Genomic DNA, 72,089 nt, shown 5'->3' on the forward strand with positions numbered 1-72,089 from the left:
CATGAAGGTTTTAAAAATACCTATTCTGAAGAAAGTAAAATAATTTCTCATTAAGGCCTTATATGTCTTTTTTTGAAATCTTTGGTTTATAACTTTACAGTACAAAAAATCTCTGATTTTATGTCAGATTGTTGGTGCATGCTGATGATTGATTTTAGAGCAAACTGCTGCTGAAGGCTGCCTTTCCCCCGGACCTCCAGCTGCATGCTTCCTTCCCCTCCTTCACACTGGCACTTCCTTTCATGCGGTGAGCTGGATTCAGTTAGCAATTTATTTATTTTTCTGGCGTTGTAGGTGGACGCTGATCTGAGTGACAATTTAGGTTATGTCTAAGCAGACGTGTGCAAACAAAATCAAGTTTGCTTTACTCATATTCCAAGGTAGGTTATTAGTTCAGGCATGTGTAGCTATCCTGTTTCCAAGCCAGAGGTGTATTCCAGCGCAGATACATATCTGTTTGTACATACTCTAAATGGTTCAGTCCCAAGCAAGTTTTAAAGTTGTTTTAGAATAACAAACAGTAGCTCTAGGGGTTTTGCCAAAACAAACACCAAATCAAACAGAACTAGACCTGACTGATAGCTGGTCCGTACAGTGCTGTTCAAACAGCTGGAGCACCTGCTGCTCTGAGCCCATGCGCTGACAGTCTGGCTGGGCAAGGACAAGCGCATTGCAATGCACATTGCAAGATAAGGCGTTTTGGCTACAGGTGACAGGCAAGAAGAGTTGCACAGTCACACTGATATTTCAGCGATCACAGAGCATAACTTGAGTGCCACTGATAGCCTCCTCTCTGAAAAGACAGCTAAAAGAAGATATAAATCATAGGGTTAAAAAACAAAAAAACACAAATCAAAGCCATTCTGAGCTGTCAAACAGTTCTAAGCAGCTTTTTGTTTAATTTGTTCTGATGCATTGACAATTCCTTTGTTTACATTCCAAGTTTATTATTTAAAAAATGTTGCTAAAATGCCATTTACACCCAAGAACATTTTTTTGTGGGTGAAGCAACACATATCTTTTGCAATAACCTAAACACAGAGAGAACTCAGTTCCTGGAGCAAAAAAAAAACAAAAACAAAACCCTACAAGTGGCCAAACTACAGATTAAAAGAGTACCTGCTCAATGAACACCAAGTTTTCCTTATGCAAACACTTTCTTAATCTTCCAACAAGTTATTTTCTATATTATTCCCACCTTCCATAAACTGCATTTTGCATGCTTTAAAGGTGATTACAAAGAAAAGAAAATCATATTTCAGAACCTCTCGGAGGCAGGATTAATGAGTGGCTTAACCTCAGTTCCTTTGAATGACCATTTATTGATCCTGACAATAACATAAAGAAGTGAATGATGGAGAATTCACTTATTCACTTTGTCTAGCTCAATTCTCTGGTGTGGTGGCTAAAAAGGTTTGAGACTAATGGTACCAAGACTGTGGAAGTAATATAAGAAAGCTAAGAAACTTGTGTCATTTAAAATAACAGGCATTCTTAGTTTCTTCTTATATTCTTACTTTTTACAGTTTGAAACCATAGGTGCACATATGCTATTTTAAAATATGGAATTGAATAAATTCACATAAGAAAATTGTATGCTCACTTTACAAGGTCAAAATGAATTCTTTTTTCACTGACAACTCAGCTTGGCTATGTTTGGACATTTGAAATTCAGTTTGTGTTCTTTCTGCCAAATCTAGTACATAAGCATCCTCATTAATGATTTGGAAACCACATATCTGTACAGTTTTAGCTGTTATTTCTAATGTGACCATAACTATAGCATCTAGGTGGAGTACTGAGAGCCTCGTTAAAGATTCATGCAGTGCCTAGGACATGGCTCACTGTTCTATAGCTACATCAGTGCTGCTGGGCTGACTAATATAACATTGTTTTTCTCACCACAGTGTGACTCACAAGCACACCTCCCAGTAACAAGATAATACTTTTGTAAAATAAGTTTCTGGGCAATTCAGGATGCAGCAATAGTTTGTGATATAAAAATAACAACTAATGATAAATTAACATTTAAGATAATATTCATCTGTAAATCTCATTCTCATTTAGCTTGGCTTACTATAGGCATAGCAGCAATTACAATGTGTAAGATCAAACTAGTTTGAAAATAGTTATACAAAATGTTCAATTTCTATTGTTTTATGTTTTAGCGTAAATTGTAATAATTGAAGAATTATACAATCATTATTCATTGCATGATCTTAATTGTAATGATTTTATACTAGTCGGCTTGCTGACTTGAAATGTATCTTGATTTACATAAGTGTGAAAACATAAGTGGGCCCTCCTGTGCAAACACTGCAGGTGCAAACTCTGTGCTATCTCATGACCTGCGGTGCCCAGTTGACTACTGTGAGACTACATCATGTGTAAGACATCACAGCTAATATTTCCAAAGGCAACTTCTGTGCCCGTGCAAAGATGCCTAGCTCATATTCTATTTCAACTGAGCACCCAAAATCACAAGGCACTTTCACAAATGTGCTAAATGTTATGCCTCTTTCTTGACATTTCACTTGTGAGCTTCCCCATCATTTATTCCCACTGGCTAGCTTAAAGTCACATCTTTGACTGGCAGCTTGCTGGAAGGCCTTGCACTGCAGCTGGTCGAAGCTGCCACCAAGGCTGTTTAAATTCATTGAAGAAACATGTCCGGTCCAGCAGAGGCTTTGCTACCCATGATGCTGCTCCTCTGCTATCTCCTGAGCAACCACACAGAAAGGAACGAGCAGTACAAACCGTACTTGGCCTGACCTAGGGGTCCTCTATGTCCAGATTTGTTTTTGATCCAGAAAGGCAGATTCTGCTACATTCACAGAGTTCTGCTCTCTGAGATGCTACAAACTCCCATTGCTATTAATGCACATGGAGAGCAAGGAAATACATACAAACCTTTCATGAGAGATATGCTAGGATATGCTATGAAGACATAAAGCTGGCCTTTGAAGGGGGAAGCCATAATAGTAAACAGACTTGCCAAGGTTCATGCTCAACCACCTCCTCCTCCTTGCATCCCCGTCTCTGGCACACACTCACAGAACACCGAATTTCAGCATCTCCCTAGCTGCGACCCTCTCCTCATAGAGGGACTCCCACAGCAGCAGGGTGCTGAGGGCGAAGTGCTGCTCCTTGCACTGTGTTTCGAAATGTCATGGGGGCCCAGCTGAGACACGACCACCACCACCACCATCACCGCCACCACACAATTGGTCTCTGCACCCCCTCCTGGCTCTTAATTAGTGCCCCTATGAACTGTTGCTTTCCAAGGTGACCAGCTGGAGTATATAAGTCCTGCTACACTGATATAAGACCGAGTGTTTAGATTTTGTGGCCTCTGGAAATCTATCCCTTAACATACTCCTTTTCACTTCTCTTTCACCGGTTGTCCCATTTGGCAGACAAGGCGTTCTGGGCAGTTGCACACTGTATTCAGCCCTCATAATGGAAATAGAGCCAGAGATCATTTTTTACTGGCTTCCTAAAGCAACAAGGTTTATGCAATCATATTATCTGTGTCTGTTCCACCTAATACTTTTTAACCTGTTGGCCCATTTCAACCAATTTTGAAATAGGGGCAGCAGTCACTAAGAGATTATGTTTCCATAGTATTTTGAAAAACATGGATTAAACAGAAGATAAAAATTCACATTATCACCTCAGCTGAAGGAAAAGAGATGTGGGGAGAGCAGAATTCAGCCTTGTCTGTGTGGTGCAAGAGGCAGCAGGAGTACATGAGCGCTGGCAGGCCAATAAACATGCTCATCACTCCCAAATAGCCACACCACATGGAGCCCCTGCTTCAGGGAGGAGAAAGAACCGGGAACATTCGGGAAGGAAAGGCAGTTCACTGGGGAAATGAGAGGAAGCTGAGGGTACACAAGGGCTCCAGTATGCTCAGGATGAACAGGATGGGGCAAGGTGTCAAGGGCTTGACAGGTTTACTGTAGGAAAGTGAAAAATAAGTGTAGGCTGCAAGTGCACATGAAAGCAGGCCTCATCAGCGCTATCAGTCATAGTATGTTTGCTTTGAATGTTATTAATTCAGTTCCTTACAGTAGCCAAACATGGTTACTAACCTCTCTTTGCAATGGGGCTTCCTACCCAGCTGGTGCCTGGAACCACTTTGGGATAATAAGGCTCCTGCAGTAAGAGAGAGAAAGCTTATGTCTGTTACTATTACATACATTATACATACAGACGTGACTCTGTGCCTGCAAGTGAAAGCTTCATCTATATTGTTAAAAATTATATCCTAAAATATATATGTGCGACAAATGCAAAGTGAAGAGGGGGTAAGTTTAAGACCTAAAAATTGATTTGAGGCGCTATCAAACAGCGCTTTTAAACTCCCTAGAAGAGGCTTGGGCTGGATGGTGCAGATGCAGGCGCAGCCCTCTGGGTCCAGTGGCCCTGCAGGGTCCTCTAACAGCAATGCTGCACCCACCGTCCTCCAGGCAGGCCTGAGCGTGCTGTGACAGCAGCAGCCCTGCCAGGCAGCCCACGCTGGAGGGGGCCTGCGGGGCTGCACAGAGCTGTGCTGTGCACCACGACTGCGGCAGGGCAAAGGGATACCGCAGGCCATGGGCGGATCGGCTGGACATCATGTGCTCATCCCATACTAAGGTCGCCAGCGCCCTGCTTCAAGGTGGAAATTAATGGCTGTGCAACAGAAGCATGTAGGTGTTAAATTGTTATAACTTAATTTCCCCCCCCTTTTTATTCTTTGAAAAGTGACGCTCATATTAACTCTGAGACTACCTTTATTTTTGGGGCTAGTTCAGAAAGAATTATCTCTTGCTTAGTGCAGTCCCATTTTGAGTGGCAAAAGCTGTGTCCTTAGGAGAGTTAAGCTGGTAGTAAACTACTAACTAAGAGTATTTTCCCCAATTAAAATAAAACCTAAGTTTCTTTTCTAGAAATAAAAATGTCTTACATTTTTTCTTCCTAATTATAATTTTTATATGTCAATTCTTTCAAAAAATCTTTATAAACCAGGTGGAGGGAGAGGTGAAAAACTGTTTTATCATAATCAAACAATTGCAAAGTTATAAGAAGAAAGTGTTTTAGACCTTCCATTTGTCTAAAGTGCCTTGTGGATTTCTCCACAATGTTTTAACTGCACAATCAAAAGCAAACACCTGTTTGAAATTAGCATACGGATCCAAACAAGAAAAAAAAAAGCATGTATTTTTGACAGTGAGACTAATTAACCACTGCCACACATTATCAAAGGACATAATACATATTCAATCTTCCTCTTTAGATCAGGACAAGCCCCATTTTAAAACACACAGTCTTTCACCTGGGACTGTTATCTGAAATTCAGTGATCTGTGCTGTGCTGGAGTTCATAATAACAATGGTCACTTTTGCCAGAAATGGCACAGAACATTTTCCTGGGACACTCATATACCACATCCCCAAGCTCCAGCTCCTGTAAGCTGCCATCGACCTGCAATCCCTCCTCTTGGACAGCAAAGGAAACAGTCAGCAAGTTTTAGAGATATTTGTCCCCATCTGGTCTGCCTCTCTCACATTTGCCCTGCTATGCACTCCCACCTACCTTTAAAATCTCTTCCTTGTTAGAATAAAAATCACAGAATCACAGAATCGCTGAGGTTGGTAGGGACCTCTGGAGATCATCTAATCCAACCCCCCTGCTCAAGCAGGCTCACCTAGAGCACGTTGCACAGGATCTCCTCCAGGCGGGTTTGGAATACCTCCAGAGAAGGAGACTCCACCACCTCTCGGGGCAACCTGTTCCAGTGCTCTGTCACCCTCACAGTGAAAAAGTATTTCCTCATGTTCAGATGGAAGCGTCTGTGTTTCAGTTTGTGCCCGTTGCCTTGTGTCCTGTCACTGGGCACCACTGAAAAGAGTCTGGTCCCATCCTCTTGACACCCTCCCTTCAGATACTTGTACATGTTGATAAGATCTCCTCTCAGCCTTCTCTTCTCCAGGCTAAACAGGCCCAGCTCTCTCAGCCTTTCCTCATAAGAGAGATGCTCCAGTCCCCTCATCATCTTTGTAGCCCTTCGCTGGACTTGCTCCAGTAGTGCCACATCCCTCTTGTACTGGGGAGCCCAGAACTGGAGGCAGTACTCTAGATGTGGCCTCACCAGGGCTGAGTAGAGGGGGAGGATCGCCTCCCTCGACCTGCTGGCAACACTCTTCCTGATACAGCCCAGGATACCATTGGCCTTCTTGGCCACAAGGGCACATTGCTGCCTCATGCTTAACTTGGTGTCCACCAGCACTCCCAGGTCCTTCTCCGCAGAGCTGCTTTCCAGCAGGTCAACCCCCAAGCTGTACTGGTGCATGGGGTTATTCCTGCCTAGGTGCAGGACCCTGCACTTGCCTTTGTTGAACTTCATGAGGTTCCTCTCCGCCCACCTCTCCAGCCTGGCCAGGTTTCTCTGAATGGCAGCACAGCCCTCCGGTGTATCCGCCACTCCTCCCAGTTTTGTATCGTCAGCAAACTTGCTGAGGGTGCACTCTGTCACTTCATCCAGGTCATTGATGAAGAAGTTGAACAAGACTGGACCCAGTACTGACCCCTGGGGGACACCGCTAGCTACAGGCGGCCAACTAGACTCTGTGCCGCTGATCACAACTCTCTGAGCTCTGCCATTCAGCCACTTCTCAATCCACCTCACTGTCCACTCATCCAGCCCACACTTCCTGAGCTTGTCTATGAGGATGTTATGGGAGACAGTGTCGAAAGCCTTGCTGAAGTCTAGGTAGACAACATCCACTGCTCTCCCCTCATCTACCCAGCCAGTCATTCCGTCATAGAAGGTTATCAGATTGGTTAAGCATGATTTCCCTTTGGTGAAGCCATGCTGACTACTCCTGATCACCTTCTTGTCCTCCACATGCTTGGAGATGGCCTCCAGGATGAGCTGCTCCATCACCTTTCCAGGGATGCAGGTGAGGCTGACTGGCCTGTAGTTCCCTGGGTCCTCCTTCTTGCCCTTTTTGAAGACTGGGGTGACATTGGCTTTCTTCCAGTCTTCAGGCACCTCTCCTGTTCTCCATGACCTTTCAAAGATGATGGAGAGTGGCTTAGCAATAACGTCCGCCAGCTCCCTCAGCACTCGTGGGTGCATCCCATCAGGGCCCATGGATTTGTGGGTGTCAAGTTTGCCTAAATGATCTCTAACCCGATCCTCCTCGACCAAGGGAAAGTCTTCCTTTCTCCAGACTTTCTCTCTTGTCTCCAGGGTCTGGGGTTCCTGAGGGCTGGCCTGAGCGGTAAAGACTGAAGCAAAGAAGGCATTCAGTAACTCTGCCTTCTCTGCATCCTTCATCACCAGGGCACCCACCCCATTCAGCAACGGGCCCACATTTTCCCTAGTCTTCCTCTTGCTGCTGATGTATTTGAAGAAGCCCTTCTTGTTGTCCTTGACATCTCTTGCCAGATTTAATTCCAAATGGGCCTTAGCCTTCCTCGTCACATCCCTGCATACTCTGACAAAGTTCCTATATTCCTCCCAAGTGGCCTGTCCCCCTTTCCACTTTCTGTATACTTCCTTCTTCTGGTTGAGTTTTGCCAGGAGCTCCTTGCTCATCCATGCAGGTCTCCTACCTCCTTTGCTTGACTTCCTACTCATAGGGACGCACCGCTCTTGAGCCTGGAGGAAGTGATGTTTGAATATTAACCAGCTCTCTTGAACGCCCCTTCCTTCTAGGGCCCTAACCCGTGGGATTCCTCCAAGTAGGTCCCTGAAGAGGCCAAAGTTTGCTCTCCTGAAGTCCAGGGTTGCGATCCTACTTGGTGCCCTGCTGCCTCCTCGCAGGATCCTGAACTCCACCATCTCATGGTCACTGCAGCCAAGGCTGCCCCCGACCTTCACATCTTCCACCAGTCCTTCTTTGTTTGTTAGTACGAGGTCCAGCAGCACACCTCTCCTTGTTGGCTCCTCCACCACCTGTGTCAAGAAGTTGTCACCAATGCTCTGCAGGAACCTCCAGGACTGTTTGTGCCTAGCTGTGTTGTCTTTCCAGCAGATATCGGGGTGGTTGAAGTCCCCCGTGAGAACCAGGGCCTGGGATCGTGAGGCTACTTCCAGCTGACTGTAGAAGGCCTCATCGACTTCCTAATTAGCTAAATAAATTAGCAGTTGCCCTGAAAATGTTTTACAAAAGAAAAGGTATGCCATATCTTTAACTAAGATGTAAGAGCCCAATTTAGAAGTGTTTTAGCCATCTTTTGTTGATGTCATTGCCTTAATACCTTTAAAAACACAGCTATTACTTCTTAGACTTCAGTATTTGGGCCTTGCTGTGCCAAGTGTTGTTCAAACACTGAGTTAAATGCAGTCCTATATGCTTGCTGCACAGCAGTAAGCCAAATTCCACTCCTACGCAGACTTTTCCCCATTTCTACTCTCAGCATTTCCCACCTCTTGCTGTGATGGATGTGGGTGTGAGCTGGACCTGCCTCTCCCCAGGCACAGAAATAGGCAGAGCATCTCACGGTGTGGTGCATGCTCACATGCTCACTGAAAGACAGAGCCAGCCATAGGAGGATTTGTCACCCAAATCTGGCCTACCTTAGTCCCATTCTCCAGGCACTGCAGGAGGATAGATCATAAGTAGGGGAGCTATTGCTGGCCTAAGCAGGAGGTTTAAGTCAGGTAGGGACTTCCATTTGGAAATCCGCCCAAGCACAAAGGGATTGTGCTGTGATGTCTTCTGTCTGTCTTTCGTCTGTCCTGTCTTCTCCTTTCTCCTCATTTCGTAGTTCAAATGAGACATGTGCAGCTCCCGGGGCAGAACTCTCAAAAAAGTGCCCTTGTTGTATCTGGAATTATATTCAGTGTTTTTAACTTCTTCTCAGTTTCAAAGAATGGAGGTGTAGCTGTGCTTTTATGTATCTTCTTGGGGGAAAATATTCAGCTTTAAAAGTACAGCCTTGGTAATACAGAGCACAAGCAATAACAGCAAGTGCTGTTAATATTGGGTAATGAAATAGATTATCACTATAGCATATAACAAAATCTGTAGCCAAAATCACCCAAAACACCATACAGCACAAAGATAAAGCTGGAGATGATTTATTAGAACTTCCAGCCATCCTCAGTCAACACAGACCTGCTTCACCAGGTGTCCTAGGTAAGTAGCTTTTAAATAAGAGTTTTTTGTCAGTGCTGTCCAGTGGTGTTTTTTATTGGAAATATTTTCTGGCAATACTTTGAAGGAATTAATTGTAAGTATCAATGTGAAATTTTCATAGATTTCTTGAACTGCAAAATGACACAATGAAACTTAAAATTTATAGAACTTTTTATTTATATGAACTCAATAAGATTTTACAAGCAAAACCAAGAAAAAAAATTGTCTAAAAAGCATATCTTACAGGATGGCATCTGTGAAATGATTAACTTGGGATGGCATTAAGTCCCTCCAGCCACCTTCACTTTCTCAGTATCATCTTCAGCATTTTTCAGTCAATATATGAGTTATTTCTTGCTTTGCTCCAAGCACAGGCTCATTCTGCTGTGCTTGGGGCCAAACAAAGACCATTTCCTTATTTCAGTAATTCAAAGTAATTCAGCCCAGAGATGCTTGCTGGTCACACTTCGCAGTGTGCTTAACCATGTTCACTGGATTTTGAGCGGCTCAGAACAGGTGGACCTGGGAAGAACAGGTCCATGATGACCCAGAATATAAGCTGACCAAACATTTGCCTGTCTGCAATGCACCATTTAGAAATACCTATGGCGACCACACAGCTTCTGCTGGAGCCTTTATGTCGAAAGGGAAAAGGGACCCACACATTAATAAGCAGGTTTGCCTTTGATGCCAAACAGGAGGCAAGATATTGTGGAGACAGCAAGGGAGGTATTTGAAGGGGGATTGCAATTCTTTATGATGTGGTTAGAGAGGTTCTTCCCTGAGATCTTCATCATCTTCAGTATTGGAAGAGCTCCTTTCCTTTCAGAAGAGTAGACACTGCAGGATCAGGAGTTAAACTTTTCTGCTTGTGTAGTCACTTCTCCCTAGAGTCTCCATAGCAGAGCTCTATCTGCTAGACTGCCAGCGCCAGCGTGTCTGGTATCTGTCTGCTTTGGGCTATGATTTGCTTGTCATTAATCTAATGGTAATAAATTAAATAATCTTGCAGGTTTTATTTGCATGTGAGTAAAATATCTGCTATATCTTTGCTTGAATATGCCTTTGTGCTAAGCAGAAGTGTGTAAAGCCAAATGCACCTTGCCTAAATTTGAATTGAATGGGAGTGCTTGCAGAATGAGAACATCTAAAATGATATAGGTATTAAAGAACTGGGCACCTGGAAACAAAGTTCTCTTAATTATAGCTATGGTGCCAAACAGGAGACAAAATATTGTCAAGACTACAAGGTAAGTATTGAAAGGGAACTGTAACTTTTTATTACTAATTTACTTAAGAGTAACATTAAAGTCTGTTCCAAAACAATCTGTTCTCATGCAGTGCAGAGGCTGGATAATTTTAGTCTATATTGAATAAAGGTCTCAGGTGCTTAAGCAAGAATTAGGTGGAGCTGAGGTATCTACATCCAAAATCAAAATCCAATGAGTTATGATGGGTCTGTGCTGTAAGGCAGGGTCAAATCACAGTGTGCCCTGAGCTCTGGTCCCCTGAGCATCCCCTGAGGAGACCAGACAAACAACAGTTCCCCTCTTCCCAGTGATTCTTGAGCAGGAAACCCAGATGTGCAGAGGAGTGGTGGGGCAGCTCCTGCCTGGGAAAGTTCAGAGCAGGGAGCTCTTCAGGGGTAAGACTTTGCACAATATTGGCACCTCTGTCCCACTGTGCATACTCAGCCATGACTTCTATCTAGTTCTGGATTTGTCTAGACTCAGCGGTGCCTTTCTGTTCAAAAGAGAGATGAGAGCAGGCAAGTAAGTAAGTGGGTTTCTGAGAGGTCATTCTGAAAAAACTCATTTTCCATTCCACTGCATAGGGAGTATGGAGGCCCTACTCAGGGGTCTGGATTCAGCTCCCAGCTGGTACCTAAGCCCTTCATTGGGTCATGCCCTACGGACTGTGAACTGTGGGCTTGCCCACAACAATTTTACTATCTTAAATATCCCAAGGATCAAATAAATATGAAAACTGTGATGGCTAGCATGTTAATAAAAAAGGTATCTTTGTATCCACTCAATAGAACACAGTTTAGCACTGTTTTATTAAAATTAGAATTAATGAGATTACAGTTGTCATTAATCTAATTTATAATCAATTTTCATTGAATTTGTAAGTTCTTGCATTTTATAGATTCAAAAGGAAATTGCATTAATTACATGGCAAGTCATGCTATTACCCAATGTATCAGTATCAGACAACACACGTTTGAAAAATCATTATGTTTGCTTCTTACTTGGTATGTCTACACTAAAAGATGATGTGCAGCTACAGGTGTAAGTTTGTCCAGATCAGCTGATCTAAAAGGTTGCAGCAGCAGTTGCTAGTGTTGAGTTTCTTGCATGTTATGTCTTGCAACATTTTATAATTTCAAGCTAATGAACAGTTTATTTAAACATTTCTTTGTACCAAATTATACATCATGTAATAAATAAAACAGTGTATTACTGTATTTGCAGTTTACCTTGCATGTTAACATAAGATTGAAGGCAAATGTCTGTGCTCCAGGACATAGAGGTTAAGTGATCAATAATGGTCACATGAATGGGCATACGTGAAATGTGGAAGTAGAAGCCCAGTGTAATCTGTTTTTTAGCACGTACTGGCCATTCCATGCCCAAGCACTCTGAACTTACAGCAGCCTACCTACATAGCCTGTAATGCAAACAGAAGCATTGCCTTTATCCCTAAGAGCACAATCTTTGTCAATCAGCCATCTATTACTGATGCCTTTGCTATTATTTATTTATTTACCAGTGGGAGAAAATGAAAAGGTTTTTCTGGCTTTGTGCCCTTTTCTGGAGTGTGGCATGTTTTAGAGAACTGTGACGTGTTGATCACAAGTTCAACCTGAATGTAGAACAAGATAATAATCCCATTTCAATGTAGGCACATGCTTTCTCTCTTTCTTTCTCTTTTGCAGCCCTCTCTCTCTTCCTTTCTGCTCTCTGTTTTTTTAAGGTCCTTAATTAATAATTGTGCCATAATTCTATAAAAATACTGTGGAATATAAAAGGATTATACACTAAAATTACATCACAAAATCGGGTAAAGAATAGTAGTTAGTACTTAGAGGGTCCATGGGTATTTTCCTTTTATTAGTCAAGAAACAAATGGTTTACTAGGGATAAACCAGTCCCTAGACCTGGTATGGTCTGTTTAACACATAATCTCATAGAAATAAAAGTCTAACCCCTTCCTCCTATAACACGAAATTATGATGGGTACTGTTACATGAAATTAGAATAGGACAATTGCTCCTGTGATTGGCAGCTCATTTCACATAGGCTTGCCTAATTCTGAGGTCAGTCAAGAAACTGTTTAGTGTGTTTAGCTGCCCCTGGGCCATTCAATAGCCTAGACTGTTTGAGGAAGTAAGAAAGCAACAAAAGAGGCTTCCTACCCTCATCATCTTTCAGTCGCAGATCTTGGCCCATCTGTAACACACAAAATGACTGAAAGATGTAGCTTGTATCAAGAGATAGGGAGCTTCTGAGGAGCTTAACAAGGACTTTCCCCCAAACAGGTCACTGCTGCTGTGTTTAAAGAGTTCATGCTCCTCCTAATGGCCCCTGATTGCCCTGGCAGTAGTTCTCTCTATTAAGGGACCATAATTAGTAAGCTGGCTTCTTCACTGTCTATCTCTTGGCCAAGTTTTCGTTCTCCATTCTGAGACACCTGGGAAGGATGGCGGTATGGAGCAATCTTCTGTCTTCCCCTGGAGAAGGCAGTGCCAGTAATAAAAGCGGTTGGCACACTCAGCCCCCAAAAGATCCTCTGGTGGAGAGGAGAAGAAATTTACACATGAAACGCAACCAGTATAGAGGTTTGCATGAGACCGTATGTCCTGTGACCTCCCTGCCGTCACACAGAAGAAAAGATGCAAGGCATGCTGTCATGCCCTATGGTCCCTGGGAATCATAATGTCCTCCTGCAGCCATGGATAGTAAAAACAAATTAAAGAAGCTCCTAGGTGGCTCTGGACTACACCAGGCAACAGGGGGACTGCAGGAGATTAATGATTTACAGATATTTCCACACTAACACCTACTGACTGAGGTGTACTATCTGTTTCTTGTTTGCATCTGATACCCACGGCATTATCTCACTGGAGATTGACCTGAGCAACTGGCCACAAGGCAGGTTTGTGACTCCAGCAGAACGCTGTCCCTCCCAGGAGGGCTATAGCATTCTGAAAAAGAACCTGTGGTTTTGGCCCTCAGAACATGCTCTGATCTTGAATGACTGAATATTAAGGTCAAGGGCAAGAAATTCTCCACTATAATTCCATTAAGTAGTAATTGATAAAAGTTTCAGTTGATAAAAGTTAGCATATACTTTAACTCTTACTTCTTTAATCTGTATAGCTAGTACTGTATTTACGTTTTCTGTTCAGCCTACTCAGAACTTATTAAACTGTCATGTCTTTAGAGAAGGCTGTTCAGAAACTTTCCAGTTAGCAGTTCTGTTCATTACTTCTCCTCCACTCATCCATGAAGTCTAGTTCTCATCTTTCCACCCCCTTGTGCCAATGCCACCCACACACATATGCACACGCACATACTATCTCATATGTACCATCAAATCATACATATCTCACTCATTAAATGACTCAGCTTACCTGTGTCAACCCTGCTCAGAACATAAAAAACACCATTTCCCTTCAACTTATGTACCCATTTTCACACAGGGTGGATACTGTCCTTACTCAAATATGTGAAGTTTTAGTCTAAAAATCTCCTCTGCTACCAAAGAAGACTAGAGTACTGAATTATCCCCTCAGTTATGAACCTTCAGCTACATCAAGACCTCCTAGGTCAGTAAAATATCTTGAGTCCCCTTGTTATCCATGTATCTCTATGACCTCTTCACAGCGTACTCTCAGAAAAGCTGCTATTCTTGAAAGCTCAGCTGAGATCCACAAAAGGATATCGGTGCCTAAAATGGGACTACATAGGAATTTAAGCACGTATGTAGGTCTAAGGGAGGAATCTACAAAATTCATCTATCTTTTGAGACATCTACATATTTTACTAGTCAAGTTCCTTGGTCCAGTATGTTTAACTCAGCTGACCAATACTGCCTGTGCTTGATCAGGAGAGGCCTGACCATACAGTTAGTTACAGGATTGAGTTCTTTAAAACACACATTCAGCTCAACCATTGGTGATGATACCCCTTTCCTATGATACTTCCATGGCCAGAACAATTCTCCAGTCCTGAAAAGATTCAAGAAGCACTAGAATAAGGATGGAAGAGTGATTTTATAGACTAATGAAGAAGCTAAACATGTTAAGGAGACAGGAAGGTTCCTAATGGCTGTTTTGTATTTTACCTAGTTAGAATTTCACATAAAAAGCACAGGTTGCTTTTGGAAAAGAGAATATATCCAAATGTCCCCTCTTAGATGAATATCCCAGTCCCTGGTTTAAAGGGTTAAACTTTTCCTTTCTCCAGCCACAAAACTTTGGGATTGTTTTCTGCAAAGTGTTCTGTCTCTGAAGGCAGCAGCATAGGCATGCCAGTGCACAAAAGGGTTGGAGGATGAAATCAGATCTGACAAAGGCATTTCCCAGCAACCCAACATTAAGCATCTAATCCCTCTGACAGAGAGAGGATGGAAGACCCAACCCTACCATCAGTATTTCCTATTAGATAACTTTGGCAACTCCCCTACTTTGTCTATTTTGATTCTCATTTCTAGGTTTGATAACTAGAGCGCTTAGATATTTAATTCAGGGGTGTACATATCACTCAGGCACCAAAAATTTAGTAGACTGACACAGAACACTACCATATTAACCTTCCTTTGTGGATCTAGTTCATGCTCTGTCCTCCTCAGCTTTTATTTCCACCATTAAATAGACCTTTAAAAGTCTGTAGCTTGTTTTTGCAGTCCATGTAGCATCGAGCCAAAAGTCACTGATTGGAAGAGAAGCAGCCATCTGTTAGCAACATCAGACATTTGGGGTATTAATGATGTAGCTTATTCTCACTGTCTCCTAACCAGGTATCTGGATACAGACCTTCCTCCCATTCTTCTTCCCCTTCTCCCTGAATTCAGAGTTAAGTAAATTCAACAAATTAGAGATGCTGCAATATGAAAATTAATTTATTCATTACATGTAAAATTCAGACAACAGCCATGGGACATACCTTACCTCATAGACCTGAAGTAATGCAAGCAAGCCTCTTCCCACAATATTATTTTCAGTCTTTATATTACATCAGAGTTGAGCCTTTCATGGCCATGGGCCACGGAGTCATACTTCTCTTTTCTGTAGTCTGAAGAAATAACTATTGCTAGAAATCAAAGTAATAACTAGAGATATGTTACTGAGGCCTACTGGGCAAGCTAAATGCGAACCACTGCAAAAAGTCAACACACCATTTCTTCCGTGAAATAAGTAAATGCTGAATATTTTGCCAATGTTATAAAGGTGTTGTTTTCATACTACAAACAAAAGTAAGAGAATTTTTAAAAGATAGCTTATCAAATGATAAATAAAAAAGATAAAATGATTTGCTCTGTTATTTTAAGTACATAAGTACTTAAAAGTTTGGGCACCTGTGTTCACGGATCAGTCTAGAGTCCTGTTTTGCAATCATAAGGTATGATATGCTGACTAAACATCTTAAATATAGGACATAGAAATCCCATACCGAATCTGAGAAATGCTAACAGTATTCCACTTGTATGTGGATGAAATATGCTTATTCTAACACTCAAATATTTACCCTAAATTCCAACTCTGAATGACAGTACATGTTAAAATGGTGGACCAATACGTTTAATCTATTGGACACAGGAATTGAAAAAAAACTAGCTATTTGGAGCTAGCTGTCTGTAGACACTGAAGCAACTTAGTTTCAGCTGATGTTTAGTGATTGATTATGACACATGCATTTAGAGTCTGCTAATTTTTAATGAATGTCTGTACTAATAGATCCTCTCTATTTATCACCTATATTCTTTTTGCAGTCCCTGTTGCTTCTCCTGGGCTCTCTGTAAGATTTTTCTGGCCATTCTTCAAAGACTAATTTACATTCATCCCAATGACATTTTTCCACCCATAGTCCTGGGTCCCTCACTTATCCCTGATCTCTTTTCTTGCTCTCTAATCAGTTGAGCTGAATCTTTGACAGCTGACAACATATTCTTAGTTGAAATAAATGAGAGAAACCACTTTCAACTTGCATATTGCATACAAAGGGCCACCACACCATGTTCCCATGGCTCTAGGATAACCTGGCTGCCAGGCCAAATAAGCAAAGAGCAAGAGATTCCCTGAACTGTGCACTCTTTGTATTCCTTAGGCAAGCTAGCCCATTTCATGATGGCTGGACTACTCATCTCCGCTTGCAATAAGGCCTGTGCCCCAAACATTCAAGGTTATTTAGCTATCTATCTCAAATGCTTAATCATTAATACTAGATCTGACAGAAGACTTAGATTTCTCTAAAAAATAGACATTAAAGAAGTCTATACCCTTTCTCTTTTAGGCCTAAATCTCCTGGAGAGGAAAATTATCCTGGGATATGGGCTGCAAATGAAAAGTCTATATCCTTAAATGGAAAGCAAAATACCTATTATTTTGAGCAGTGATCCACTCACAGCTATCTAATTCAAAGAGGAAGGTAGGAATCTCCCTGTGCTTAGAGGTACTTCCAAGGCCTGGGGAACAGAATTCTCCTGAAATAACAACAATTTAATGGTTAAAGCACATCCTACTGGATGAAAGACCTGGGTTTAATAAATTCCTTAGTTGAGGATATTCAAACATAGGCTTGAATCCTTCAGTTTAGTGGTTAGAGTGTTTATCTAACAGGACAGGAACCTGGGTTTTGGTCCACATGTTGAATTTTCTGAATTTTGCTTTAAATAGTTATAGGATAATTAGATTGAAAAAAGCTCTGAACTGGGAACTGAATCTAAAGATTCTTCTTTCTGGCATGATTGTTTTAACTATTAGACTATAATGTGTCTTATGCACTTGTTCTCTCCAGCCCCAGGAGTCATGTACTTGACTGCACAGTGTCAGTTTCAGCAGAACAGATGCGGTGTGCTTTCTTCACCTTTGCAGCCCTCTAAGTGAGGTCCTTGATCCTCTCAGAATATATTAGATACTACCTGAGAACTCCCACTGTACTGGTAAGTGAAGCAATACCTAGTTCTATACCCCAGTGAGGCTTAAATGCTGAACCACTTAGACTTGGGACTTGTCAAATGCTGAGTGAGCTTCCAAAGTTAAGGGAATGTCATGCTATTTGAAAGAGCCTGTGCACATTATATAAAGGCTAGGTTCTTCCAGCACTTGGGGTCTCAGTTAAAGAAGGGCTTGGAATCATTATTTTGGACTTGACATAGATTGTACCTCAGATCTGCTTTAAGTTTAAGCCTAAGCTTTTCATTGGATCTGGTTCTGAATGCCTTTTGAATTTTCTTTACCTCAGTGAACCTTTAGCTCCTAAATACCTAGCTCTTCACTATAACTCATATATGGATTGCTGTAAAAAATTGTCTAGGTATCCAGCCCTCAGCACACATATCAGCAATAGGCCATCCACACATTTTCTCACCCGACTGAATGCATCGTTTCCACGATGCTCCAAAGTTTTGCCCTCCTGGAGAACAGGGATGCTGAGGTCACTCATGTGGCAGAGTCTCCTAACTTTCTGAAACTGTACCTAAGTTTTAAACCAAATTTAATCAAAATTATTTCAGAGCTAAGCTAATAAACAAATAACCTGACTATTAGGTAGCTTCAGCCGTATGTTGCAGCCAAACCTTTCACAGTCAATGTGATACTTCACAATGGAAGTATTGAGCTGAGAAGAGGGAAACAAATATGGCTTTAAACAACTTTTTTTCTTCTTAAATTCTAGGGCTCCAGTAACATTATGTAGCCATGGTGCTTCTTTTAATATACTGCCTACGATGGCTTTTGTGGCCATTGTCCAGAAAATGGCTGAAGGGCATCAAAATCTGCCCATCCCCTTTCTTTCCTAACAGGCTTCAGACATGACCATAACCAGGAGTCAAGTGGCGGTGGAGCAGCAGAGCCCCTACTACATCTGCCATGCGGGATGCCTGCTACGCAGGATCTCTGAGTACTCATTCGAGCAGGGACTGGGCTTTTCTGCCTCACCCAAAATGCACAAGGCAGCCTTACTGAAAAACAGGGTAATGCCTTGTGTTTTCACTTCATGTTTAATTAGGTCTTGGTCACAAGCTATAGAAAGAAAGCTATATGCCTAATTCAGAGATGCTCAACACAGTCATAGCACTCCTTCGTAAAATTTATTTAAAGCTTTGTAGATATGTTGAAGCAACACTGGTGAAAAAAATATCATTCAAAGCATTTGTCTGGAATAATACTTAGTTCAGTGAAATTCTGAATCACATTACATAGTCTTCATTTACAAAACCCTGAAATGTTTGTGTAGGTGAATGAATGGTAAGAGGCTCGTGGCTGTGGCCTTCAATCTATTTCAGCTCTTCAGGGTGGAAACAACACCTCTATTCTGCTACACAGTTGCATTTAGAAAGTTACATGATGTTGCTGGAGTCAAAGCCTTACATTTTTCAACTACGGGTATCGCTGGAGCACTAAGTCAGAACAACGAAATAAAATTTTGAAAAAAAAAAAAATTAACCTATCTACAGATTTCATGTTTCTTAGAATATTGGTTAATTACACTAGCAGATCAATTGCAATATCAGGATCGAAATACTGAGTTAGTTACAATGCCATTCCTTGTGTTGTTATCTACTACACAAACCCTTAGAAAAACTCCCAGAAAAATATGAAGCTTTACTGAAAAAGAAATTAATGCAGGAAAATGATGTTTTTAAGTGCTAAAGAGATATGAAGCATTGCATCTTCATAGTCTGCTAAGGAGCAACAGCTGTACTTCATTTTAACTTGATGTGCTTCAGATCTCATATTCATATAGGTATTTAATGATCCAAACATAATGGTCCTATATAGAATAATTACTCATATGAAAGCTCAAGTTTCATATGTAATCTTTTTAAAAAGATGCTTCAATGGAAAACTTGCTTTGGTTCTAACAATGAAAAAGCCCTTTAACAGTGAAAATGCTTTGGAGGGGTTGGAGACTATTGGCAATGGATCTTAAGCACAGCTGACGATCAGTGTTATTCCTTCTTGACAGCCTCCTTGCTTCTTCCCCCTTCCCAGTATAACCAATACAGGGAGAACAGGTAGAGTACAAGACAAACCATTAAATCATAGTGGTAGAGTGTTGCAGCAAATACAAGAAAGAAAAAGAAATAACAGATTTTGTAACCAATATGTTTTAAAGCTGGAGACTCACTAGGTAGTTCATGGGCTTCACTCTTCTGGTAAGAAATATCTGCAGAATCAGAAATGTGCTGGTTTTCATCCTCTGAGTCATCAAGCCAGTTCAGCGTATTCCCCTCAGTTATCAAACTGTCAGATTCAGAGCCTGTCCCTTCAACTTCTTCAGTAGGTTCACTAATTAAAACCTCTGGCCTTGATGAATTTTCTCGTTTGAACTCTGCTTGATGGAAACATTGACCTATATTCCTTCCTCTTCCTTCTCGAGAGATCACTGTGTCTGAACTGGAAGGAACTTCTTTTCTTTCAGCTTCAGGAGAGAGGTTTTTATTAATATATGTCATTTCATTTGGTAGACTTGAATCATATCCTGACTCAGCAGCAACCTTGTCAACGACTGTGAATTCAAAGCCTCTGTATGGCTGCTCTCCTGCCTCAGTGGACTCTACAAAAGCTGTCACAGAAGAGCTATTATAAAGGTAAATGGGCGTAGCATTTGCACCAGAAGATGGCATTTTTGTTTCAGTGTTAGCACACAGATAGGCAAGTGTTCCAGCATAGCTTTCTTCCTTGAGCTCTTTTGCCTCCTCACTGCATAGATGCTTCTGGGCACTCAGGGGACATTTAGATACTTCTGAATATGAACTCTGCCCCAAAGCTTCCTTCTTTGCTGCAGCAGAAGCCCTTACTGCTTGCTCTACAGGTAGAATATTGCCAATGTCTGGTTCTGCTTTGGCAAGTTTTTCCCTGCTATTGCATACAGACATCGTTTCTCCTTGCAGTGTTTCATGTACGCGTGTATTATAAATATCTAAAACTGATTCCTTTTCAAATTCAGTGTCATATAATACACCCACTGTGTTGAGTTGACAAAGAGCATAATGTGAACCATCATTTCTCCCTTCATGTGTATCAAACGCTGTTTCCTTTTCCTCTGTGGGCCTGTCACTTAGTGCAGTCTCTTGAGGTAGCTTAGCAATTACTGCTTTTTCACTGGCAGACATTTTTTCTGGAGCACTTTCTGATGTTCTTTTAATTATATAAGCTGTACCTGCCTCTGCTTTCTCTGTAATACCATGCTCAGAGACAGAAGACTTTTCACAACTCTCTGTCTCTTGGCAGGTAAACAATTCTTTTGTGGAAGCAATATTCAGAAACCTTGTATTACTGCTCATATCCCACCTAACCTCACTATCTGTTTGTTTCCTTATCTGTTCTGTTGTGTTTGCTTCACTTTCCTTTTCTATCATTCTTCCTTGATTTTTGTTGTCTGACTTTCGTCTATCTTTTAACCTTGTGAATCCTCTGCGTTCCCGAGTGTCTTCAGCTCTTTCATCAGCCAGAGAGGAAGTCAGAGGATCTGCTTGTGCAGGCCTGGGTGCATGGTTATTGTCTTCAGTTGACAGAAATGTTTCGTTGAATGTTTTAGTAGCACGTTTTCTACATGACTTAAAAGGCTTGGGTGCTTCCTCCTCTCCGATTAGTGCTAAGTCTGCTACTTCGATGACTTTCTTCTCTTTTTCTATATCAATGTTATAGTTCTTCTCTGACATTTCACTGAATACTTTTTTGTGTGTATATTGGCTTTTTGTGGGATCTATTGAGACATCAGAATGTGCAAAATTGTCTGCATATAAATCTCCTCTTAAATGTACCCGAACTTTGCTTTCAATCTTCTTCATTTTTCCTTCATTTTTGTCAGCATCTGACAACAATGAATCCAGAGTTTGGTGAGACATTTGTGGTGCCTGGTGCTCTGGAGCTGGATTAGCATTGCCATCCAGTGTTTCTGTTATGCATGTATTTAATTGCATTGATTCATCATGCTCTGAAGAAACGGCTTCTAGACTCATTTCACAAGCCTCTTTTGAGGGATCAGCAGCATCCTCACTGATGAATAACCTCTCCATCATCTTACTTCCTGAGGTGCTTTCTGTTTCACTTTTTGAAATATCTATGTAGCTCTCTCCTTGCCAGCTTGAGACAGTAGTCACGATATCGATAGCCTCATTCTGCTTTGTTCCAGGAAAATATTTTGCCAATAAAAGGGTTTCACCGGCACCAGTACATTCCAAAGACCGCTCAGTGCTGTTTACAGACCCAGCAGTAACTTCCTTTCCTGATGACTGTCTGTTATAATCTCTTATGGAATACTTTCTGTTATCATTTAATTTTTCTCCTATCTCTTGTGAAGTATTTTCAGATGAGGAACTGATAGGCACAGGGTGCCTCAGAAAGTCACTGCTTGTTTCGATACAGGTTAGCTTTCTCTCCAATCCTTCAGTTTCATTTGGAAAATTAACTGGTTCTGTTGTGTATAAATTCCTTTCATCTCTGGAAGAGGTACCTCTAGCTCCTGTGAAGTGCTGATTTACCTGAAACAATAGAATAGAAAAGAATGATCAAAAAGCACTTTATAAAAATATGCCAAATGAATGAGGCAGGATTTCAGTATGGGAAGTTTTGTTTTTAGTAACAAAGCTTTTATGGAAACGTGTTCCAAACCATTTGCAAAATTTACATTGTATGTATTTTTTAACATAGGTAATGAGCTTTACAGTGGTGCTGAAAAGAGCAGAAAATAAAGTAGAATTCAGAATCTTCTCTCTTTATTCATGAGTTCAATAAGCTGCTAGTGCATTTTATACAAATTAAATCTAAAGAGAATATTCCCTTAAAGGGAAGCTAATTCATTCTCTACACATTCGGTTCTAGGTTTGGGAAGAGGGAGGCGGGGGGGGGAGGGGGGAGGGTGACGCTTAAATGAGGGCATTGATACAGTACATCAAAGCCTGGTAACGTACAGTATTGTCCAGTAAAACAAAGACACATTTCACACTGACAAATACTGTACAGATTATCTTTGCTTCATTTCTCTCAGAGACCATTTTACAGGCTTCAAACCAGACTGTTTTTAGACAATCTGGTAAGACATGAGTTGGAAATGAGATTAGTGAAGTAAAAGGCCAGAAACTAATCACTCTCCCTCCTAGCTCTCAAATATCATATTGTATTATTCAGCTATGCCTGCTTGTCATTGCACTCTCTCGCGCTTTAGCATAGTCACAGTGATAGCACTAGCTGATCAATTAGAGGCTAGCTTCTTGGGCACCCCTTTATACATTTGCACTTGCTGTAGATACCCCCATTACAGTTTCTCTTATTAATATGTTTTCTGCAAAGCCTCTGCAAACTATTAATAGTAAAACGTCACTCAAAGAAAAGTGAGGGAGCTAATGTCTCTGCAAATTCTGTTTTAATGACCCTCTGCCAACCAGTGCTCAAGTGTATTTGAGTTCTTCGGTGATGCCAACTGTCAGGATTTAACAGTGAGACGCCTGTGTTTTTTTCCCCTCCTCATAACTGACATTTGCATGATCTCAATAATTATATGCAAATCTTACGATTTCCCCTTCTTCTCACATAAGGCTCATGTTACTTGTCAACTGCACAGCTGTCTTGTGAGCCAATGCCTGTGTGTTTCAAAGATTCGGTTTTATTTCCATCTATTATAAGCCTTCATTGTTTAATTCATTAAAGAGCGCATAGTGCAAATTAACATCTAAATTATAGCTCCCCCTTCATTTAATGTAAGGACAACCCCGGCAACTGATAAACAAATGGTTATACTTGATCCTGCTTTTTGTAGCAGGGTGGACTGAGAAAAAACAAGTGATTTTAGAGGTCCTCTTTTTTATGTTTCACCATTAAAAAAATGGAGATGTTGACTTTCAGGCAGTGAAAGCTCCCACAATAGGTAATAATTTTGAACTTTCTTCAAGTAAAAGACAAGAAAATTTTATATTTAAATAAGAGGAATTTATTCTTTCCCTCTCTATCAAGAAGAAAAAAAGGAATGGTTCTCATCTTCCTCTCCTGTCTGATTCAGCATTCACATTTTCACAGGTGATAGCTATTATAATCTATGACTACGAATCTATGCACCCAAATGATATGAGCTGAGAATAGACACTGAGAATAATAGATTGCTATGTGTCTCATTTATTGCCATTTTTTCTTTCATACTGAAAAATGCAAGCCAAACCACACACACACATGCACACACACAAATCCAAATAGATTGAATGTTCACTGAGTATGAAATTTATTGTAACAAATTTAATGCCAAATACTGATTTAGAAAAATGTGCTGTATATATATATATATATATTTATTTTGTTCATATAGCATGTTATACTGCTATCCTTTGAAAAATCCAAAAGGCTAACAGTACCATAAATGTAAGAATTTTTCCAAATATAAAGCATTTATGTAAGAATATAACCATCCTAGAGACTAGGAAGAGAGATCTTTGAAATGTTACTCTTCTAATGCCTTCAAACTGTCACTTAGAGCCTCTGGTAAAGAAGTAAAAGAGAGAAGTCATTAATTTAAGACCAGAAAAAGTTGAGGCAGTACACTGAAATCAAAGCACCTTCTATTGTTGAATCAGTTAGAGATTCAATGAAAGTACAGACCAAGGCTTTACATTTGTAAATTAGTACATCAGTCAGCTCTCTTAAAAGGGGGCATTTCACCATCTTTGAAGCGTAAATGGATTCATATCATTTAATACTGTAGATACAATTGTATAACACTTACCAGCAACTCTAATTCTTTTTCATCATCTCCATGATCACCCTGGTTGTATTCTGCATTTTTACCTTTTATATTTTCATTAGCTGGCTCAGTGTCTTTGTCTTCCACTTGTGAATAAACAATCTCCGGGATGTTTGTTTCTGAAGAGTTAACAAAAATATACTTGAATATTTTCCATGAGGTTGTTTGTTACGCTATCTTTATAATTAACATTTGCAGTAAGGAAGAACTAATTAAACTGGGTGTTGTACCTGAAGTCCTTGAATTATGCCATATGTCATCATCAGACGTTGCCAATATTTCTTCTTTGCTGTTAAACAAAAAGAAATTTCCTGTGTTATTCTGCAGAAATTACTATTCTAATTCCTTTTAGACTCAGGTATAAAGACAGCTAATTAATTACACAAAATTTTGAATGCTTTTTGAAATTCTGAAGATAACAACTTTAGTAAATGTAGCTTGCTTGAATGACCTGATATTAAGACTTGGTCAAAGAAGGAATTAGCCCAGGAAATGAAAATGCGTTGACCTTCAGATAACATTGCAAAGCTGATGGATTTTCTCGGGCCTTTTCTGAGAAAGCAGCACAAAGGTGATTAGATGGGTCAGTGACAGGAGAGTATAACTTTGGGGTCAGACAAGGGTCTGAAAGGATATATATGTTTGGGAGACCAGCTCTCCCTGTTGCTTATGTTTTTCAATATTTGTGTGTATACAGAGATCATAGGAAAAAGACATCTTTGTTACTTGAAATAAATCGAAAGAGTCTTGGTGCATGTATACAGTATAAACCCTGTTGCTAAGATATGCCTGCTAAGATATGCCAGTGTGGTTTTTGTTGTTGCTTTGCTGCCTTTGAACACAAAGGCTAGGTCCTAAAAGACAACCACCTGAAGGGAGATGCTGAGTGCCAACAGTCCTCAGCAATATCAATGCAAAGCAACAGCACTTTGAATTGTGTGCTTATAGGCACGTAGCCATTAGTAAAAAAGGGAAAAAATGTAAAAAGAATGTCACTTATGTAAAATGTAAATTATTATATCTTTCATAATTCCCTCTCGATGAGGAGGATTTTTTTTTGTCAGTCTTAATTTATGCATTTTTGAACCAGCCGTCCACCTGTGTTACTGCAAATTACTTTCTAATTTTCAAATATTAATCTTTTCCCCTTCTATTTTATCCTTGCTTCTTTCATTTGAATTGATATAACATTAACTCTGTCATCCAAAATGCCTAATTCAGAAGGAGGATGCTAAATTTGCACATTGTTAAAAGAAACTAGACATCGACTGTCACCAACTTTTTAAAAGCCAGCCTTTATAGGCTGGGTTATCAGACAAAAGCAGACAGCAGATCCATCCAGTCCAGTATCTGATCTCTGACACTGGCCACCATCAGACACTTCAGAGTAAGTTCTTGTAGCAAAAGATAGGGGGTAATCTACACTGCTTTATTAAGGTTCTGCTTGGTCTTTTGTTGTTACAGTCTGTCCTTGAAACACAAGATTTAACATCCTTTCCACAGTTCTTTTTCACCATTAATTATGATAATGCTGAATATTCTTGATATCCATATGAATGTCATGTCACTTCTTAATTCTGCTACATGCATAGCCTCCGCACAGTTCTCACTCTCCTACTCACACCAAGTTGTACTTTCCTCTGCCAACAGTTGCTATCATCAGAATAATCTGCATTTCATCCTGAAAAGGCTGGCAGAGCCAGGCCCTTATTATTAGTAGACCTGTGGGTTTTTAAGGTAAATCATCACTGCTGATTATTTGTACATCACCATTCACTTCTTGTTCTACCCAAATGCTTATTTTGGTGTTACATCTGCTCCCCGGTTTGTTCTGCCCCTTTGCACCTTTTTCATCCACCTGCTTCCATAAGCCTAGACACTGAGTAGTTTGGGGCCATAACCATGAGACAGAAGCAGTAAAGCACTTAGGTGCTTAAAAGGGTATCTGCAAAAGTCATGAGTTAGGAGCCAAGGCTCTGAACAATGCTTCTTTGAATATACGTGGCCACCTGCAGCTTCCAGCCAAGTGGATACAACTCATGGGAACCAAGCCTGGACTCCTTTGCTGCTGGAAGGGGCTCTCATCTGCTCATTACAAGAATGAAGATAGATCCACTTGTTTCTTGCAAGAAGAATTCCCAGAAGCAGGAGAGCTGTTGATGCCTATATTTTATTTAATAGTCTACTGGCAGCTGGAGCACTCATCCAAGATGTAGTGGCACATTCAGTTTCTATCACAACCTGAGGAGATTGAAAATCACACTTCACACACATCCAAAAAGTACACAAATTACCAGGGCGCAGACTATTTCAGGAGAAACTGGAGGGAACATTTCGCCTACTCCTCCTCAAGCTGGAAATACAAGCAGGAGTCTGACTCCTTAACTCGCTCTTCATTCCCTGAAGAAAGAGAACCTGGATTCTGTTCCCTCTGATTATCCCCTATTCAGTGATGATTTTTTATTTTTTGACAAACAAGTTCTTAGTGTAAAATACAGACACTGTCTTTGGATCTGGGGCTCCAGATATCCCATCCCTCAGGGGAAGTGCTTCAGGTAACTGCTTTCTCCTCCTTGACCCCCAAACCTGTCTTGAACAGTAGCACAGCTTCAAAGAAAAAAAAAAAGACAGAAAAAAACTGTTGATGTAAAAGGTAGGAAGCAATGCTTCTAAAGAACATATATTGCCCACACTTCCCAGAATATGCCTTAAGCAAGGATGCCAAGGAGGAGCATCTATTTTCTAATTCTTTAAACGGTCAAGGACAAAGCTGCTTAGAGCTGGATCCTTACGGCCATATGCAAAGACGGCGTCCATCTTATCTAACCTTACCTTTCTAAGCATCTATGCTTAAGGCAGTTGTGTAGAATCTCTCTATCATCAGGGGAGGGAAAATAACACTTCAGAAGGGAGAACTGCTCCATCTGTTGTAGACTTCGCTGGTGAGATGGAATGAAATATCCTTGAAGGTGCTTCTCTTTCTCTGCACAAGACTGACTACAAAGGGAACCTGCAGTGGCTGGCTCTGAACCTCAGTTTCAGATAGTCAGAATTAACTGAAGTGAATCCCACATTGAGAATCTAAATTCATACTGGAATATAGGTTCCGTGGCAAGTGACTAGGGCTTTATTTGGCATGTAATGTGTGACTCCAGCACCTCAATCTCATTTCAGTGTAACAGCTATTTTCTTTATTTCACGTCTACATCAGAAATATCCGTCCTTATATAATTATTCTAGTGGAAAATCTAAAATTAACCTAAATTGAGGATATTGGTATTGCAGTCTTTGGGGATCTCAATGCACATAAAACAACAGTCATTTAACAGCACTACCTTCATCTAAGAAGTGAAGATGCTGAATCTACAGGTTGATACAATCACAGAATACTCTCAGACATATATGTACGCTTTGAAGAATGAAATATTTGACACACACTTACACGATTTTAATACCACAGCTGAAAGACTGTCATGGATAAATCATCTCTAAGATGAGCAAAAATCTGATACAGGCATGAACGGAAGTGTAAAAGACAGTACTAGCCCATGCATCCATTAAGTACAAGCATCTAACTGTGGTTTTATTCACAGTGAAGTGTCAGTCAGGGCCACAGACAGGCCCTAAAGAACTTGTCATGGGTCATGCATAATAACAGTGACAACACGAAGAAGAAAAAATAACAATGTATTTTGTCTTCTACTTGTAGTCACCAGTTTTAAAATCAGTTTACAATGATACAGTGTCCTTTACAATGGTAGAAGCAGAACAAAGGTAATTTAGCCCACGTTTTATCAGTATCTTATAAGACTATTTTGTAACTCTGCTTCTAGTCTTCCACAATTTATATGCAACAACTTGAATTCAGGTGTCCATTTTTTTCTTGGAATATATACAAACATATCCTAAATGCCTAAAGTAGTTTAAAGCATTTTGAGAGGGGACACAGCCTGCCAAGCCTCCAGACTTTCTTCAGGTTCCTCACTGAAATTTCCCCAGAGCCCTTAAATATTAGCCCTTTCATCAAACACTGAGAATTATATGGCAGAAAATCTCTACTACCAAAACATTTGATCACATTGCTTTTCACAGTATCCTTTCCTCCTTGCAGTCTATGTAAAGTATCTGTCCAGTCAGTAAGGTTTTTGACTTACTGTTTTTTCTCCTTATTTCTCTGCAAAGTTCCTAGCTCAGAATTAGAATTCCATCAGCCAGATTTGTTTATCAATAGTTTTAACTCAGCTTTTGGTTTTTAAATTAATGATCTCATTGTGTTTTGGGGGGGATCTAAATGTGCTTATATTGTGTATTGAGAGATACAAAATTTCTCTTCAGTCTTAAAATGTCTGTTTTTATTTTTAAGTGAACCAATATATTCTGATAACAATTCAAGCTAGAAAACTCCATGTTCCCCTCCAACATAAATACCTGTATACCCGCAGAAGCTCAGTTGCTTTTTCTCCTTCAGACAAATGGAGTACATCTTCGTAAAGTACATCAGGAATTTAAGAATTTCTACCAGCTTCAAAAAATAGTTATGCTCATGATTCTTTCTTGATGGAACTACCATTCATTTGGACTGAGTGATAAAAAGAAAGCAGAAATGAAAGTAGGTTATCACTACAACTTTGCATGTAAAAGGAACAAATGAGAGGTTTGAGGACTAGTTAGTAGGACTGAGACAACTGAAAAGTTGACGGATATTATGCGAAGGAGCTCAAAAGTCCCAAAATTGTATAGAATTTGCATCCCAAATGGAGAAAAAAAAGTCAAGCTTAAATCCTAAAAATGATCACCTAGAGCTCTGCGGAGTAGATAAGCAATGGAAAAAAGAATGGGTAGGGATAAAGTAAGACTTGTCAATGGCTTTGGAGTCAGCCTTTTTAAATTAAATAGGATTTTTTTTTAGAAGAAGAAGTGAGGTTTGATCAAGATTTAAGATAATCCATTTATGACACTCAGATCAAAAGACTCCTCTAAAAGTTTTCTACCACAATGCTAGTAATGGGGTACAGTCATATTCAGAAGAACATGATCAGCAGGTCATAACTGATAGGAATACAGATTTAGAGAATGATATTATTTCATCCAGTCTGGGAGCAGAACTTGGGGTTTAAATATGCTCCAGTTAAGAGGAACAGACAATCTCCAACCCAAAATATTGAGAGACCCAATTAGAGGAAATCACACATTAGTTTAAAAACTTTGCTATTCAAATCTATTGAATTGGTCCTGATACTATTGTCACAATATCAGAAGAATAGGAAAAGTAGTAGCTATGTTTAGGAAAAAGGAGAAGAGTAGTGTCTGGGCAACTGCAGGCCCAGGTGTCTTCAGAAAGTAGATTCAGAACAAAACTTAAAAGAGAGAATAAATAAAGATAAATGGAAAATGGCATAAATATGCCAGACTCACCTGATAATATCTTTCTTTGACAAGATTAGTATATTTCCCTTGTCTAAAAATCAGTTATCTAATCTATCTGGACTTCATTAAAGCATTTGCTATGCAGCCACATGGGAAATTTATTAATTAAACTGGAGAAGAGGGAGATTAGTGCAAGAGTGCTGAGGTGGGAGAGGAGCTCTCTGCCAAGCGAAGCTCTGTGAGCTGGTCTGAATGGAGCTGTGGAGCTGGGTAGACATCACAGTGGAATTCATATGGACTGATCTTGTGATCAGACTTATTTAGTAATTTTATTAAAGATCAAGGCACAAAAAGTCAAAGTTAAATTAAATTTGTGGAAGATACGAAGTTGGGAGATGTCACCAACACAGAGGAGGATTGAAAGAAATGGGTGGCCTGGAGGATCAGACTAATAGACATGGGATGAAATTCAAAATTATAAAGTGTCAGGTCATACATTTAGGGACTAGAAAGAGTTTCTACTAAAAAATGAGGGCTTAAAATTTGAAAGAAGCAGATGAACAAGAAAAATCTGAGTTTGTTTTTTAACGGACAGCATTTGCAAGCCACAGTTATGAGCTGGACATAGAACAAAGGCAAATAGCATTCTGCAGTAATACGTCAGACAAGGTATTTCCAGTAATGAAAGATTTCCAGAAAACATTCATGTCACAGTACCAGGCACTGCTGAGAACTCCTCTGGAACATTTGTATACAATGTTCAAGAAAGATTAATTCAAACTGGAACAGGTGCAGAAGACGACTACATGAAGATTGGGGGAATGGAAAATCTATCTTAACTGAAGAGATGAAATGAGTATTTCTATTTTTAGAGTAGCAAAACAAAATCTGAGAAGGGAAATAAATGCCCACTATTAATATATGAAAGGGGTAAATATTGAGAAGGGAGAAAAGACATTAAACAGCAGGACTCTTCTAGCATATTAATAGGAATGGTTCATGAAAACATCTGAGTGGAAAGTTGAAGAAAGATTTGTATGCATTAGAAAAGTAATCTTGGAACATTTTTTTTGTGCAGACAGCAGGAGCAAGAAACTGAGAAGACTTCAGTGTGGAAACATTCATGGACATATTATTATGAATGGGAGGGATTATACATGTTTCCCTGGGACTGCCAGGGACAAGACTTTATGTTCCTATAGTTCCAATCCAGTCCAATTTCGTATGTTCCTACGCTACTAGATGCCCTAAGAGGTACATTTTCATACGTACAGGTTTCACCATAGAATAGCAGGTGCATTGGTTTGGTCTGAGACAGATTTGGGCCCATAGCCAGAAGCTACTAATCTCTTCATAACGGGTGGAGCTGTTATAGCTTGTTGCGGTTTTAATTAATATAAATGTTTGGCAGAAGTTATCTCTGTATGTTTGTACAACTTGCAAAACGATTCACATTGTCACATGTTATATTCATTTATGCTACATCTTAATATCTGAAACACAAAGTATTTACTTTACAGAATGTGGCAAAAGGTTAAAACTGTTAGAACATAAAGTATGGAAAGATGAAAATGTACCTGTAAAGCCCTTGAAATTAATGCAATATAAACAATTTTACACTACCTTGTATTTAAAAGAAAATGTGAGCATATTTTATTTAGTTTGAAATTTCAAAAGCTACGGTGAAATTAAGATATTTAAAGAAAATATTTCTCAAATATTTAGGTAAAAACATGTATAAAATGGAAAAAAAGTTTCAGATCTAATTTTATTCAAAAATCCAGATAGGATTAGACTCTCACCAAATCTTTCATGCTTCTGTTTTTAATTTCAAGGGAGATTCAAAATCAAAATGATCCTCTTCTACCCTGAAGTTGAGTTGAAGCTAAAATGTCTTCATGAAAGAAGCTGGCAAGACTCAAGGGCTATCCAGACAGCAATTCTGTTTTAATTTCCAGTAAAACCTATACCTAACAGGAGTCTAATACAGCAGCAATCTTCAATACAACTAGTGCTTTTGGATCTAGAGCTGAAAATAGCTAGCTTTGCTGAAGAATGATGCCACTATGACATAACAACAACAGAGATAACTGAAAAGTAGTTAAATGTTTCAGTAATGTTTTATTGAGATCCAGAAGAGCAAAAAGTAAACTAGTGCAGGTAAGTGGTCAGGATTGAAATGTTGCTGGAGTCAAACAGGAGCCCTTCAGATTGGACCCTCACAGAACTGGGGGAGGGTGGAGGGAAGGGATGTTGGTTTGGTTTGGTTGTTTTTAAATCATAAGCAGCATATAACATGTCAAAAGGAAGTACACAAGGAAATATCCAAATTAATTAAAAAACACAAGCAACAAACAAAATGATTTAAAAAAAAATTACAAACACACTGGAAGCAGAAAGCCTGTAAAAGGTTTGAAGGAGTTGGCATAAAGGGACATTTCTGAGAAATTAAATACTTTCTTTGACTCAGTCTTTTCCACATATAACTGTGAACATCAATAGTATTCTATGCAATTTTGTTCAAAACCCACAAATGTACAACAAAAATAAATTTCTAAGGAAGTAAAAAATTGGGAAAGCAGTAGGAAAGACACAGTGTGTGCATAAAGTTCTAGACAGAACTTCCATGTTCTATTCATTGGTTTGTACGATACAGTAGAGTAAGAACTCAATCCATTTTGTATAAACTTAACGCCCCTAAACAGCTGGCTTACTGGAAAATTACATTTAAAATATTTCTCTATTTATGCTAGTCTTAGAATAGTAGTGGAACGAGGGAGAAAATATTAGCCAAACTAATTCATGGAGAGAAAAAATTACAGAAGGGGGAAAAAAGATGGTACTATATAAAAGTAAAAAACCTAAGTTTGATCTCATTTTATCATGAAGAGAATAGTACTGAAGATACATCCCACCCACCCGCTGGGATTTAGATCAAAATCATGTCTTGGCCTCTCTTTCTTTGTACAGAACTTACAAAAGCAGGGTTCAAATCCAGCAAGGATCCTGGCATGCTCTGAAGTGTGTACTTTGACTTTTCTTGTGATAGGATCTCCATATTTAATTCTATTTTATTTTTCTCACTTAATATATGAATTAAACATTTAACAAATAAAGATAAACTCATTCCCTGCCTTCATAAGGCTCAGACCAAAACTCACTATAGGGATAAGTCTCTTAGTGATTTAAATTGATGCCCGTGTTATCAACTGTTGAAGTTAAAGATGTATAATACAACCACTCCAAGATTTCTTATCACATATGGTGCCAACACCCTATAAATATTGGTCGCAAACCCTGGTGCTGCCAAAGAATGCACAGTGGAGCTCAAGAAGGAGAGGTTCGGCCTTGGCTTTAAACCATCTTTTTGCTTCATGGGGCCTAGCTTCACTGCCCTCAGCACAAGTTAGAGCTATCAGATGGCAGGGAGATGACATGGAGGCTGAGGATTGCGTGTTTGTACTGTTTCTACACAGGCACACGAGGGCGTGTGCCTTTATTCTGCTCTGGAGAATTTCTAACATGGGAGGCTGTGCCTGCTGAAGGCGTACCAAACAGCCTCCCCACCGAGTATCGCCTGACCTGTTATTTCTGGATGCTTGTAAAATCGAGAGACCACCAAACATCTGCAGCAAAACCCCATGCAGTGGGAGATCTATAGGTGCAAGCACCTCTTTGCTCTGGAGACAAGCTGGTAAGCACTCAGCTTTTCAGGAGCAGATGGGTACCAGGCGCAGAGGCAGTGCCAGTCATGCTGGGGCCGGGCAGGCTGGCAGGCAGCAGGCATCCAGCCTCCCGCCCACAGGTCTACATGGGAACTGAGTTGTACTGCGCTTTCAACTTCCTGCAGCTGAGGAAGAGAAAGACCCTTTATAAAGATACGGAGCAAAATCAGTGCTACTGAAGGAGCTGGTGCTTACTTCTGATTTGTTTACCTGTACATTTTGCCTAAAATAAGGCTGAATATTATTTTTATGAGCGGTATGCTCTCATTTGGAATTGACACTAATGAATGCAAGGCCCTTTCCCCCTCTTGTTTGTACCATCAAATTAATTAGCTCTATTGTGACATCAGTATTTTTCTCAAGCAGTTCAAGGCTTGAGCATTTTCCTTTCTTTTTCTAAAGGGCATCTTCAGTGCCCTTTACCTACCATAAGAATCATGCATCACTTGTATTTTTCACAACTAATGCTGTTTATTATAAAAACTGATTGTGATGTGAAGATTGTTATACTGTGTGGCAAATTGCCCAAACAATTACTGTAAATGCATGAGCCATAAACTGTACTGCCAAGGACACTGGTAGGTTAGCTCCTATAAAAGAAACAATTAGAGTCTGAGGTGAAAATAATAGAGATGAGATGACAGTTATTGAAAAGGCAGAACATCCAGTTTAATGTTGTAAATATAGGTTTGTGGATTACACTGATAGTTTTAAAGTGTTCATGGCTTATTGAATGGAATAGAATATTACATACTTTCTAATGGGACCATAATTATTATTCCTTTTTAATTGTGATGTCTGAGGCATTTGTGAGCAGTTGTTGAGAACATCCTCACATTATACTGATTCTAATTCTAAATTATCATCCTGCTCCAAGGTTTTTTTTATTTTACTTTTTTAGCATTTTGTTGTTCAGGGTCTGTTCTGAACAAAGTATTTTCTCTTGAGGAACTTAGAGTGCTTAGAGGGTTACGGCAATAATTATTTCAGTTTCAGCCTACACACTTCACTGCTTTAAATCATCATTAGAAGTTTCATCCCTCAGCAACTCCTGCTGAGACAGTCTTAAACTCCTAGAAACCATTAGATAAGAATAGCTTATCTTTATAACCATTTGTATATAAAAGTATTGATAAGAATTTGCTAGAAATTAAGGGAATACATTTTTTCTTAGGAATCATCTAAATACAGAATAAGGGGGTTTTATGATTGATAAAGAATTTCAATCATTCAAACTAGTTTTGTAGCATATGAAGATTAGGCTGTATAAAAAAGATGTTGCACATTGTGCAAGAAGATGTGTGGTGATAGCCTATGGTAAATATGAAGACAATATTAAAAAGTAATATTGCTACAGGAGAAAATTAAAGGGCCCTCTGCCCTTTTCAGAGAGGATGTAAGGATAAAACCAAGTGAAACATAATTCAACTATTAAACCTTATGGAGTTTACCCTAAACAATTGGACAAAGAATTACGACTGTCCAAGAAGAGATGCGAGGCACATAAAACAGGGGAGAGTCTTTCTACAGTCTAAGAGGCGAGGACAAGGTGTGCAGCAGAACAAGACAGCAACCAGCAAAAAGGCAGTCAGTGTCAACACTGCAGCATGTGTAAGCTCTAAAGTACCAAATCCATTAGCAGGGGGAGAAAAATCAGTAAAGTGGCTCTGAAAGAAAGTTGCAAGGAAACTAAGTACTCAGCTGTACCACTTTTCAGGGAAATGTTCTAAGTCATTTTCAAGCTTTTACACACTTTTAAGAGAAGCTGATCTTAATGCATGTGCTTGAGGTAGGGGTGTCACAGCCGTGTTGGAAACCGATTGCACGCAGCCAAAGTTCACGTGAGGTGTTGGGGAGCACAGCTTGAGAGGGGCTGCACTCTGAGGCCGGGGGGGCTGCTTCAGCCCTCACACTGAATTAACTATGTCCTCGTAAAGCTCACGGCAGAGTACAGGGAACTATAACTTTGGTATGGCAGAAACCAACAGCTGCACAAATTAAAGACAGAGCAAGAAAAGGTAGAGAATGCTTTATGTGCAGTTTGGAGTATTGATAGCTGTGCTGTCAACAACACAGAAGGTGGGTTGCAGCTCAGCTAGCATGACTCTGGTCCTGTATTTTGCATTCCTAACACACATGCCTTAAATTCTGCTTGCCAGATGACTTTACCTAAAAACATGGCCAACTCCTACCTGAGAGGATTTTGACTTCAAAAGACTGCTCACAGTAAAGATGTATTGTGTATGCCTGAACCATTAAGCTGCTATTACATGTCACGTATGTCAGTCTCATTTTCTTCTGTTTATAAGTTTAATTTTTTAAGGAGGTATTTAAAAAATAGATTCCTTGGAAGCACAACAGAATAAGAATTTAATTTCAGCAATGCTGAAAAGAACAGTGTAAATTATGTTGTTAGATTCTAAACTAATTGAGACCACACAGGAAGATTCAGAAATTAAAGAAAAACTTCAAAGAAAATCTGCTTGAGGGACAAGACATCCATAAATAAATAGTAGAAGAGTAGAAAATACCTAATAATATTTAAAAACATTACGACATTACAAGTGATCCTATTAGAATGAAGCCATATGTAAAATCAGAAATGTTATTACAAATCTAGACAAGATTGATTTTCTTATATGACCTTCAACTACCAGCAGTCTTCGAGAAGGCTCAGTCTAGTTCTTAGTAAATAGGTGTCACCAAACAAACACAACTGACACTAATTAGCTCCCTTGTTGATAGCCAGGACACAGAGGATAGAGGCATGGAGATAGAATGACCCTCTCACCATTTGAGCTGTACTGAGGATATTTGCACACTGGTAAGGCAATGAAAGTTTGCACTGTAGCTACCATTTTGAAACTATGCCATGAACAAAAGATTGCAATATCATGGGAGTCAGTTTAGCCTCCTTCACATGAATTTTGCACAAAAATAGAGTCACAAAGAAGCTCTATCTAAATGTTTGAACACTGAGAACAAGAATATGACAATTATATTAATCTGTGGTATTTCCTCACCTTGAGAAAATACCCCTTTGTTTTGGTGAACTCATCTAAGAAAAGGAGCTGAAACCAGAAAAGGAGAAAAGGCAGGCCTGCAAAAGAACAATAAAAGACTGTCAGTAGCTTCTAAACAAGGAGAAACTGGAAGGGAAGTTTGGAATGTGAAGTAGAAAAAGATGTTCAGAATAAGAGGTATGTAGTATGATGATTAATAGTATCGAGGGGGACAATTGATCAAGAGAGCAGCTGAGAGGAATTTGGAGTGTTTTTTTCTGAAAAGATAATTCCCAGTAGGGTTCAGGCAGTGTTTGTAATAAACCTATTTTTATTAAGATTATTGGGTTGGTGCTATCCAGGGGATTATATTTTCCAATTACTAATATTTTCATTTTCAGTCTTAGTTTATGATTGAAGCAGGGACATAGGTGGCACAGAACAAAATGCACTGGCCTGGTTTGGGATGAGAATAATCATAGCCTCAAAGCAAACAGAGTCCCAAGAAATTAGTCTTTATTTTCTAGCTCATTATAAAAGACCTTGAGTTTTAATGGCAAAACATTTATGCAATTTTTTTAAATATAGATGTGTATGTGTCCATTTGAAGATTTTAGTGCCATCCAGTCTCAACCTGACCCCAGCACCAGTTTGGTGCCATGCTCAAACCTTCAACATAGACCCATCTGTCCCGAAATCTCATGATTATAGATACAAAGGCTGCAGAAAAACTCATGTAATTTATATCTTGAATTAAGCTACAGAAACTATGCACAGGAAGATCGCAACTTTTATCAGTTGCCTTTATAGCTCTGTCGCAAATGTAGCACCTTATTACAGTATCTGCATAACAATGTTGAAAAGAAACCAATTCTTTTGTGGTCTTGTTACACAGCTGTTTTGTGCCAAGATTGGTCACAAAATTGCTAAGTCCCTCCACGTGGCCAGTTAACTACTTCAGAAACAAGATCAGGAAATTCTTGAAGGAAAGATTCCCCTGGGAGAGGCTAGAAGATCTGTTGACAACTCTGTTATGGAACTGGTGCAAAATAGTAATGCAATAACTTATTATTGGTGTGCCTATCTCCAGTGCAGAGCTGTTGAGACAGAGAGAAAGCTGAGTCAGGAGTCAAGTTCCATAGCGGCTAAACTTCGACTGAGTTCAGAAGAGACCCTTCTGACGCACTTCACCGAAGGACTCACTAGAACCGATTGCCATTTGGCCTGGAAAGAGTATGGCCCAGTATCAAAATGCTGTTGTAGAAAGGAGTTGGAGGTAGAGAACTATTCTCCTGCTTCTTTCTCCCACTGTTTTAAAAGACAGAAGGAAAGAAAAGCAACTTTACATCAGCAGGCCTAGTGCTTCTCCAAGTTAAAACTATTTTGGATAGGTCCAAGAGAAAAAAGACCTTAGGCTATGTGACACCTGGTGTTTCCTTGGATCTCAGCTGGAAAAAAGAAAGAAAGAAAGAAAGAAAGAGAGTAGTCCCCTGCTAGCATATCAGGAGAGAGTCATTTCCTAGAGCCTAATGGCAGTATACTGAAGCATGTATGCAGGAAGATGACAGATGCCTTAGAGAGACTGTAGATAGATAGATGGCAGTCACATGAGACTAAGACACAGATACCATCCCTAGGAAGGAGGACAGAATGGGTGACCACAAAAAGCCTGACTCAGTCATTTTTGAGAGAGGACAACCATGGTCTAGAACTTAGAAAACAGTTGTACCTTAATATGCTAGAATTCCCAAGTGTTACCACTACTAAGAAGAGATTTTTATAACCTTTGGTTTTTTTCACATGCTGTTTTATTACAACACAGCAAGAAGGCCACTGTGTGATACTTACCAATAGCTCTATCAGGAAGACTTGGAAAATGGCCTAGGAGATTTATGCTGATGTTGGTGCAGATTTACTTGGGCAGCTGAGGAGACTGCCAGCCTCCACAGCCCTCTTCCACAACATGAAGTGATCTAGGTTTTGAAGGTCTGCTAATAGCCCAGCTGATTTCAGGCCAGCTTATTGCAAGGACAGCTATTATGCATCAAAGCAAAATTTAAAGCCAAATCCACTTGATACATCTACATGCAAGCTGAGAAGAAACTGCGAGTTGTATCTAGTTCTCATGGACTCCTCATGTAGCACTACAGCCAATTGTCTAGCTTAGTGCTCTTCACTGTTCTTTAGGGCTGTTATTAGTAATCAGTAATAATAAATCTTTAGCTTTAGTGTCAGAGTATCATCTGGTTCCACAGATCAGGAAGACAGAGGAGAGACAGTCAGAAAACCAAGCACCCCATTATGGCATGGCACCTAATATTTTCTGGTGCGTCACTAAAGACCCTTGGATCAAATAGCCACTTCTAACATCCTGCTTTCACTCAGTGTTTAAAATGCCTTACCTCTTCCTTTGCCCTAAGGCAGGGACTGCATTTTACTTGCAAAGTATTTGTTTGGACCATTCTTCTATGTTTTGTTATTGGGAAGAAAATCCACATTTTATATTAAAAATACAGCAGGTGATTGGCTTCCTGGACTTGCTCTGTAGCAGCTGAAATCAGTTGCTTCCATTTCAGAGCCACAGTGCTGTAGGTGGATCATGGCTTAAAGTTCATAATCAGAATAAACAGCTCAGATGACACTGGTAGTGAATGCGTTGATTAAATATGACTCTAGTGCTCTCAGTTAATGTTTCACTGACTTTAAATGTCTTTTCAGGACTAACATTTAGCCAAGGTGAATGTAAGAGAATAATTTTTTCCAACTGAACATTTATGAACTGCAATACCTGAACAGTGGAGAGGAGACAGAACACTGAAACGTTCGTTATCAGGCTGGTTCAGTTTGCAAAACAGATATCTCACTAAACACAAGAGTCACTGAACAATGGAACGCAGCAGTTCCTTCAGCAACATATTTCTATTTGTCCAAAGGTCTTTAATCACTGATCTGAAAGAGTATAGAAATAAGCTCTGGTCCTGTAAATATTAACATTCAAGGGTAGTTTTACACATGCAGAATCCCACAAAGTTCAGTGAGACTCTTGATGTTCATTAAGTTATTTATGGGCCTACTGCAGGACCAAGCCAGTTGCTGCATTAAATAGCTCTAAGGGTCAGTTGTAATAGTGTTACAATATGCCATTTAAATAAGCTGATGAAACTGTAGCAACTGCAGAAAAACTCACAAGTGTAAATCCAAGCAATGCATGTATAATTACAAGTACTTACTCATCATATGGTTGAGAAATGATACTCATATTACAAAGCATCAGTTTTATATGTTTTAAACAAAGAAACAAACATGCTTTATAGCAACTAATATTTCTCATATATTAGAGCACTAATTTCTGTTCTGTCATGTTGGTGATAGCAGTTTTTCCAGCAGACCTAAACACGCAATGAACGACAAACCACTGATACTAACAAAATACAGAGTAAACACTACACTAAGACTGCCAGCATAGGTTATTTTCAGATGTTGTTATTTAAAACTTTAGAAGCTTGTTTTAATATTCCCAGTACAGTATATTTATGGAGCTAGAATAGCACAGTACACAATCAACAAATGCAAAAGTTAGTTGGTTTTTCAGCCTTTGGATATTCTCCAATTAGGAGCCCACAGGTATGGTTGTAGGTGTTTATCTGCTGTGTGTATGCCATTCTCATCCGTAAATTCCATCTGTTTCTTCAGCATTTCTGCGACAACATTCAAAGCCTTATGCCATTAACTTAGACATCTATCCTTAGGGTCTTTAATGTATTTCATAATTAAATTATTAAGTGTGTCTATATTCTGAAATATTGTGATTAGACAGACAGAAAAAAGTCATTAAAAGTCATCGAGCACAGTTTCTGGCCAAGCAGGACTGTTCTCCATAGAACATTTCTTCAAGTGGTTTATCTTAGCTTGTTTTAAATAACTTAGGGTACAACAATTTCCTTAAAAGTTAACTCTACAGTCTAATGGAAGACACCATTAAGAAGCATTTCCTAATACCCAACTGCAGTTCCACAGCTTGCTTTTATCCTACTTGCCTGAATAATATGTTTTAGACAGCCTTTAAACAATTATCCTGTGTCCCTGATAGCATGCTCTTCAAGTACCTGGAGAAGTGTTATTTTGGTGCCAATGCTATCTATTTCTGCAACTGGAAAAGACTGGCAATGACAGAGAGGAGGCAAGAAAAGGGCTGGGAATACTGGGTCAGGTTGATCAGCAGAAGAGTGCTGCTTTCAGCTGGCTCCCTGTGAATGGATAACTTCCCTTGCAGCTGCTCTCCTGGTAAAAACAGTGACTGCAGTCACTTCCTAATAATAGAAATAAACTTTAGTCAAATCCCATGTCTGTATGCTGATCAAGGTGTAACTTGTGACTTGAGATGCCAGAAACAACCTTGAGATTAGCACACAGATAGCAGTACACAAAGATGGTGTAAGTTTTAATGGTTTTGCTGCTCTTTTTCTCTTTCCAATTATGATGTGTAATAATGAAAAGAACAAAGATTAAAAGGGAACATAACTTAAAGGCCATATTTTAAATGGACCCCCAGACAATAATGCAGTTGTTCCTCCTAGCAAAGTGCATGCAATGCTATTTCCAGACAGCTTCCTCAGAAGTTCGTGATTTTCTAATCACATCATGGGCTTGTGGCAAAGGCCAAGGGGAGGGAGCTGATGTAGAACCACATTTGTCAGGGCACCCGAGGCACTTGTCTACCACCTGCCAGTGGACGAATGAGCACAGGGCAATTCCACCGGGCTCCACCTTCAACAACTTACTTCCTTTGTCTTCCATCAGAAATGGGGTGAGACCAGAGCTGAGGACAGGAAAGCAGCCTTGGCCAGCTTTTCACCAGGAAAAGAGCACTCACGCACAGAAGAAATGTTCTTGACAACATTACTTTAAGACCATTCAGTACTTATGCTGCCGAAACTGGCATTAGTTGCTCACAGACCGGAGTTTTTTTACTCTTCCTTCTCACTGGGTATTGTACATAGAGCACCATTCATATGAGTCAGTGTCCTATTTTGTGTCCTGTTTTAAACAGGCATCACCAAGTGAATTGATGTATAACCACCCAAAGAGAGATGCAGTCCAGCAATTAAGAAATTAAGAAAAAAGTACAGGACCAGAATCAATTCAGAGGGACAATTTGAGGGCTCAGACAGGTAAGTGGGTGATCATAACTCTAACAGTTATTATAACTCTAACAGTTATGATAAAAATATTGGCTTCCACCTTCCTTGTCAGAGGACATAAGCCCACATAGACATCCTACCATATTGAGAAACAATTATCATGCCTATCGGTCACTTTCCTTGTGTTCCTGCTCATGCTGCTCTCTTGACAGATGGCATACTAGGACCAGCCATGGAAAAAGGGCAAGACAACCAGCCCCACTGCATCAGACCTATGCAGGAGCCTGGAGTCTCAGTTGATAACAAAATCATGTGCCAGATTCTAGGACCAGGAGAAATTTATGTTCAGAACCATTATCCATGTCCCGAAAGCAAAAGGCCCAGACAGAAGAAAGAGTGAAGTTGATTGATAGAATTCAATTGCTTTTTTTCTGAATGTACTTACTACTATGTTATGCACATTTGCCTGACATACAGTTTGACAGAACCAAAAGCAGCCACGATTTCACAATCAGTTCATGCTTTTCACATCAGCTATGGCTTATACAGTGTCATATACATTAGATTGTTTAGATGAATACATACACACGTATGTATGTATGTATATGTATATGTGTATATACGAGATGGAAAACAGTGGAAAACAGGGTTGTTTTCTGCCAGAAGGTATCTCTTTTAAGTAGTAGCCTACGAATTTTTAGGAGTCAATTTTTTTCCCCAAAATATATTTATGAGTATGTGTAAGTTAAATGCACATTTTCAGGTAGACTGAAAAAATAAAGCAATTAATTCAAACATTATTGTTTTCAGACTGTATTTTATGCTTGTGAATCCTTAAAATTTTTTGAAAAATGCAAAAAATTATGTTAAAATTTATGTGGGAATTAATTTTTGCTTGGAAAAATGCAGTTAGGGACAAATACTTGTATGAAAGCTTGATAGACTATTTGTTCCTGTCTAGACATAAAAGCACAAGCAAATGAAACGCAGAGAGAATGGGCACGATTTTAACTCATGTGGTTTTGATCATGCAAATCTAGATGAGCTTCAACATTAATTATTCCATGCAGCTTTGCTTTTCCTTATCAATTTCTGCAAATGCAACTTTTGAGGGTTGATTCCTTTTTAAATTTATTTTTTAATAATGATGTCAAAAGCCTCCCCATTGCCCTCATTCACACAACTTTGTCCTGGCTCATGCTCTCATGGGTAACATGGTACCATCGTATTGTTCTTCCTCAGTGACTTCCTCCAAAAATGCATATTATTCCTTTCATTTTACTAATGCAACAAATACTCACTAATGACATTGAACGAGCCACACAAGTATGCCCTAAAGTGGATCAGACTATCTGTTTAAAAAATATAATTCTTGAACAGTCCTATTTTTTAACTGAAGAGGTAAATTGCATATTTGGGGAGAAAATTTAAATATCTCAGAGCCAAGATTTTGAAAAATGTTATAACAGTTACATTTCTAAACTTGAGCATAGGGGCCTAAATAAGTGCCCTTTTAAATATTCTTGCATTCCCATTGTTTTAACAAAATCTTTAATTAGAAATCTCCAGCTTGTGAACATGGATAGCAATATTCCCTCCCTGTATATTTACTGTTTGAACCACAAGTAAAATTGTTATTACTTCTGTGTAGATGTTTGCATTGCTACAGCTCTTCAGAGAACCCAGTTATGGCCCAGGACCCCATTTTGCTAAATGCTGTATAAACATACAGAGCAGCAGTTATAAACTCTGCAGCAGTCTAAAACAAGAGGCAAAAGATGGATGGGCTGGTGGAGGAGAACAGGGAAACGGCTAGCACTGTTCAACATGATCTGAAGTAGCTATAGCACATCAGCAGCCTCACTGCCAATTTGGGGGGGGGATTGTTTTTGTTGCGCTTTTTTCTAGACATCAAAGCAAAGGAGTTTTAATAAGGGTCTGAAGGAGAATAATGAGGTACTTTTGCAGATGTCTGCAGGGTGTTCTTGCTCACTCAAAGGGGCAACACATACAAAGACACTTTGAAAAACAAGTGAGCAATGGAGGCTGGCATCTTCACCCTTTTGAAACAAAAGGCCCTGATGCTGACCTCATTTACACTGGTGAAAGCTGCAACTCCTACGAAGTCAGTGAAGTCCCTGGAGCATAAAATTAGTCCTACATTACAACTTGCCAGAGCTGTCTTTTAGAAGCCATGGTGACCACTGAAAACATATTCCAAAAATACTTTCAGCTCATTTTTTCATTTAACATTAGGTCCCTTTACATTCTTCTGCCACTAAAAAGAGTCTTGAAAGTACATGTTAGGTTTTACCAAAATTGTGTAATAGGTCTTAATGTAAACAAGGCCACTTTATTTTTAATATTATCACAAATATACATATTTGTATATATGCATATATGCACAAATATACGTGTGCGTGTGTATACACACATATATATGTATACACACACCCACATATATACATATGTATGCATACAGACATATGTATATATGTATATATATTTTTCTGCAGTCTGATATGGAGGGAAATAACTTTACACTCTGATAGAGACAAGGTAATTTTATGTTATAGGGCAGTCATGTTACTTTCTTTCCCATTTTTTAAAATACCTGTCTGTATGAATTACATGCAAGAAACTTAGCATATGCATGTGAAAGAGAGATGAAACGCTTTTATGACTTATGCTAGCACTGGACATGTTGCAGGAGAGTTCAGGGATTTAAGCTCTTAGGCGTCATTTAACCTCAGCTGCCCGACTGCATCTAAATTTGCAGGTCAGTCCCAAAAGCAGTTGGCAGCCCAGGGCTCCCTAAATTAAGACTCAGCTCTCCATGTCTGTCTCATCCACAGGGGCTACCTGAACTCAGGCTGAAATCGCCCTGCCTCCACATGCTCATGGTAACTGATATCAAGGCCTTTCTGCATCAAGGCCATCTTATTTACCCAGATTGGGTCGTGTGACACTACTTGAAGGACAGATGCGATATACAAAACCAGGCACAAATGTCTGGATCTAACTACCTGGCAGGTAAACGCCTCAGCCCTTGTGCTCCAACACACCCAGACTTTTCCCCTCGGCGGGGTTGCCCCAGAGCTGGCCCAAAGGGCACTCTGCCAGGCGAGCGTTGCGGACTGGCTATGAATTTGGCCTCAAGTTAGGCCTGGGGGCTGCTCTTACACAGGAGTGTTGATGCAGCCATTAAGTCCCACTGCCTGCTTCTCCGCACAGGAATCACGTGCAATTAGAGCTGGCAGGTGCTCTCGACACAGCGAGCTCCTGCTACAGAAGAAGATGGGAGAGGGGGAAGTCCTAGCTGCCTCCTTCTCGTTAGGCTTCCAGCCTCTGCTGCCGTTTTGCTTCCCCTTCCCCATCAGTTTAGTCCAGGTAGAAGAGCACAGACTCTGGCCAATTAAAATCAGGAAAATAAAACAGCACTGTCTTACCTGGAAAGAATACAAGCACTAAAAACTCAGGATGAATTCACTTCTGGGATCTAAATATTACAATGGACGCTACAGGTAAAATGTAGATTTGTTTCTGCAATACTGCTACCGATTTATAGGAAATTTGCTGAGCAAAATATTGAGAACTGGATTTTCATGAGCAGCATTGCTTTACTTACACAAAGAAAAGTTAAATACAGAGTAGGAAGCCAAAAGTTACTATTCCTGAGCTTCTCTGGTTATGTGTCATTAAGTTATAAGTTATTCATTGTCATTTTAACTCTATAATTAGCATAGCACTTGCCGACATTTAATTATTATAATAATACATATGAGATAAATTTTATATATCTTTCTTCTTTAAATATCACCAGTTCTGTCATACACATCATTATTCATTTCACTGCTCATATCTCTTGGAGACGGATAGGGTTTTTGTCAATCTGATCACAGAAACATCCACCAGCGGCAGCAAGGAGGCATTACCCTAAGATACAGCTTGCAGAATAGCCCAACCAACTGCATAAAAGTTTTTAACAGCTATTCTAATTGCAACAGGATCCTTCGTGGAGTTATCAGCTTCCTGAACCACCATTACTGTTTCTGTTTTAATAAGTGCATTTAGAGAATGTCCATAAGAAATGGATCGTGTGAAAATCCAGATTTTTTTTTTGCTTTTAAAATCTTGTTGACATACCAAAGAATTGAATGTGAAGTGTTTAACTGTATAGCAATCTCAGATAACAGCAAACCTCTCGATGATGTCAGCCCTCTTTACATGACAGAGACTAAAATCAATGCATAGCCCATAATTTGTAGAACCCACATTACTTTTCAAATGTATGGCAGGCATGCTATATTTTGTAATGATGACATCTGATCACAACCAACCTGTCTGCAGAAAACAGTTGTCTGATCTACACAAGCACATGTACTGAAACCAAGTCTTGGTCTTAATTATCATAAGAAAAAAAAATAGAAGAAAGCAGTATGAGAAGTCTTAGTTTCAGCAGACGCAATTAGAAAATCAGAATTAGCCAGCTATATTGTAAATTAACAAAAGATAAGATGTAACCTCACCTGCTTGGTGTTGTCTTTAAGCAGCCTTTAAGATGTCTATCGGTAACCTCTCTGTGTGCTTTATTATCCACCTTAGGCACAGTTTCTTTCTTATGACAAATGAGTGTGTAATTTTTGTCGTCATTATTTGCCCAGAACGTGCCAACTGATGTCTCGTACCGTATACAGAACTCCACTTTAGCTCCATGTCGCTGGTAAGGAGGCACCAGAGAAATCTTAAAGCAGAACTGGTCGGTCTCATTGCCACAAGAGTTGGGCATGAACTCTGCTAAGATATCATAATAACTCAGCCAGTCATCCAGTGTCATTCGAACATACACCATTTTTTCAAAAGATATATTGAGGACTCGTATAATGCCGTTCATACAGGTAACCCCAGGCAGGAACACAATTGACTCCAACAGTACTTTTTGCTCACGCACTTTTTGCAAAAGTTCTTCTTGTGAAGCAGGTAATGTAAACAGCTGAGATAAAAAAAATTCCTCCTCAGGGAAAACTTCATCTTCCTTGTCATCATTTTGCGATGTAATTGGAACTTCCCAGGTATCAAACTCTTTAACAGACACGAGATCAAACCCCAATGCATCAGCAAATGAAACTTTCCTTGCAATGGTACCAGGGGGGTCTGCCTCCTCTTCCTCTGAAGAAGCAGAACTCCGCCTTCGGGGCAGTGGAGAGAAACGAGGTTTAAGGGTAGTTTTAACATCTTCATCTTCTGAACAGAAATCATTTACAGTAGGGACTTCTAATAAGTTATCCCTACTAACCCGACTAGGTCCTTCAAAAGACTCCATTGGGCTCTCCAATATAAACTGAAAGAGAACTGTACAACCAGTAGCAGCTGATATTTGAGACACTGTGGTTTAAAACAAGGATTAATGTTACAGTTGACATTGCAAAAGGCAGTCAGGCCTATTAATAGATTCTACGGTGTGTTAGCTATGTTGGTCTGTTCTCCAATCTGGTAGTATTAAGTGTTATAATTTCAACAATATGTTTCAAACATTGTATTCCCTATTTTTGTATAGTTTTATATGCAAAGAAAAAAAGTAATATTTAAAATATAACTTCTCTGCATTGTTAAACTGTGTAAATGAAGCTATTTTTAGAACATCAACTTATATTGCAAAACAAATTCATCACATTGCACAAATGAGGTGGTATGAATCTCCTATTAGGATGTATACTTTATCAGCTAAATAGTTTCTATGTTGTAAATGATTCCTGCGTTCATTTTCAAGGCCATTATTTATGGTGTTTTCAGATATAACAGTGCAATGTCACATTCTGCCCTGGCTTTATACCATGCTAACTCACTGGGCCAGATCCTAGGGCTATGCCAATTTATTCTAGCTAAGGATAAGCCATCACAACTTAAATGAACCAGGAATAAGATAAAACACTGAAGTGAGTACACTGGAGATGAACTTGTAATATACATCTGTAAATATGACTGAATTCACCACTAATTATATTATGAATTTTTCTATTGCTAGTCTGCATTTAGTATTATTCAGACAAACGGAGAGAAAAGCAAGGCGCAGAATTAACTTGTGCAGCTAACCCTGAAACACAAACCCTGTACACCCTGTACACACAGCTGTAAACAGAGGGAAGAAACACACTGCACTGTTTAAAGGGGTTTCAACCTTTGAGCATAGCTTCCCATGATGTGAAATGAAACTGTGGCATCTCAGTCAACTTAATCACTTGGCATTTGGCTTTTACTTTAATGGCATCCCACATGTGGAAAGATGCAGCATTCATGGGACAAAGACCATGAACTTAAAATGTCATATTTTTCCTTCATATTACCTAACCTCTTCTGTTTCCCCTGTGTCTCTCTCAAAGGCTAAGCCTATAATCTAATGGTGCAGTATAAGCTAATAAATATAGCAGGACTTGCTTTGAACTAGCCAGATCAGAAACTGATGGCATTACTGGCATCATCACAAATCTCAGTGCAGGCTAGAAACTTAACTCTTCATTCAGACTTTCAAACAGTTCAGGTCTGGCAGACTGAGTTGAATCCTTTCTTTTGTTGTTACCATGCCACTAGTGCTTTCCTTTAAAGCTGACCTGGGTATGTCTATTATCAGACAACACGGTAAACTAAGTCTTCCCCATGAACTCCCTTTTCTGATGAGGCAGTCTTCCACACCATGATGACATCTCCAGATCTTTCCATTGCTTCTCCACTTGAACCTCTCAAAAGCTGTCTCATCCATTATTATAAAAACATCCATACTTTCCTACTACTACCATCCTTTGAGGTAAAAGCATGTAAGGAGAGATTTACAAAATAGCTTTCTCTCATAAACTGCATAACCCTGGGATATTGCTGATTTTTGAATCAGTATTGTCAAATACTATATTTTTCAACAAGAGCCAACAGTAAAAGCATTAAAGATTTCCTGTTTAAAGTCAGATGGTAGTGCTATCCAGCTATAAGCTGAAAACTGCATAAGAAAATGGAATGAGATCTCCAGAGGAGCTCCAGAGAGTCCAGAGTCACTCTCATTCAGTGACACCCCAGAAGCATCACTTCTGCCTGCTCCTGCTTACTGCTCTGCATGTAGCTGCAGAGCTAATTTGCTGTATCCACGTTTTGGCTTTGTACTGTGTGAATTAGGTGCAGTTCGGGAAATGAGGCTTCTTGCTGTGACGGCAAGTCAATCTCTTGTGTCAATGTAATCCAAGATACTACTACTCTAGTAATTATGTAAAGAAGGAGAACTTATTTATGACACTTACCATAACGGTAGCACCTATTTCTGTTACAAGCCATTTCCCTTTTTTATTCTGTATGTGTCTTTATAGAAAGCTGCAGAGACAAATGCAAATGGGAAGCTAACTCCCCAGTGAGCTCTAGCAGGCCACTCAGTACGAGGGGTTAGGCAGAAAGGCTGTGATGCCCCTGAGCACAGTCGGAAGAGGGAAGGGCTTGTCTCAGACCAAGGTGTGTTTTTAGAATTGGTTCATTGCTAGCTGAAAAGGGAAAGAGAAGAGCAGAAAAGCAAGAACCATGGAAATTAGTGTTCTTGTTATGAAGACAGGTTAAAGCCTGGTTAAAAAGGATTTTGCTCTTGATTCTTTTTGTTGTATCTTTTGTTTTCTTAAAGCTTGCCAAAATCAAATAGTGCTTTGTCTAGGCCCAGTCCAGTACCAGGTCAGTCAAAGAGAGTCTTTCCATTAGCTTCAGCAGGTATTGGGTTAGACACTCTGACTAAGCCATCAAACAAACCACTACATGCCATGGCAAGGGATGCTTATGAAGGAATGATGAGCTGTAGGATGTTCTGAAAAGAAAGGTATATTCAAGGACATTTTTCTTTCAAAATCAAAAAATGTCAGTGACTTTAATTGACTGACATTGTGTGCATCTGTAACTGTGCATCTGTAACTGTCTTGCCATTCATTGAGTTCAACTCCTTTGCTTCTATCCTGGATTTAAAGAAATGTGGGATTAAGGAACCAAAGGGTTAGTTAAGATTTTAGCCTAAGTGTTTCCATTGAGTGATAAGGTCTTCAGTCTTGCACTATTATCTAGTAAGAGAAGCAGTATGTACTTAGTATGGTCAGTTAAAATAATAAACAGAAAAACATTGTATAAGAAATAAACAATATAAGAAAGGGAAAAGATTTTGCGTTTACACAGGAAAGAAATATTCGTGGCTATAAGGATGAAAACCAAAGAACACAGGTGAGAAGAGGAACACCACATTTTTGTGGAAGGCTGTTTCCTATCCACAAGCCTCATCTTCTTGAGTGCAGAAGAGTAGGTTCTCCACCTAATCTAGGACTTGCCTGGCCAGTTTGTACTGGATTAGACTTTTCATGAGGGGGTAAGTATATAATCAAAAGTGTACATAGAGGTAGTGTCATTTGTTTTCTGCATCTTGCAAGAAGGCACCCAAAAATACCTAAATCAGGCAATAGAGTAAGTATTTCCTTTTAGACCCTATCAGCAACAGGTAATTTGAGAACATCTTCATGGGACAACTTCCCTAAGCACTTCTCTTCTAAAGCCTCATCTTCCTTACTATTTTTGGATGCTCTAAATTCAAATATTGAATCAAGACAAATGCTTTCTAGGTGTTCTTAAACACTTTTTAAGCAACAGTGGAAATGAGGTAGAACAGGAAGAATGCACAGAAAAAAACACAGCTCTATGTGGAGTAGCTGCTCTTGTGAACAGTGAAGTAAATGTTCCTGGAGAGAATGTCACGGAGGCAGCAGGCTTGGGACTTAATTAAACACACAGCAGAACATCAAAAGCATAGCCAAGTAGCCTTTTAATTAAAAAACACTTGCACCTGCCTCTGTTTTTTGGCATATCTATTATCAGGCCTGGCTGACTGATCTTTCTTGGCCTTGTCTGGAAGGAGAGAAACTATACCTGTGTCAACTGAAAAACAATTATTTCTTAAGCATGGACTAAAGATGAGCAGTATAAAATCTGGTTCCACTTGGCTTCCTAATAGTGTATTCCCTAGTGCCCTAGAAAACTGCACTACTTCAGTTGAGAGTATGAGATATATTACTTCACTGCTATTCAATAAATCTATTAGGATAAGCAGTAAAAACACTTTCTCCTTGTAGAGATGATCAGAAGTGGTGAACAAGAGGTGGAGGAAAGATTTTAAAGGTTATATCCTTTAGAAAAAACATTATTGGCCTAGTGTGAGGAGGGTATTTTGAAACAGCAATGCCTTCTTAAAGTATGTGAAGATAAGGCAAAAATCATAGCATTTCAGTTAACAAGATATTCTCTCTAAATACCACATGATTTAAGTTAAATATCAGTAATAAGGGCTGAAGACAAAGGCTGCCCTCAGTTGTTTTCTGCTCTCACTTACAGATTGTATGTAAATTCAGAAAGTTTTACAAAACTTGGTCCTATGATTGCAAACTGGTCATTATCATTATTAATTTTTTGTGACCCAGAATAGCAACCAGCTTACTCTCTAAAACTGTGCCAGCTTCACAGTGCCAGGAGTAATAATTGCAGTCTTTGTACTTAAAAAAACCCAGTATTATTGTAAGGGGATATTCTGCTTATAATGGAGTCAATGACAAAACTCTCTTTAACTTAAACTGATGACAGAGAGCAAAACACTGACAGAGGATAGGACAATTTTGCACAGTCAAAATTCAGAACAGAGATTGCATTATTATAACAGATTTTCCAAAATTTTCTTGTATTGAAAAATCACAATGAAAAACAATTTAATTAGTCTAGCTGATACCAAAGCTATCCCATTCTTTGTTATAATGTTTGCCTCTGATTTTTCATTTCAGGTGAAACTGGACATTGAGCAAGTGAAGGTGATTCTCACTGTAGTGTTAATGCTTTGCAGACATTTCAGGTAGTGACAAGAAGACACTTACAAAGAATAAGCATAAAACATGACTTTTGCTTTAGATTTTGTAGAAGGAATCTCAATTTGGGGAAAGAGGGAAGAGATTTTTACCCTTTCATCTTTAAAGATAGGACTCAGAGGGAAAAAAGTTAGTTCCAGAAATGGCCTGAAGAGAGAAGGAGAAAGCAAGATACCTAGAAGTATGGGGTGAATATTTTGCTTGAGGGCATACCTGAAAAAAAAATTTATCTTGGCAATCAGGGCTTTCAGCCCTCCAAGATATAGCTCTTTTTGTTTACCTTTTATGTTTCACTCCTTGTAGAATCCACCTTTACTGATAATATACTTTCTGAAGTGATTATTCCTCTGTTCAAGCATGGAGCCCTTTCCTTTGCATTTTTAATTCTTGCTTAGGATTCAAGTTCAACTTTTGTGCTTTGACTTACAGGCATGTAAAGCCTTTATTACATTTAAATTTCTGAACTCTTCAGTTTGACTCCATTTATTAACCATTTTCCTCAGTTTCTGAAAGCATACCCTTAAAATTGAAAGCCTTAATAATATGCTTTTGCTTATTCTTTAATTTGGCTATTGTAGTCCCTCAGTCAAAGTCTAGTCTCTATACCTAGTTCCTAAATAAAATTCTCTCCATTTACAGTCAGGACTAAATTAGTGGAATATGTGGTTCATTCTGCACATCTTTGTTGGAAACATGGAGGAAGAAATATATAGTCCATGTCATAAGTGAGTTGCATTTGTTCTTTGGTCTACAGCTGGAAGGTAGTGTGTTCCACAACAAAAGCTCCAACTATGTAAAATCCAGTGTTTGGAATCTAAATCAGATTTCTGAGGTTATCATTTCAGAAACCCTTTTAGACACGATCTGCCTTACAATTGCAGCAACAGAAATGGGATAAAATGTAATAAATAGTCGAAAATGCCAGATCACACACTTCAGAGCTAATCTCAACAATTTCTGCTGTGATCTGGGAACTGTTCAGCTGCAAATAAGAGAGGAAGAGAAAGAATTGTGTTGATAGCCACCAGAAGATTATGAATAGCCACCAGTGTAACGGAAAGATGATGGCAACTTTGGGATGTGCCAGGCAAAGAATTCCTAGTAGGGATGACACAGGAAAATATCAAAAGAAGACATTCTGAGACCTCAGGCCCGGGAGAAACATTTGCTAGCTCATCATGGCATCACTAGGATTTTTGAATAACCCAAGGCTTCTCAATTAAGATACTAGGTATACTCATTCGCATGATTAGTGGAAAAATTGTCTATTAAATCTTGCAAGCAAGTAGTTGACGATTCTGCCCTGATACAGAAATGCTAGATAATGAACAACCTACCAAAGTGAATGTTACATCATGAATCTTTTGTTTCCTGATCTAAAAACACTGTGGGGACTAACTGAAAGACAGGCTGGTGGATTTGAAAGACCCATAATCTATCCTGGGAAAAATCCTGAAACTGCCCAATCAAGATGGTCATCAGCTAGGATGTGAACTCCAATATCAGAGGGCAAGGGATAAGCTTAATAGGACTTCTAGTGTCTCTCTCTCTCTCTCTCTCTCTCTGTGCTGAAGTTAGCATGAGAAGGAAATGAACAGGGGGTTTTTTTGGAGTCTGACAGAGCCTGAAAAACAGCATCAACTTCAGCCTCAAAAGATTGAATCCTCATGGCTGCTGTTGATGCTTTCAAGAATTGATCTCATTTGGCAATACACACGTGAACATAAAAAATGACCCAAAAGAAGACAATACAGTAATCAAAGAGAATTATTCCTCTGAAGAGCAAGTTTCTCTTTTGAAACTTCTACCATTTAATTTTGTTTTACTTTAGAACATATGCAAACATAGTTAATTAGCTTCTTTGACTAATCAGATGAGATGATTATCTTATCCTTAGTAGTATCAGACTTTAGAACTCTGAAGGCAATGTCACAGCTCATGCTTTGAGGGTCCCAGCGAACACTGCTCACGTGCTCTGAGTGGTACTCATTCCCTCAAGTAGTTTCTTGGGCCAGCAGGACTGGTCACACGCATACTCAGCTTGAAAACTAGTTGCACAATTGGGATCAAAGAGTTAAGAAAAAAAATTGGGGAGCAATTTGTTTTACTTGTGCTTTAATTCAGTTTCACCAAGAATAGGTACCCCGCAGCTACAAAATTTGATAGCAAGTTTCATTTCACACAGTACTTTCTTTTAGTGCATAAAACAAACGTTTATTGTACTAAATACAACATGTTTGACTAAGTGTAGAACACAGGAACCAACATGTTGATTTCAATTTGTTCTGCATATCAGTGAAGGGTCTAATCCTTTCACAATGCTATCTAAACACAATCATTTTTTCATTAATCATTACGTTTCAGTGGGGAGCACTGAAGGGTGTTTTCTCAGATTATAATGAAGTGAAAGGCTAACGTCACGGTCTGTTTATCTTCATACTTAACGTAGTATAATTATTTTGTATTTTCTTCATTCAGCTAGGACTTGCACCTTGACTTTTGTAAACATAGGCAGTTCAGTTTTCATTGTTAAGGATGTTGATTTCTGAGAGTATAAAATAGGAATCTGGGTACACTAGAGCAGCACATTTAGAGTCCAACTTCCATTTCACTTGCAGTTTATATTCAACGGGCCAATTATTCAACTGAGCACTTGCAGTAAAATATCAGGATGCTTAAAATAAAGGCTAGACTTCATGCTGCTATAATGACCAAAGATATTTCTGAAAACAGTGAAGGAATTCCAGAAATCTGCACATTTGGAGGAGAAGAAGGAAAACTGGTTTGCAGTATTCCACCTAGAAGTCCCAGCTCTCCTATATGCATCGAAAACAATCTTTCTGTGAGTGTGGATGAAGGCAGATTTTTGGAAAAACCACCTCTATCTTACATAGCCTTAATTGCAAAGGCAATTCTCTCCTCCCCTGCAAATAAACTGAATTTAGCTGCCATTTACAAATACATTGAAGATAATTTTCCTTTTTACAGGAACAAAGGTCGAGGTTGGAGAAATAGCATAAGGCACAATCTTTCACTAAACGATTGTTTCATCAAAGTGGGAAGATGTGAGGATGGCAAAGGAAATTACTGGAGTATCCACCCATCAAACTTAAATGACTTTGTTCACGGGGACTTCAGGCAACGCCGAAAGTCACGAAAGCGAGGGCGTCAAAAGGAGCTAGAGCCTTGCCTTGCTATGAATTTTTTCATGCCTTGGGGACACTATCCTGCCTACCCAGCACCAAATTCTCTTTATCAAATGCATTATTTGTTGGATCCTTTGTGGAAAATGCTGTATGCTGACAGACTGCAGTTTGTGAACGAATACCAAAAATGGAATGTAAATTATGATTTAATCATGGGGAAGTTTTCACCTCTACTACAGTCTGACGAACGACAGAGCATTCCCGTGGACTGGTTTTATGGATCTCCTGCTACTTCAGCTATGCAGCAGAATATTTTTCTAAATATTCAAGAGACATTCCCTAATTCACTTTTTTTCTCTTCTCAGAAGCAGCAGCGAACTTAAGCGTTCAGACACATCTGTAAGTACTAGAAAGAACATCTCCTGCACTTGAAGTGCCGTAACTTTGCAGGAAGCTCTGTTTGGGACTCTGTCTAGATGCAGTATATTAATATATATTGTACGGTTTTGTATGTTTGTGTATGCTTGAAGACAGCAAAAGACAGTACTTAGGTAAGCCAGTGATTAGCAATGATTGTTACCTAGAAGTATTAGCTTTGAAATGATAACAATGAAAACTAATTTTAATAATTCTGCTTGTCAATTGCAGCACATAGATTACTTGGTATAAGAGTAAATCCATTATGACTGATTGCCCAATGAAATTCTTTTAAAATTGCCCTGTATTAACCATATTACTGTATATTACTGTTCTATTAGATTCAAATTAATACACATGTATATGTATGTATAACTATATACTCAAACATGTACACCCACATATTTACATTTATATTATACAGAGCAGGAAGCATTAATACGTTTCCATTGTCAGCTGTGAATGTCTTTGAAATGCTACCTATCACCTACTAAATTGTTGGAAATACTATGTGAGTTAGTCTACTAATCATTGTATTTTACACTTTGGTTAGGACCTACTTGACACTATTAATTCTAATGCATTGAACCGATCCCAAAACCACCGTACATTTATATATCTTTAATATTCAAATCTATACTTGATTCTGTTTGAATAAATGTTCAAATGACTATTTCAAATGAAATATGATTATAATATTTTGTTTTAATATGCTCTTAAAGTTCAAATCTCATTCTTAAATGTACAGACACATATTAATTAATCTACTTAAATGATTAGTTAGTGACAGTAGGACTAATTACTAGTTTATCCATTTGTTGAGAACAATCCGTTTAAGAAATTTTCACTTTTCAGGTAATGTCATCTATGCAAAACACACTTCTTTCTTTGTAAAATGTACTATTAATGCTTAAGTTTGTATCTGCTTTAAGTTTACAGTCATATGTATTTACATAGGTGTTTACACAGTCATAGAATATATGATGATATGAGGTACTCATTTAAATATATTTGTTAAATCTATATGTCTATTCAGTAACCTATTGTAAAAAGAACATTAAATTGAGCTTCGTATTTTAATACTCAAAAAAATAGTTTTATACTTAAGGCTGTTTGAGAAACACATTGAAAGAAATTATCCTGCATTACATGGAAGCTCCCTACATTGATTGAGTGCTTAGAATTTTCTTGATGGCTATCTTTATTTTCAATTGCTTAACATTTTCCTGTACTTATCTAAAGCATCTGCCTTCTGATGATTTAGTCTTTTTCCTTATTTATTTATTTATTCTTAATTCCATCTAAAATGTTTCAGCATTTTGAGAACTACGTGAGGCTGAGGGTAGAAATAAACATTCTCATGTCCACATATTATGGGAGCAGCACTTGAAGTTTATTTGCTAAAGGCTTTTTTAATCAGGAAAGCAGAGCAAACATTCCCATAAAAACATCCAGCTCTTGCCAAGTTATAAACTTTTAGAGAAATTTGCTTTGAAATATTTGCTCACTGAAAATGTAGAGTTCAGTAGTAAAAGCTCTCAGGGTTCTGCTGTGCCTAATTCATGAAGAGCCGTGGTGTGTGGACAAAACTTGAGACTTGGACAAAGCCTGGGGAAGGTGGGATCTGGGGGCTAAAATGGACTGAAGGTGCTAACCAGACTCGGGACAAGGAGCGCGGGTGCACTGGGTGAGGAGGCAGGAGCTATGAGAAGTCTGAGGAATGCAAACTGTAAATGACAGGTAATTATAATCAGATTAAAATGAAACCTAGGGATAAGGAGAGACAGGGACAGATTTGAGTTGTAGCAGGTGAAAATAGTCCCTGCCTGCAATAGCTTATGTACCAGAATGCCTGGGGTGGAATTTAATGCTCGCCATTCTCCAGTTGTCAGCAAATTACTTTAAAGTTACACAGGACGACAAGTTACTACTGTTCTCACTTGCTCCATTAGCTCACTTGGCAAAAGCTTGTGAAGTGCACCTGAGGATATTCCTAGAAGGATACAATGCCATTTGACTTTGTTTTCCATGCTAAAGAAAAACTGGAGGAGTAGAAGAAGCATATAATAAAGCACTTGAGCTAATGTGACCTATTGCTTATCAGGACATTCTTTAAACCTGGAGTTATCAAATTTAGTTTGGTCTGGAAAGAGAACTGCACTTTACCACGCTAGTCATGGTGGAAATGTGGCACATACCGAACCATACACATGCCTCCAGATCTATGTCCTGTGGAAATGTGGTATCAGGAACTCACATGCAAGAGAAGACATTCTTCTTTTCAGATGCTCAGATTTTATTTGAAGACCGCTTCGAAATAGCTTTCATACCACTAGTAGTACACATACCATAGCCTGGGAACTCCCAACTTAAATATTTCCAGTCTGATTATGTGGCTGTCAATATGCTTTCTTATGCTTTTTTCAACGTGTTTTAACTTTTTCTTTGTTTGTATAGCACCTGCATTCCCCAGTGAAGGAGGACTGTACTCATGTAATGAGAAACTGTTTTTTTTCTCATCATCATTCAGTGTGTATCTGTGGCTTATTTATCATGTATAGTTTAAAATCTGCTATGAAGACTGAAGTATTCATTCACTATTTTATTATAATCCTTCAAAATCATAATATGACTTATTTTCAATATGTTGAGAGATGAGGAACATTTTGAAACTTAGACTCAAAAAGACTGAAGTCAAGTACACGTTCATTTTGGACATCACATTTGTGAAACCATTATGCACTATTTTATATGCTTAAAGGCCAGCTCCTAATGCCCTGTTTTTTAGCTGTGAGTGTTCAGAATATTTGCAATGATCCTATAGTCTCAAACAACAAGCAAATCAGTGACAAGTTGTGATAAGTTTGATTTCAGTAACTTGCCTAGCAAAACTGCAGCAGCTGAAAGAGTGAAATATATTTTTTCAAGGCAGACTTTAACTGCTTCAACATAGACAATCCTTTTTCTTCCTGTAATCCCCAACCCAGGTCACTACACACCTTCCAACTTCTGCTACAAAATCCAACATTTCTTCATTACACAATTCTAATTCATCTATGGAACAGGTTTACTTTGCATATCAAATAAGAGAAAAATTGATGCTTTCATATAATTAAAGGCAATATTAGAACACCTTCAACTGAGGTAAGAGCCAAGTTAGGAATGCACAATTTACATAACATGCCATTTTTTCCCCAAGCTTCTGAAAGCTTGACATTGCAATCTTAATAATGACGTTTTTCATCACAGCTGAAGGGGTAGGGTTAGTATGTCATTTTGTGATGAAAATGTCAAAGTACTAATCTGCAAACAACCTGAAGTGAAAACTTTAAAGAAATAAGAAACAATTGAAGTTATACATTTTACCTTAATTCCAAAACCCCAAATCCATCTAGCATATAAAAATACATAATTTCCTGATTTTGAAATATCATCTACAACTAGAGAGGACATTAGATTTCTGATACAGAAAATTACCATTTAATGAGAAGGCAGAAAGGTTCCTGAAAATTAAATGGATTAATTATACACTTGTACAGGAATGTTGAGACAGTACATGCGATGTAGGAGACTCTCTTAGAAGTGAAAACAACAGTTACAAATGCTGAATTACAGAAAACATGACATTAACACAGTATCCAAAACTTGCATATTGACAACTTCAATATTTTTCAGCTGAAATGCATTACTGGGGTTGGTAAAAATGTCAGGAAGACACAATCTCAGCATTTTGACCATTGTCACCTCTGCTGTGCCCATAAATGAGACAGAGGTCATCTTTTTACAGCAGATCTACTTTGGGAGTGCACAGATGAAATGCCAGTGTATGACATAAATAGCTGCAATGGAGGTCATGTATGCTCTCATAAACAAAACGTGCCAATTGCTCTCTTCTTTTTTGCACTAAAGAAAATGACTTGTACATAATGAAATCTTGTTTGAAATCAAATATTTGCTATCGTTTTCAATAAACTGCATCTTCATGATAAGTAATAAGAAAACTAGGCCTGAAAATGGGAACCTTTTATTAACAACACTTTATAGGTAATCATTTTAAGCCAGATAATAACATTCCTTTTGCAGTTGACCTTCACCAGTTTATACAAATATTTATTTTAAAAGTTGAGTAAAATATCTAAGCTCATAAAACCAATACAGTTAGTATCCAGTTTAATTTCTGATACATTTGCTGCCCAGCCCAACTGCTGACTCTGAGAAATGACTTCTTTCCTATTGAAAAAAAAACACGGCTCAGGAGCATGAATGAAAGCTGGGTAAAAAAAAAAAGGAGCCACTAACTTGTACAGCCATTCAAACCTATGCACAGTAATTTATGCTCACCCAACATCTATCCAGTTCTTGTGCTCCCTGCAGCAATGCATGGGAGAGAACTCTCCCCTTTGGAGGGGAAGCAGAGCACAAACGCCTCTTCCAGCTGTGGCGAGGTTTGTATATGTGGATCCATGAGGATATGTCAGGTTTGGCCTGTAGTGACACCATGAGGGAAGAAAAAAGGAAACATTCAAAACTTCTGTGAGAGTTAGCATAATCTAAAATGGGAGTATGAAAATGAAAATGCTCCAAACACAACCACAGAAAGGCAGTACAGTATCCCTACAGGATACAGTTACGGTTCGTTGATTTAAATGTGCCCTCCTGTACCTAAACTGTTGAATTTCTTTGAAATGTAATTTTAACCAGGACCTTCCCAGGTCTGTATTATCTGGCCTGTGTGTGTCACAACTACGCAGCAGTTATAACATCCCAAATATATATTATATGCTGAATTGTAAAATTTACTTATAAATTTAATTCTATCTGTGCTATTGAGGTTGCAGGTATGGGTCATGGGGACACAGGTAAAAAGACACATTTTTGTATCATGCACTAATTTTGATCCTTTCTGCCAGCACAGACTACTGACTGGGTGTGCATCCAAACACTGGAGAAGTCCCCTGGAAAGGGCACCTTGAATAGCTGAAAGCCACCCCAGTGCTTCACGTACCACATTGCCCCAGTGTTAGTTTGGCATAGAGTATGTGTCTGCAAGAAGCTGGAGGCCAGATTCTCCAGTGATCTTTAAGGCTGTTCTAGGCTATGTTTAGGATAGGTTTAGGTAGAAAGTTGAATATAAAATCCATGAATAGCTCCTCTGCGCCTTACCTGTTCCCAGTACAACTAAGGAGCTAGCCAGGTGTATTAATTATTTCATCCCCTCTTTGCTCCTCTGCCAGTATTTATTCTGTTTGTGTTTGTGTTCACTCTGCTGTCTCCCAGGTCCAGTCTAAATTCCTCACTTTGAGTTTTCCTGTGACCCTACTGCATTACCATTTAGATATGGCCCAGCCAACACCATTAAAGCAGAACTTTGGATTCCAATATTTCTAGTACCTCAGCAATAAGTCAAAGCTCATGTAAACATACTGGAACAAGATTTTCAACAACTACTGTAAGATACAGTGTATTTCCTAACATTGTAGAAAGATGACATAGGGCCTAACTCTGACCCTACCAACAACCATGGAAACTGGGATAAATTTCATCAGAAGCAACAGAGCATAAAATTGGTAAAGCTCAGGCTCGTGGACTTTATTTCTATCATAAAACCATACTGTACTAATTTTCTTGTGTCTCTGACAGATTCCTCAGCACAATATGCAACAGACTTGAGTCAATATGGTCGCTCAGCAAACAAAGTCTCAGTTAAAGGACTTGCTCCTGGGAAGTTCTGTTAAATCTTGTCTCCAGACAGGACTGTCAACTCTTCAAAAAACCCTTTGGAGCTTTCAAAAATTTCTGTGGCATTTTTATTTAACTGTTTTAACAATCATTTTAGTATTGTGTTTTCAGCACATATCACTTTCCTACTTGGGCCCTCTGAAGACAGGGCCTGGTTTATTTTACACTTGTGAAGCATTAGTTTGGTATGTGTAGGGCTGAGAATGAACATCTGATCCAGCAAAAATAAGACAAAGTGCCAGGCCTGCTGGATTTCTAAAGGGCTGCCTCTCTACTAGTAAAGTAATGGGGGCATCCTCAGCACCAGGAAAAACATCAGATGAGTTTGAATTTGTGGTGAAAAATAGCCTGAGAACAGAGCCTTGAACTGAGGCTGGGAAATCAGCAGCAAATAACTAAAAGGGCTTCTTTTAGGGAGTCTTCATTCCATCCTGGAGGAAGAGACATTTGCTTTTTTAAGTAATGAACTGCAACAGAACAGTTTACTAACTTTCATTAGTAAGAAAAAGAGAGATAAATCTGCCTGCTGGAAACTGTTTCCATGCTTTCATGCTATCCAAATGTGTGTAAAATAAATCTTTAGTAAAGATACAACCTCTTAATAAATCCAGAATCCAAAAAAGACTATATCTATCAGTTAGGAGAGATGGACTTGATTTTGCAGCTTGGAGGAGGGAAGGGAAAAGAGGGCCACCTGCCCTGTAACAGAAGCTACAGTTCTTGACTGTCTTGTAGGACTATGAAACTGCAGATTGCTTGATAAGATTCCTGTCCCTCCCGTAGTGATTTATGCAAGTCCAGCTCTACCCATGCAGGAGAACACAGATCCTCTTTGAAAGAGCTACTTCAGAGACATATGAGAATTTTGGACATAAGAAATAGCTTTGTGATAACAAGTTAATTTCATCCTAAATAAGCTGATTTAACAAGTAATTTAAGTGTCTTGCTGTTGTGGAAGCCAATTCCAAAGCAAGCCTACATCAGAACGGAAATGATTAGAGCTACAGCACAGCCATTCTATGCCAAGCAATTCAAATACTCCAGTCTTCTAGTGTTGATGTTGACAGATACATATGTTTTTCTGTACTGTAAACAAATCAGACTTAACCATATGTGCTCAGAGCAGATTAATAATAGAATATGCAGTTCAGCTTTTTTAAACAAGCATATTAAAAATCAAAATATATAACTAGAGTACTGTGCTGTTTCAAAAGCTGACGAATTATAAAAAGCCTGGATACCAGCTCAAACAAAGTAATAGTAGAATCAGTAGCTGGGATATACAGCTCCACTACAGGCAAAAAAACAAAAACAAAAACAAAAAAAACAAAACCTTCTTTGTTCCTCTTTCATAATAATTCTGAAGCTGTGAATCACAATCTAGTCTATTCAAGGCTTTCAGAATTATTTACTAATTCTAATATACAAGCAACATTCTGGGGCTCCTGGTACGACAGTAATACATGTAAATACTAAGTACAGTAAAGTATCCAAATAAGCAACTAAAGCAGCCATTAAATACAATCCAAACGGCACATATTCCAGTCTTCCTAGCCTCAAAAAAATTAAATTAATTTCCTTTCCTACTTTCAACTTCCTAAGAATAGTCTCATGCTTATAAGTAAAACCCGTAAGTAAAATTATGAAAAATGAAAAAATGGTAAAGTAAAACCACTCTAAGCAGAGAATATTCTAAATCCAAAGATTGCAGAAGGGGGTTGAGAAAAGCATGCAGATACTTTGAAACAGATTTTATCTGGTAATAGCTTATAAAAAAATCTTGAAAGCATTTTTATAGAAAACATACACAAAATGAACTTCACGATCTAGAAGTGTTTACAGTTTTAAGAAAGCAGCATTTCTCATCAACCAAACTATTAGTATATTTTCAGAACAAGATGCATTTTAAACAGCTTAGTAGTAAGTTAGTCAATTTTTTTATCTAAAATAGAAATGCTCACAGACATTCGAGGTATATATAAATACATGTATGCATATGTGTGTCTGTGTATGTGTGTGCATATATATGAATGCTCAAAATGTTGGCATTCTTAAGTGGTTGATAATTTTGCAACAAGTTGAACAACTGTCTATAAGAAATACTGGTGGTATAAAAAACAAATCAACGATACTCCAGTATTAATAGCCAGTGTGTTTGCTGCCTTCACTGCTCCTCAAGTTCATGAAAAAGAAGCTAGACGTGGAGATAATTATCCCATTATGTTAGTAGTACCATCTCAAAGCTGAGATTAAAAACTGTAATTCTGTTTAATCCCTGTAGCCTGTGACACAATCAAAGAAAAAAGGTAATGTGAACACAACCTGCAAAGCAGAAGTAAAAATGATGTCATAAAGGATACTCCATCAGTTAAAAACTCTACATGTACATCTCATTGTGGCAGACTGAGAAATCATTGTATAAAACATCAAGCACTGAGTTCACAGAACAATTCTGAAATGCGATGCAACAAATTAAATGGCACACAGTAAGAGTCATAATCAATCAGGACAAAATTTATGTCATGTTTGAAAGCCTTACTAGAATTCATGTAGCGATGCTTCAGTTCGTAGATCTTTTGTTAACTGAGATACAACAATACATACCAAAATTTAGTAAGAAATGGCAGATGTGCTACTAGCTGATAATTACTCTGCAAATCTGAATCAAATAATAGCTTTCTAACAATTAGAGTAATCATAGTAATTTTAAGGGTGGAGAGAACAAGGATGATATCAAGTTTGTGATATTATAAAAACCTGGGATTAATACTTGGATAATCTCCATCATTAATCAAGAAATAAATCCATCTTGCAAGTGGATTTCTTGAGAGCAGTTAATAACTGCCATCACACTTTCCTGAGCCTGCAATCCAAATATAGACAGAAGAATGACTGATATTAGTTGTCTGAAAGTGACAATTCCCTTCTGAATATTACCAGAACATGTGATCTGTATAGTATGAAGTTTTGAAGCTAAATGATCTCATAAGGAAATAATTCAGCAGCTAACTTGATGACTACTGTGCATCAGAAGCATAAAGACTTTAGGTAAGTCTGATGTATCTTAAAGCTGAGAAAACAGTACTATTTTTTGGTGCATGTTTATTTAAATTCAAAACCAAAATTTGTTTTTTTAACAATTTTAAAGCATTTAACTGCATTCCTTCTATCTCCAGAAGACTTGAACTTTGATTTAGAGCAACATGCACTACCTAACGGATCACAGGATATTCCCTAGGCATGCTGATTCTCCTGCTGAAGCTGTTCCTCTTTGCAGTGCAAGAGGGCAATGACTGTATGTAAATCTGGGGTGTCCTTTACACAAGCTCCCACCAAACATTTAAAATAGTTAGCCAGGGGAAAATGTATGAATGCCAAAATCAAAGTCTTAGTTCTCCATAACCAATGGAAATCTATTTAATAGAACAAGAACAGATGAATGAAATGCTGTTGGAAAAATGAGGTGCTTATTAAATTCCCACAAATAACAAAGTTATCTGTTACAAAAAGCAAAGACAAGTTTCTAAGATCCAATATGCCAGGCAAATTAATTGCTCCCTGGAATGGCGGTTTGATGTATATATGCAAAAAGCAACTGGAAAGATTAATTTTGCTAACTGTACTTCAGTAGAATTCTCTCACTTGAAAGATCAAAGAAGAAATATGGCCTAACGAGGCCAGTAGATGTTGTTGTGAATTTATGCTGTGATTTAAATAGTAGATTACAGTGGATAAATATTAAAAGAAGAAACAAAATATTTATTCTACCAGAAAACAGAACTTTGCTTTTTAAAGGCAAATTAAATTTTTCTGAAAACTATTCCATTAGCAATTCTGAAAAAAAACATCTTTATCTCCAGGATGGCAAATTTCTGTATAGCATCCTAACAAAATACTTAAGACTTGTCCACATTAGAAATTGCCTCTTCCAGGCAAAGACCATATGCAAATCTTCATTAATTATAAAAAGAATAGTGTGTGTGTTTTTACTGAAGAGTATATGCCAGTGATGACACAGAGTCTGGCCCTCTGTGGCTATGTGAGTGAAGGCATTTGTTTTGAATATGCCTTTATGAATTTCTATGTTCTATGATTTATAAGGGTTGACAGACTAAATGATGGGTTTGCTCTACCTGCTACGTAGAACCATATACTTTCTAAACTGTGTGGGAGAGAGGTGTTCAATATATTCAATATACATGGCTTTTCAGCAAAATATATGATCTGACACTTGAAACAAACCATCTCTATTTTCCTAAAAGTGCCAACACCATCATTTTGTATAAAAGAAGTGTTCAAAATGCTTTAGTCTTGGTTCAGTGCAGATCAGCTCACAGATGCTTTTTGTCCCAGCCTCCTGAAGACAGCTGAAAATCTGGCCAGAATCTTAAAATGGCACAGAATAACACCAACTTCTCCTCTAAACTGGAGGAGTTAAAAGGAAACACATTATGAGAGAAAGAGAAGCAAGGACAGTGCGTCTACTGAAGCTCAATCACAAAAGAAATGCTCCCAGCTTGTAGAAGGGGGGCTAGTGAGGGTTGAGGTCAACGTGATTTCTAGGGATGCCAAAGGGAAGAGATGCAGAGGACAACAGCAACACAGAAGTAGCATGTTCTCCAACAGAGTTTACCTGTACATTATGTCATTGGTTGCCTTAGCATTTTCCTGGTCATTTCTGGCATTTTCCCATGCCACTCCTGGTTGCAGTGCACTCTTTCTCTGCCAGCTACATGACCACAAAGAGGCCCCAGAAAGGGGAAGGCCCTTCCTCTCTCCTCTTTCCTATACGTCCTTTGAATTGTTATCTTTGAGAAATTCTCCTCCTCTTTGACTTGGACTCAGAAGTGTGCATGAGCTTCTATTGCTTTTGCTTTTTTAATATTGTGCAGTTGTCACTCAGGTCTACAGCATGGTCACTGTAAGGGGAACTGATGGAATTAAGAACAGGACTTCTGACAAACAGATCAGATGGGGCCATCACTGTGAGCATGCCGCAGGGATGGGGACACTTGCTTAGTGGGGAGGAGAGAGAAAAGGGGACAAAGAAGGAGAGGTCATGGCAGATTGTCTGTTCCAGAAGGTGTGAACTCGCTCACTTGCTGGCTTATCATAGACTCCAGCTGCCCTGGCAAATACTTGGTTCAGTCAGGAGGACAGGAGAAAAGAAAAGGGCAGCTGTGACTTGGTACAAGGCAGGAGGTGAGCTCCTGCATTCTCACCAAGTTTCACTACTTTGGGTCATCATGTTAATGGTGTGAGTAAGGGAACTGGGGACAGTGCTAAGAAAAAGTATTAGTTCACAAAATGGTGATCTGCAGCTCTAAAGGAAAAGCTAAATTTTAGACAATATTGTGTCAGACCTACGACCTTTAATTAAAGGGTCTGCAGTGATGCTTTGCAGTCCTCTCAGCAGTGACATTCAACTCAAAATGAGGTATTTTGAGAGGCAGAAGGCTGGCTGGCAATAGGTTTGAAGGCAGGGTGCTAGGTCAATCTTTATGAGGTCTTGGTTGGGTCTGGGTGAATCAGATGTATCCTGGCTGCCAAGCACAACACTGCCTGAGATCAGTCCTCTTGACTGAGGCAAGTGACTGAGACAAGACGCACAGTCCTTTTGTGCATTGACAACGTCTGAAACAAAATATTGGCTGATACTGGCACTCTGTGTCAACAGTCCAACTGCTCAAACATGACAAATCCTTAACTTTCTTTCAGAACATCTTCATATCCTTTGTTTCAATACAGCTCTGTGTGACCCTGCAGTGAAGACCTTGCACCACCATTTTCCTAGCAGCTTCCTCCAAAATGTTTGAACTACTGCCTCTGAACTCCATGACTTCCTTGTCTCTACTTTCACACAGAAAGTTGAAGAGCTGTGGGACACCCACAGAGCTCTGTCTGGAAGAACAAATATAGACATGAGATATAGATATGAGCCAGCACTTAATGAGATGTTACTTGTAACCGCCTTGATGATGGAGCTGTAAAGATTTGAGTCCAGCTCATCAGGACAGGAGGGTAGTTTGTAGTAATACATAATATTTTGAGGTGATACCTAACCTCAACAATATCGCTGCTACCAACTTACTGTTAGCCGGAATTTCTGATGGCTTGAAGAGAGTAAAAACACCAGAGGAACCTGCCAGCTAAATCACACTCTACAATTCTACCACATGGATGGAGGTCCATTTAAACAGATGCATATTGCACAGCATAAAGTGCCCATGCAGTCAGTCCTTTCCCCCAGACTTTCATAATATCAGTCTCTCCATTCCGTCAAATCTTGGTTACTTGGTTAGATCTGTCAATAAGATTTATCACTATTGCAAATTGCAATGGTGGGTTTTGTTGGTGATATGGTTATCACAGTTGGTAAATAACTGAAACTCCCTCCTCACTAAAAGTTCAGTAAAGGGGGCTATTGAAGTGTGATTCTCATCTACAGATCAGAAGCACTCTGTCTCATTAATACTATGAAACCATGCAGCCTGTGCATTTTGCTTTTTTCTTGAATTTATTGTAAGAATTAGTTTGTAAAAATGTTTATCAGTCTTATATTAAAGACAAATGCTGCTGTGAGAGAATTTGAGAAGAGCATTACCAGCATGTTTACTGAAAGCTGTGCATCTTCCTGCAAAATGTAGCATGTCTTAAAATGCTTTCCTGATGCTTCTGTTTGTCAACCTGTTAACTACATGCTGATTTAGAGATACATTTTCTACACACTTACCTCCCATTTTTGTCATTTGCATGTCTAATCTATGTGCAATGCACTGTTAATTTACCCCGTAGTGTTCCCATGGAATATAATTTGTATGCACATAAAATATCAATGTAATATCTAGAGATGAAATCCAATGGAGACAGTTTACTGTGAAATCCAGTCTTTGTTCCCTCATTTTTCCACTTCATTGACTGTTGCTTTTTCAAACTACTCCTAGAGCTCTCCGGTGTAGCCCTTCATTATGATGCATTTTTATACTTCTTTATTTGGAAAATAAAACTAAAAAACATTTTTATACAACTTGATTTTCCATAACTGTTGGGATGATGTTAAGACTTTTTCAGGAGAGAAAATGCTAATCAATTTTATTTCACAAACACATTGAAATTCCACATAAATTGGTGCCAGAGTGCAAATGCTACACAACTGAGGATGAAGGGGGGAGGGAAGAGAAATACATATCAGCTCTCACTTTAATACAAAGGATGTGAGATACATTTCATTTGAATCAAATACTATCTAGCAAGTTAAGCATCTGGAGTACATCTGATAACTTGGGTAAAATGTATTGAGTTCTCTATTGATTTTTTCAATGTACCTTCTCTATGAGGGAGCTATAACTGAAAGTAGCAAGTGACTCAGCTAATGCCAACTCTAAGCAGTCTGGAGATGTTCAGATATGCAGGATGGGTCATCACTGAATTCCAAAATACTCTGGGTCCTCACTTTTCACTTGGAGGAAATACATGGTATTGGCTTCTTTCTCATTTGGTTTGCAATGTTTACATTTTTTTCAATATGAATCTTTTTATGCATTTTTCTAGCAATATGAATAAGTGGCCTTATTCATAAGCTAGCAGATGTACACATGGACCAAGATAGTATGTAGCCTTTATACTACTATACATTTACCTCAACCTTGGCATAAGGCATATAGAGCATTTTTATTCAGTTCCCAAACCGATTCATATGCTTAAATAATACACAGGATCATACACAACACCAGTGAATTTCTGGACAGAATATTTCCAGAAATAATTCTGAAATGAAATGTTTGTCATTCTCTCTGGGCAGTTCCATATAACCAAGGGATAGAGATTCTGGCACTCTCAGAAACCTAGAAGTTTTGCCATTGCTTTCAATGATGCTAGACTTTCCTGAGCCCAAATAAAAACCCCCATTGAACTCAGTGCAAGTTTTAGTTTACTCTCTTCTGTCAGACTTAAACTTACAGTCTGTTTTCTTAAATTTAGATCATACTCTGAAAATATATCTCAGAAGCAACAGAATTCTGCTTTCCAAAAAAGGCTTAAAAATCTCTAAGAATAGCAGTCCGCAGTTACACTTAGAGTTCAAAGTGTTTACACACTGAACATTTGAATTCTATCTTCAACTTTAACTTTCAACGCTAAAGGTCCAAGAATAGGCTCCGTAATGAAGTGTATTCAGGGCCCCCATAGACCTTTACTAGCTGCCCACACAGTTCTCTGCATACCCTAACTGCGAAGAGCAGGTTGATACAGCTCCTTGGACACTAATTGCCATGAAGGAAGGGGAAGATTTAGAACAAATAGGTAGATGGCTGCACTATGAGAAGCTTTTGCTACTCTTTGTAGAGGTGTAATAAAATTAGTGGTCTATCTTCTTTCCATGGCAAGCATTGTTTGCTCCTATCTTCTCTACTGGACTTAATTCAGACATTGTTTATTGCAATAAGAAATTCTCTTGGAATGGAGAGAAATAGTCCATTTTATGCCGCCTTTAACGTGCTCTCCGAATTTGGCTCAGGGCTTCCATATGAAACACTTCTCGGGTGGCACACGCTTGTTCTTCCTTCAAGACACTTCCAATTCCAGAACAACGTTTAGCCTGAAATGTCTTCGAAGTTCTCCAGTTTTGCAACATTTTAGAAGCAATTCCTGATGTCTGTCACTACATTAGAGAAACACAACACCCAGGGATTCTAAGAGATGAACCAACTGGTTTGGCAAATAAAAAGAAGACAAAGAAGAAGATTTCAATCTGCTGCATTCCAAGAATCACGGCCTACCCCGAATCTCCACTCAGACCTACGATGGCTGTCAGTGGAGCACCTGCGTGCAGACCCAGCGCGGCATGTTATCTTGGGGCTGCGCAGTGACCCAGTCTTCACTTCAGCTACAGCTGAAGTAAAGCTGAAATCCAATTACTGGCAGCCAGCACATCTACTCTGGCATTATCAAGCCCAGCTCTTCAAAGTTTTGTGCAATTCTACATGAAAAAACAAAGAATTTCCTCGTTAAATGCTATCGGATCCTGAAATCGTTCCCGATGCGCCTCACACGGCCTCATCGTGGAAGCAACGCATCCGCCTCAGCTGCTTGAATACGAAAAGGAGCAATTAAACACCGGGAATGGCCGGGGGGGTGGGTACACGGCCCCCGCCCGCCCTGCTCCGCCGCGAGCCACGCGGTGGCACCAAAGCGCCGCTCTACCGCCGCGTCCCGCGCTCCGCTCCGCGCCTGCCCGCGCAAGGGAGCGCGCTCGCCCGCCGCGCACCGCGGTCGGGGCGCGGCGGGCGAGCGCGCTCCCTTGCGCGGGCAGGCGCGGAGCACCGCAGCGCCGCTCCGGGCGAGCGTGGGAAACGGCAGCGCTGAGCCCGCGGCTTCGAAGACAGCAAACCTTAAAGTTAACCGTGGAGCCGCCTGAAGGCTGTCGTGGCTGAGGTGTGTTTAGTGCCCTTTTGGTTACGTGTGAACGGTATATTTACAAATGCCAAGATTCAGGTGTCAGTGTTTGCCATGATTCCGGTATCGGGAGTCTGATGCACCTTTTTAGCTCCTCTCTGCTGTTGTGATACTTATTATTCCTGGCACTTGGAAATATGACAGCAAATCGTCTGCTTCCACCAAAAAGGGAGCTGAAAGGAGAGAGCCAGCACACCCCTCCTCCTCTAGCACTGCTTTCTTTCCTCCATGGCATTGCCAAGGAGCTTGTACCACCAGATCTAGTGTGAAAATAAGCACATGCATCTTTAAGAACTGCTTTTAAACTGGCTTTTCAAATGTCTATTTTTTACACTGCATTCACTAATCATAAGGGTGCCTAAGATCCGAAACCTATGTCTGGCTCTATGTGGGCACAACTTCATGGCTGCACAGAGTCCCAGTGTAAGAAAACAATCTATAAGCACCGCTATATCTAAATGCCTATACTTGATATTGAGAGTTGGGTAGTTTGTATTGCATTTATAGCTTGAAAGTCTCAATCAGGACCTGGCTCGCCGCTAACTGCTGGACAAACAATGCGTTACGCAGTGCCCACGGAAGCCGGTGAAGGTTGGATGGGCCCCATGGTGAGTGTTGCTATCCGGAAGAGCTTACAAGTCCAAAAAGACAAAACAAACAATGACAGACATAACAACCATGCAGACAGCTGCCTTGGCCCTGACCCTGCAATTTTTTCTGGTCTGGTTTAGCCCTGTCTGAGACAGTGCATGATCTGGACTCTTATTTTAAATGCAGATCTTGCCTGCTTACTAATCCAAGGAAGCTCAATATACTTTCTTTAATGTATTCTAAGCTCAGCCTTTAAAAATAATATCACTGTTAAATTTGTTTTCATGTATTTAAAACATCTCCAGAAAATAGACATTACAGTACCAATTTTACTGCTTGTAATTTGCTTCTTTTTTTAAAAAAGATATTTGCCCTTCTCTCCCCTCCTTTTTTTTTTTTTTTAATCCCTCGGCCCTTCCTATTCTGTATTAATTATTCCTGGTTTTATGCACCATTTCCTATTTCAGGCTTCTATCTTGTGTGTTTATCTTTACTCATGTGTATTCCCACTAGGTATCAACGAAACTATTCACATGCTTAGTTAAACACAAAATTTTGCAAGATTATGACTTTGCTTTTTGTGTAACTATTAATCCTTAGGTATTCTTTTTCTTAGCTCTTTCCATCTTATCTATGTTTTGACTTAGGCTCTAAGGCAGTGGTTCTAAAGCTATTTAAGCTGGGTCCTTCTCCTCTTCTGTGACATTTTAGATGCCCACCTGCCAGTGACACTGATCATGCCCAGAGTACAACAGTCTGTACTGTTTATTTCTCCTGCCTAAACTCTTGCATTTCAAGATCCAGCAAAACTGGCCCAATCTAGCTTTCCATCCCATCCTCCTCCCAGGTCCTGCATCCATCCTTCCAGCAAAAGCCTTACTGGTTAGCTGAACTAGTGTTCAGCCTTAAGCTGAGCACCTTCCTTCTCCCAAGTCCCTGCCTCCCACAGGCCACGAGAATGTCACAGGTGTCCCTCAAAGACATCTTTTCTCCCTTTTATTTGGTGACATTCTAAATGTCAGTAAATTTGCCAGACTTGATTTCAAAAAACTGATCATCTTTTCAGTTTGCTCTCTATCCCTGTTCAACATTTCTGCATGCAATTCTCCCATGCCTGTAGAGCAGTAAGACTATCACAGGCAAGAAATCTTCAGGTTAGTGTTCATGTTTTGAGCACCTGAGATCTTTTTTATCTCCTTGAACAGACTGTCTTTAGGAAGAGCTCCAGGTGCTGTTGTTTTCTTGGAAATAGCATTGTATGAATCATTAGTAGGCATCACACACATCTCAATTCAGCAAAGTAATGCCTTATTTATGTGCCTAATTTTAAGAAATTGTAAGGCTCTCCTGAAGTCAATGAGACTATTTTAATGCTTAGGTATTTGCCTAATTTTGCTTATATTGCTGACCTGAGAACATTGACATGGTTTGGAAAGTGGGTGCTACCTGGGTGCTTCTTATTAAAAAGCTACCACTAAATTAGGAAGGCTTCACATGCGCATT

The 72,089-nt window shown here is 39.2% G+C and overlaps 1 protein-coding gene across 1 annotated transcript; it reads right to left on the bottom strand.

The window, feature by feature from the left end:
- Positions 1-19,310: 19,310 nt before the first annotated feature.
- On the bottom strand, positions 19,311-46,652 carry PPP1R3A (protein phosphatase 1 regulatory subunit 3A). Its single transcript, XM_013947392.2, has 4 exons — positions 45,859-46,652; positions 24,325-24,383; positions 24,077-24,213; positions 19,311-21,848 (listed from the first exon to the last, which is right to left on the bottom strand). The coding sequence occupies exons 1-4, from the start codon at positions 46,650-46,652 to the stop codon at positions 19,311-19,313; spliced, it is 3,528 nt and encodes a 1,175-aa protein (XP_013802846.1).
- Positions 46,653-72,089: the final 25,437 nt, after the last annotated feature.

This window comes from Apteryx mantelli, chromosome 1 (assembly GCF_036417845.1).
Source record: "Apteryx mantelli isolate bAptMan1 chromosome 1, bAptMan1.hap1, whole genome shotgun sequence".
Lineage (NCBI taxonomy): Eukaryota > Metazoa > Chordata > Aves > Apterygiformes > Apterygidae > Apteryx > Apteryx mantelli.

Excerpts from the sequence above, each read along its gene's own strand:
- PPP1R3A (XM_013947392.2), bottom strand. The coding sequence starts at position 46,652 with ATGGAGTCTTTTGAAGGACCTAGTCGGGTTAGTAGGGATAACTTATTA. Across the intron at positions 24,384-45,858 it reads TTAAAGACAACACCAAGCAG|CAAAGAAGAAATATTGGCAA; the intron begins GTGAGGTTACAT and ends TTTGTTTAACAG. Across the intron at positions 24,214-24,324 it reads GCATAATTCAAGGACTTCAG|AAACAAACATCCCGGAGATT; the intron begins GTACAACACCCA and ends TTAACTCTTCAG.